Source organism: Budorcas taxicolor, chromosome 20 (genome assembly GCF_023091745.1).
Source record: "Budorcas taxicolor isolate Tak-1 chromosome 20, Takin1.1, whole genome shotgun sequence".
Classification (NCBI taxonomy): Eukaryota; Metazoa; Chordata; class Mammalia; order Artiodactyla; family Bovidae; genus Budorcas; species Budorcas taxicolor.
Genome location: NC_068929.1, coordinates 17,572,539 through 17,644,627, shown reverse-complemented (window position 1 = coordinate 17,644,627; position 72,089 = coordinate 17,572,539). Strand labels below are relative to the sequence as shown.

General features: G+C 35.3%; 2 protein-coding genes across 2 annotated transcripts in view; both read right to left on the bottom strand.

Annotated features, from left to right (window-relative positions):
• The window catches only part of ADAMTS6 (ADAM metallopeptidase with thrombospondin type 1 motif 6), a 275,958-nt gene extending 252,172 nt beyond the window's left edge, over positions 1-23,786 (bottom strand). Inside the window, exons 1-5 of the mRNA XM_052659189.1 lie at positions 23,690-23,786; positions 21,041-21,405; positions 7,479-7,647; positions 602-813; positions 99-182 (exon numbers count right to left, since the gene is read on the bottom strand). Coding sequence (XP_052515149.1) covers positions 99-182; positions 602-813; positions 7,479-7,647; positions 21,041-21,405; positions 23,690-23,786 — 927 coding nt within the window. The remainder of the gene's footprint in view (positions 1-98; positions 183-601; positions 814-7,478; positions 7,648-21,040; positions 21,406-23,689) is intronic.
• A 20,744-nt stretch (positions 23,787-44,530) lies between these two features.
• CENPK (centromere protein K) lies at positions 44,531-70,901 on the bottom strand. Its single transcript, XM_052659300.1, has 10 exons — positions 70,785-70,901; positions 68,689-68,745; positions 66,762-66,803; positions 63,793-63,865; positions 59,621-59,667; positions 54,447-54,529; positions 54,249-54,347; positions 53,789-53,915; positions 47,915-47,968; positions 44,531-44,689 (listed from the first exon to the last, which is right to left on the bottom strand). The coding sequence occupies exons 1-10, from the start codon at positions 70,899-70,901 to the stop codon at positions 44,531-44,533; spliced, it is 858 nt and encodes a 285-aa protein (XP_052515260.1).
• Between the last annotated feature and the right edge of the window lie 1,188 nt (positions 70,902-72,089).

The window sequence follows — 72,089 nt, the reverse complement described above, 5'->3', positions numbered from 1 at the left end:
CAGCTAGAACTTTCTAAGAGTAGCAACAATAAAATGTACTTTTTAATATTTCTACAGTCTGTTAAGAGTTTTAGACTTATAAACTAACTCATTCTTACCTGATCTTCTGTGAGAACAATTAAACGGGCCACTATAATATTCACAACGTTTCCTAGGCTGGAATCACGGTAAAGTTTGGCAACCTGACCTCCAGAAAATAAGAAAAGACACAAAGTCAGACAAAAATCACAAAGTGACTGTTCAATTTTTTTTAGAGTGGTAGAACAATTTTTCATCAAATTAACCACTGTGTGTATAAAAAGGTATTCTTTTATCTCATGTCACTTAGAACTCTACCCTCAAGATATCTTAGTAAAAGGTTATACAAATCTACGTTAAGAAAAATTTTCTTCTAAAGTTGAACTACGTCATAGTAATTAAGAGGATGAGTCAATCTAAATGAACAATAAAGTAACCTTTAAATTTATCTTACGATAATAGATCAATTCTAACTTTCGATGAGCTAGTTCTCAAAATTATTTCACAATAAAAATCCACGACCTTAGTCAAAATTCACAACAAATTATTAAGTTAAAAAATTACATAGAGGGATCAAACTTACAATATTCATCACACTCAAAATGTAATGTTCAATGTCTTTGCGGCCATGGTAGCCCACCATCATTTTGTCTGCCACTACTAGTGTCTCCACAAACCGCTCAATGCTTACTGATCTCTTCTGTCTCTGGCGGATATGTGTGCCATTAATTGGTAGTGAAGAAGGAAAAGCAGATGTGTCATTCAGCCACCAAGGTTTGCCACTTCTTAGGAGGTCTACAATAAAAACAATACATAGTTCACGTAGTTAACTAATTTAACCTACTTATTCATAGAGCTTTCATGCAGACATGCTTCTCAAATTCTCTAACATATTAAGATTTATCAAAGTGAGGGAAGGGGATGAGGAAATGCAGTAGTGAAAAAATTAAACTCTTCAAATTTTTCAAAATAATCTTACCTGAAAAAATTAATAACATTAAACTATTCATGAAAACAAAATAAATCTAATAGTTAACTTTAAAAAAGGAAACTTCAAATAATCAGTTCACATTTTTCCAGTGAGTGATTATGTCATAATACTTTTAAATTTAAAATCTATACTTTAAAACATCATTTCAAGTTGTTTAAAAAGCAACTATTAAGCATTAACTTTCTAAACAGCCTAAGACAGTTCTGATGAAGAATATTAATATTGTAAAAATCTATTCCTAAAATGCTTTGCAAGCATTTATTTCAAAATAAGATGCTTTTATTAAACTATTTTAAATTAGAGCAATTTTACTCCTCTAGATAAAGACCCTGACTCAATGGACATGAGTTTGAGCAAACTCAGGGACATAGTGAAGGACAGGGAAGCCTGGTCTGCTGCAGTTCATGGGGTCGCAAAGAGTCAGACATGACTTAGTGACTGAACAACAACAACAAAGGCTCTAGAAATCTCAGTTCTAAAAAGATATGAATTATCTTTTCCATTTAGCTTCACAGTCTAGAACTCTTTATCCTGACAAAGTATCCAATATATTCCTTTTCCAAACTCTAGAGGTAAATGGGATTAGAATCAGAGTTGAAAGACAATGATTCCAACATGACTCACTTTAAACCAGATTTCAGCGTGGACTGTAGCTTTTCTTTTGATTTCTAGATATTTGGTCCTTCAGCACACAGGAAGCTTTTTAGTACTATGGCATTTGTAAACACTTGCCTAACTTATATTCATCTTCATTTAGTAAACTTGAGCAAGTACAGATCCATTGTACACATTTTCTTTTTTTTTTTTAAGGGAAGACTTTTAACTATAGATTCATTCTTTTATTATTATTATTATTATTATTATTATTTTGGCTGTGCTGGGTCTTCACTGAGGCTTTAGTTGCCTCACAGCATGTGAAATCTCAGTTCCTCGACCAGGGATTAAACCTGTGTCCCCTGCTTTAGAAACGCAGCAGATTCTTAACAGCTGGACCACCAGGGAAGTCCCTATATGCCCCACTTTCTGATCGTCAGACTGAACAGGAAATCTTTCTAACCATCACTTACTGAAAAATTTAGTGAGGAAAAATCAGAGTAATCTATATAATCTACTTTATAAAAAGCAGTGGCATTACTCTCTGTTTTCAGCTTTTCCCTTTTAAAAATGACGTTGAGAGAAGTTATAAATTTTAAGAAATAAGAGAAATAACCACAGGGAGCATCAGTCGAATACTTTGAAACTCAAATAAATTAAATGAGTGTCTATTCCTAGGTCAAAAGGTCAAGAAAGAAACATTCTACTTCTTAATTCAGTAGCATATCCCCAAGACAGTCAGTAAGTATTCCTCTATGTCCACTGTGGCAGACACTCTTAAGGTAGTTCCCATAACCTCCTGTGTCCTCATCTCCTCCCTTGAGTACGAGCTGGAACTGTGACTAGCTTCTAACAGAAACATGTATATGCCTACATAGCTATACTATATAATGTTGTAGCATCTCTCTTACTACAGTTGTTCCCTTGCTGACTTACAGGAAGGAACCAACCAAGTTGGTAAACTGTACATGCTGAGGCACTGCAGGTGGACTCTGGCAGACAACAAGCCAAAACTAAAGCTTTCAGTCTTGTAACAGCAAGGAACTGAATGCTGCCAATAACTACGGGAGTGAGGAAGTGAATTCTTCCCCAGTAAAAACTCTGGATGAGAACCCAGCCCTGGTTGAGGCTAAATAAATAGTCTGAAAGTGAAAGTGAAGTCACTCAGTCGTGTCCGACTCTTTGCGACCCCATGGACTGTAGCCTACCAAACTCCTCCATCCATAGGATTTTCCAGGCAAGAGTACTGGAGTGGGTTGCCATTTCCTTCTCCAGGGGATCTTCCCGACCCAGGGATCAAACCCGGGTTTCCCACATTGGAGGCATACGCTTTAACCTCTGAGCCACCAGGAAAGCCCCATACACAAACTTCTGGTCCACAGAAAATGCAAGATAATAAATGTATATTGCTTAAGCCACTGGGTTTGTGGTAATATCGATATGAGACAGCCAAAATCTTTTCTGCATTAATATTACTCCCAGTTTCTCTTACTCAGTCTTTTGTGATCATGAAACCACTCATACATTCAAATCATGCTTAGTTTTCTTCTTCCTTTGGCTGGACAGCTTAAAGGTCTAAATACAGCACAGAATTTCCATTATTTTTATCATTTTCACTTATTCAATTTATCCTTATTTTCATTTAAAGTATTATATAAAGAATTAGACATAATTGGGCAAAATAAACATTAGCAATAGTGATTCTCATTTTATAGCATTTAGTATAAGGTAACTGTTGTTATTATCATTTTCACAGCTTTCAGCTTTTAGGATTTTTAAATGTTAAGTTTGCTTGGCTACTGCTCCATCAGAAATATATATTCACAATGTCCTTGATCAATGTTCATAAATGAAAAAACGTAATCCTTATACTCAAAAGATTTGTAGTCTGATAAATACATGTAATAAACATGCAAGTATTCTGAGTAAAATTTAAAGATTAAAGTCTCCCCCATGTGATTAGATCATTATAAAACATTATCTACATTTTACAATTGTCAATTGACTGCTTAACATTAAGTTTAATGATCTGTAATTAACATCCTTTTTAGTGTGAAGCAGAATATAGAACTGACTTGTTTTGTTTCAAAACAGAGATAAGTAGTTTTTCAAATGATACTCATTACATGTGGCTTGCTCAGTTTAATCCTGGATTGAGTATAGAATGTTAAAGAAAACATTCTTCCACAAACATATATTGTACAATGAAGAACTTTACCCCCAAAGCCAAATACATAGATCTCTTCGTCATCTAAAATAGAATTTTAAGTTTTTGATCAATATTAAAACATTTTTAATATATACAGCCATGCAAAATTATCTCATTGATCTGCTTTATTTTTCATTACTCACTACTTCTTGACAGTTGGCCATGTAGTTATTTGTTTATTTAAATGCTTATTTAGTAACTGTCTCTCCTCACTGGACTTCCCTGGTGGCTCAGATGGTAGTCTGCCTGCAATACAGGAGACCTAGCTTTGAATCCTGGGTAGAGAAGATCCTCTGGAGAAGGAAATGGCAACCCACTCCAGTATTCTTGCCTAGAGAATTACATGGACAAACAGCCTGGTGGGCTACAGTCCACGGAGTGGCAAAGAGTCAGACACAACTGAGTAACACTCTCCTCACTAGAATATAAGATTCCAGAAAGTATGAACTTTTTCTGCTTTATTTGTCGCTGCATCCCAGCACTGAGAATAGTCTTGTGCATGCATGCCAAATGAATATTTATTTAATATTATATATAAGTAGATAATGCAGGTATAAAGACATATCTGTATGAATAGACTATAAGAACATTCAGTTATCTCTGGGTGGTGGTATAAGAGCAACTTCTTTTTTCTTTTCATCCTGTATTTTCTAAAATTTCTACAAAGAACAGACATTTCTTTCATAAAAAGTTTCCTTTTTAATTTTTAAAAATTCAATACAGTTCAAATTAATGTGTGTAGTTCATTTTAGCTCCTTCACTGTCAAACCTAGGGGCAAGGACTGCTTCTTTGCTTTCTCTTTGTCTGCGAAGATGAAGGTATAAAGGTATCTGCTGCAACGAACTTTAAACTTTGCATTATCCTTATTTTTCTTCATCTTGACAGATCTGGTGACCCTTCACCTGGCTGTGAGCAGAAAGTCCTTGATTTCTAAATTTGGTGAGGCATGGTGACAAAGTGCAGGGAGCGGGGCCAGACACAAGAGACTCACTTTGAGCTCCATAAAAAGTTTTTTAATCAACAGTAAATCTAACTAGAATGAGAAAGTTCATATTTTAATTTGAAATAAATATACCCACTGTCAACAGTTTTTATATATTTTAATATAAACTTGAGTTCCTGATAACAGGCAGTGTATACCTGTAAATGCACATCTCGCTTTACTATACTGAACTATACCATTGAACTAGTATCAAAATTAAAATCAGTAGTTCTTAACCAGACATTTCTCACACTTATTAAATATAAAATGCTTTTTCCCCAATAATATCTAGTGACATATCCATGGAATTTAGGGAACTACTAGTACTACTATATTCCCACTATTGGGATGCCAGTGGGAAGGTGTGTAAGCCAGAATTAGGAGACAAACCTGACGAAAGACAGAAATGGACAAACCTAGAGATAGGAAGACTAGATAGAAACTCATTACAATGGTCTAAGCAAGAGATAATGAGAGTTCAAACTAAATGGACCAGTGTTAGAGGTAGCAGAAATGGCTAATGAAAGGATGCATGAAAAGCAAAGACCATTTAGGAAACAATTTCCATAATCTAGGGAAAGAGATTGTAGAATATAAAAATCTTCTTCCAAGAGGACAGAATTTTATGACAGTGATAAAAACAGAATTGCCTGATTTATGTCTAAACCATTGAAAAATAAGAATCTTCCTGGTAAATACCAATTAGTAACAAAATAGGCACTGCAAAAGTTGATAATTTGAATCTCAAATAGTTAAGAGATACTTTTCAGAATATGAAATCTTTAAATGCTTTTGCAAAGGTTATATTTATAATTATGACTTGGAGAATGTCATGTTAAGAAAAAAATGGTGGGAAAACTATATCACAATAAACAGCTAAATATTTGAATCCTGCTTTTTAAAGAATTTATATAAGGTTGTCGCTTATAGCCTAAATTTTGTTAACTATAAGATAAATAAATGATTTCCATACTGTTTAGTTTCATTATTCAATCCAAAGACAAATAAAACTTTTTTTTCATTATTTACTATGATGTTGTATTTCATCTCTCAGGTAGATTAACTTTAAGTGATCTTTTTTAGGGCCAATTATCCTTAACCAGTAAGAATCTCCCACAATTAAAAGCCTCAAAAATCACTCAGGAAGAGAGCATGGAGAATGAGAACAGTGAGCTGAGGAAAGAACTCCAAAGAAAACTTGTACTTGAAACAGAAGAAAAAGAGCCTATGAAGGATATAGAGAAGAAACAGAGGGTGATACATTCACTAACTCACAAGGTAAACTAGTCCACTTTTACAAATCTATCTGTTGAACACATTCCATATTTTACTAAATTTACTGGTTGGTGAATTCTTCTTTGTATTAAGCTGAAAGTTGTCTCTGAAACACTCTGCTCCTACTTCTAGCTACCAGAACTACATGGAATAAATCTACTCTTTTTTTTAATATAGTATCTCAAAGGTCATCCCAATAATAATGATGGCTGCTGCCACTGGACTGAGTAACTAATGTTTGCTGAGAGGAGTACTCAGAAAGTTGGGTAATTTGTCCACAAATATGCCCCAGCCCATGTTCTTTCTACTATATTATACTATATCCTCTATTTCTCTAAGTTCCTAATCTTTAGACTAAATTGCCTCCTAACCCCTTACCTCTCTTCTGCCCAATTCAGTCTCCATAAGGCTGCCAGAGTAAGCTTTTTAAAACCCAAATCTAATGATCTGATTTTCACTGACCTTTTCTGTGGGATAGCACTACACTTAAGATAAACAAACTCTTCAACAAAGTTTATAAGCCCTTTGTGACTGGGCCACTTCTTAGTTTCACCTCTCACAACCACTCACCCCAAACCACTATGAATCTCACTCTTTCTCTCCAATCCATATTCTAATATCGAGTTACATCAACTGCCAGTTTCAGGAATGTGATATCTTCTCTTTTGGTTCAGAACCTTTGTAAATGTTATTCCTTTTATATAGAACACTCTACCCATTACTCCCTCAGCTTAAAATTCATTTCCTCCACAAAGCCTTCTTTGACCACTGAAGTCTAGGTTTGTATGTATCTCCACAGTACCTGAACTAACACTACCTTTGAATACGAACTTTAAGTCTCTTCAAGCTTTATTCAAGTGTTTAGATTCTTATATCAGGCAAACCAAACAGCAGAGTACTATAGAATACCTGTGCATGAAAGCTGTAACTATTATCTGGATAAAATAAGGCTTAACCTTCAAAGAAACAGGTTTCCCTAGTGGCTCAGATGGTTAAGAATCCGCCAGCAATGCAGGAGACCCAGGCTTCAATCCCAGAATCAGGAAGATCCCCTGGAGAAGGGAATGGCTACTCAATCCAGTTCTCTTACCTGGAGAATTCCATGGACAGAGAAGCCTGATGGGCTACAGTCCATGGGGTTGCAAAGAAATGGACATGACTGAGCAACTAACACTTTCAGAGAAAAAAAAAAAAAAACAACTTTCACACAGACTTGTATTTTACAGACTTCTTCAAGAGCTTCCAAAATTGACTTGAAATTATTGACAGGTGACATCTTTTAAGTAGACTCTGGATATTATCATTCTAATTACTCAAATTCCTATTTATTTTTTATTGTTAATCTTACCATATATGCCAGAAGGAAGTGGCAATACAAGACTATACTTTCTAAAAGCTACACACTCACCCGAGACCCCACAATGAGAGTGATCATATAGATGCCTTTGCTGAAGGGTAGACTTTTTGTAAATGACATGAGGATGGCCATTTTCATAACTAAAATGTTTGGAATCCTCTGTGGTATTCTTTAATGGTTCAATAAAATATTCTTCATCTTCTGTAGCAATAACACCATGCTAAAAGAAAAAGAAGCAAAGAATTTAACAAGAAGAATCATTTTAAATATTAATTACTACTATTGCCGAGAGTCAAAAATAAGGTGATACCTCTCCAAAAAGGAGGCTAAAACACATGAATTTTGCTATTCTTTAAAAAGGATGCTTATATACCTTTACATGCTTTGCCTTGTACTAAGCATAAAACATAAATTATTCCCTCGTTTTCCCAATAACAATGTTAGGTAGTAGAGATCTCTGTATGTTCGTGTGGTACATGCTCAGTCACTCAGTCGTGTCTGACTCTTTGCAACCCCATGGACTATAGCCTGCCAGGCTCCTCTGTCCATGGGATTTTCCAGGCAAGAATACTGGAGTGAGTTGCCATTTCCTTCTCCAGGTTTGTATGTTCACTAAGACTTATTTACTTTCCAAATTGTGCACACAACTTAACTAGGTACAACTTTATAGTCAAACTGTGACCAACAGAAAATAGGCAGAGCATATATGACTTTCAGGCCAAGCCCCTAAGAGTGTCTCCACTGGAATTCTCCACTCTCTCAGAGAAAACCTGGGAAAAGGGGAAGCCAAAAAAGAACTTGGGTCCCTAAGTGACCTCATGGAAAGCTGTCCAGTCTAGACACATATAAGGGAGAAATAAACTTGTATTGTGATACACTTCTCACATTTAAAGCTCTATGTTACACCAATATATATGTCCTTAATCCATATACATGCCATACATCTCCATACATCTCTGAAGTACTAGGTTCAGAGGTTAAGAACCTGCCCAATATTAGACAGAGGTAAGTGAAGGAGCTGGCAGTCACACAAAGCTCTGCTCTTATTTGCAATATTATATTGCCTTACATCTGTTTACTTAGCCAAGTTCTACTTAGCTCAGTCATTATTCCTCTTTAAAACATCTTTGAGCCCAACTGGAGTAGCTTCACACTCTTCTGAACTACAAGAGAGCTTACTATTGGTATCATTTATGTTTAATTAATTCAACATTGCATTGCTACATCTCAAGTATTGAATCAATTTTTAACTTTTCAACTCCATGTTGTCTTTTCCCAAGCATACTATTTGCTCTCTTAAACAGAGATTGGGCCACTTCTTATCTCTCCAATCCCCATCTCTTAAACTCTGGAAAAGGGTTTCTTATATCAGTTACAGGCAAAGAAAGTATTCCATATGTTGTATATATAGGAAAAAAAAAACAAGCTGATTAAAAGAAATGAGATAGTAAGCTATCTGCATCAGAAATAAGAACTTCCAGCTTTGTCTAACAGTGTTTTCCTAAGAATGGCACATGTAAGGACTGTTCTTAACCCAACTAATTTACCCTGTAACACTGGATAAAACACAAACTCTGAGTGTATTTCCTCAGCTGGAAAAATGAAAGGGTTGCTGTAAATTAGTGCTTTTAAAACAGCACTCTAGGGAACCCTAAGGGTTCTATGGAAGTGCCTTCAGGAGATTGTCACAGACAACAAAGGGAGACCTACATGGCTTGGACTGCTAGGCTTAGGAATCAGCTGCACTTTTATTAATCTATATATTAAGTTTCCACATAATATTTCATTTGAGAAAAGAATTTTGCTGCTTTAAAAAGAAAAAAGCTGAAAACCTCTGGTGAAAATCTCTAAGATCTCTTTGAATCTAAACCTCTATGATTCTGTTTAGGGAAATTCATGCTAAGTACCATATGCTTAAAGAGAAAAATAAAACATAATCAGAGCTACTCTAATTAATAGATGAAGTTGGCTGTCACCTACATGAAATGAGCTAAAAGAAATGGGTTAAAGAAGAGAAGCAAAGAGCAAGTGGGAAAGGGAATGATATACCCAACTGAATGCAGAGTTTCAGAGAATAGCAAGGAGAGATAAGAAGGCCTTCTTAAATGAACAATGCAAAGAAACAGGGGAAAACAGAATGAGAAAGACTAGAGATCTCTTCAAAAAACCTGGAGACAACAAGGGAGCATTTCATACAAGGATGGGCATGATAAAGGACAGAAATGGTAAGGAACAGGCTAAGAAGAGATGGCAAGAATACACAGAATAACTAAACCAAAAAAGGTCTTAATGACCCAGATAATCATGATGGTGTGGTCACTCACCTACAGCCAGACAACCTGGAGTGTGAAGTTAAAAGGGCCTTAAGAAGCATTACTACAAACAAAGCTAGTAAGGTGATGGGATTCCAGATGAGCTATTTCAAATCCTAAAAGATAATGCTGTTAAAATGTTTCACTCAATATGCCAGCAAATCTGGAAAACTCAGTGGCCACAAGACTGGAAATGGTTAGTTTTCATTCCAGTCCCAAAGAAGGGCAATGACAAAGAATGTTCAGACTATCATACAACTACACTCATTTTACACGCTAGCAAAGTTATGCTCAAAATCCTTCAAGCTAGGCTTCACAAGCATGTGAACTAAGAACTTCGAGATGTACAAACTGGGTTTAGAAAAGACAGAGAAACCAAAGATTAAATTGGCAACATTTGTTAGATCATTGAGAACACAAGGGAATTTCAGAAAAACATCTACTTCTGCTTTATTGACTACACTGAAGTTTTTAACTGTGTGGATCACAACAAACTGTGGAAATTCTCAAAGAGATAGGAATACCAGACTATCTTACCTGTCTTCTGAGAAACCTGTATGCAGGTCAAGAATCAACAGTTAGAACCAGATATGGAACAAAGGACTGGTTCCAAATTGGGAAACGAGTACATTAAGGTTGTATATTGTCACCCTGCTTATTTAACTTCTACACAGAGTACAGCATGCCAGACTCACAAGCTGGAATCAAGATTGCCAGGAAAAATATCAACAACATCAGATATGCAGATGATACCACACTAATGGCAGAGAGTGAAGATGAACTAAAGAGCCTCTCAATGAGGGTGAACAAGGAGAGGCAAGTGAAAAAGCTGACTTAAAACTCAACATTCAAAAAACTAACATCATGGCATCCAGTCACATCACTTCATGGGAAGTAGATGGGGAAACAGTGGAAACAGTGTCAGACTTTATTTTGGGGGGCTCCAAAATCACTGCAGATGGTGACTGCAGCCATGAAACTAAAAGATGCTTTCTCCTTGGAAGAAAAGTTATGACCAACCTAGATAGTATCTTCAAAAGCAGAGACATTACTTTGCCGACTAAGGTCCGTCTAGTCAAGGCTATGGTTTTTCCTGTGGTCATGTATGGATGTGAGAGTTGGACTGTGAAGAAGGCTGAGCGCCGAAAAATTGATGCTTTTGAACTGTGGTGTTGGAGAAGACTCTTGAGAGTCCCTTGGACTGCAAGGAGATCCAACCAGTCCATTCTGAAGGAGATCAGCCCTGGGATTTCTTTGGAAGGAATGATGCTAAAGCTGAAACTCCAGTACTTTGGCCACCTCATGCCAAGAGTTGACTCATTGGAAAAGACTCCGATGCTGGGAGGGATTGGCGGCAGGAGAAGAAGGGGACGATAGAGGATGAGATGGCTGGATGGCATCACGAGATGGACGTGATTCTGAGTGAACTCTGGGAGATGGTGATGGACAGGGAGGCCTGGCGTGCTGCTATTCATGGGGTCTCAAAGAGTTGGACACGACAGAGTGACTGAACTGAACTGAACCAATGTAAGAGATGTGGGCTCAATCCTTGGGTTGGGAAGTACTCATGAATAAGGAAATGGCAACCAACTCCAGTATTCTTACCTGGGAAATCTCATGAATAAAGGAGATTGGCCCTCTATAGTCCATGGGGTTGCAAAAGAGTCAGACACAACTTAGCGAGTAAATAATAACAACTGACAGGAATAATAGAATAGGCCACTAACAAACCCTAATATCTGATTATGAATTACTTTACCAAGAAGATTAACAAAGCAATAACAAACTAAGCAAGTCTCCTGAAGAAAAGAAGGTGCATGCAGAAGGGAGGGCTTATATAAGACATTTTGATAAGCATGAAGTGGAGGAAGCAGGGTCTACGGTAGATGCTGGACTGTGGGCAGATGTCAAAAACAAGAAAGTCAGGCTGCTGGCGAAAAACAGTCAGAAACCTGGTAAATAAAATCTCTAATTTCAAGAAGGTAAAGGTCCTGGAAGAAAATCCAGAGATCTGATGTGTTAGGTAGTCTGTAAAATGTCTATACACATTATCCCATTTAATCTTAATATTTCTATAAAGTAGGTACTACTATTTGGCAGATAAGAAAATTATATTGAGCAAAGTTCAGTAACAAATTCATTCAACTATCTTTGGAAGCTGAACTCTTAGTCACTATATTATAATTCCCCTAGTCTCTGAGGGTTGCTTCTAACTTCATCTATTTATTTAAAAAGTATGCTTTGAGAGCCTATCACATGACAGGTACTATTCTAGGTGGTAGGAGAACAAAAATGAAAAAAGAATTTTGGCCCTTTCATGAAGCTTATATGCTTTAGGAAAGAACTAGAAAAAAAAGTTGTTCATTCATTGTATAAATAAATGAAGAATCAGGTAGCAAGATATGTCAAGAAGAGACATAAAGCAGTAAGAGGACAGAAAGTAATCAGAGGACAGAGAGAATTATACAAACTATTTAGGATGGTCAGGAACATCCTCTGTAAGGTGGTATTTGAACAGAAACCTGAATAAAGTGAAGGAGTATGCCAGATATCTTAGGAAAGAGCCAGACAGTGGGAATGGCAAATGCAGAGACAACAGGACAGAAGCATGCACACAGTATTTGAGAAGGAGCTCTGTAGATAAAGGGAGGGTAAGGGGAAAGGATTATGTGCTGGAGGTCAGATGATGGAGTCCTCCATTCCCTGACATGCCAGTCCCTCCAAAAACCCCAAGACTCATTCCCTGGATTCCATTGCCCATATGGTTAGGTACATTACATTTTGTGATCTCATCTTCTATTTCCCCCTTCACCATTTAAAACACTGCAACTATATCCTCTCAATCTCAAGGTCAATTACATATAATTGATATATACCCTCTGCCTCATCTGTGAATGTTCATTTCATCAGGTTCAAACAAAAACCTGAATCTCCCTGAATAACATTTTTCCTTCCCTGTAATCTTCTGGAATGGTGGCTACTTTCTCTCCTACATGCCTCCTATTAGACATGGAGGGAGGGTTAAGAATTTCTTGTACTCAATGATATTTCTAAGCAATTATCGCCCTGTTCTCAAAAAAACAAAAACAAAAAAAACAACCATACCCTTCAAATCCCATACCATCACCTTTTCCCTCTGCAAGTAGTAGTTGCCAACTACTGACCCAAAGTCAGTTTCATCACTCCTCAAAGACGTTAGTTTCTGGATCATTGTCACTCACTACAATACCATTCCTGAATAATTGTTGACTTCAGTATTTTTTTATATCATTGGCTCTTAATATTTGTATTTGTGTATGTACCCTGAATCCCTCTGGAGGTCTAGGAGAGAAGCCATTGATAAATTCAATTTTTGGTCTTTAGTTTACTCTTATTTTGACTCAGCAGCATTTTTCCCTTTAAATACTTCCCTCTATTAGCTTCCAGGATATTTGCCTGGTTTTTCTTCAGGCTTCTTGCTCCACTGTTCTTAGATGTCCCCTCCACATCTTTTTGATCTCCCTAACCTCTTGGAGCACTCAAAGGCTCAGTCCTTAGACCTCCGATTTATTCTATATATACTCTCTCAAAGCAAATTCATATTACCTCCTGGCTTAAATGCCATATATAGAGAGACAGATATAGATACAGACATATACATAGATAGACGACTCCCAAAATAAGTTCACAACTCACATCTCTCTCCTGAACTCCAGGCTTGCATATCTAGTATCTTAGATAGTATCTCAAGTTCAGTGTATGAAATTATGTTATATAAACCCCCCCAACCTACTACTACTACAGCTTTTCCATCTCAATTACTACCTACATCTTTCTCATCTCATTGATGGCTGCTATTTATATATTCTAGTTGCTCAGGCCCCAAGCTTGGAATCATCACTGATTCTTTCCTTACTGTGTTCTCTAAAGCCTAACATCTGCCCCCAGTTCTCTTTCTAACTTCACCTTCCATTACTCTTGCTCTCTCTCACTTAGCTTTAGCCATGGCAATCTTCTTGGTATTCCTCAAACACTCTCAAATCAGACCTTCGTATTTGAAGATTTCCACCTGGAAATGTTATCCTTCAGATGTCATCATTCCTTTTCTTATTCCTTTTAAGGTCTTTAGTAAATATTTTTTCTACCTTAGAACTTCTCACTATCCAACATATTATGATTCTTATTTACTTAATTGTGCATCTCCTCCACTAGAATGCAAGCTATAGGATTACATGGATTCTTGTTTTGCTCATTGTTGTACTCCTATCACCTGGAACAGTGCCACGTACTTGATAAGTACTTATAATCATTTGATGAATGGATGAATTAATAATGAAAAATGTAGAGAGGCAATTGTGAACATAACTAAATGAACAGAAAGTCTAATGGGGTTGTTGGTCTTTTCTAACTATGTAGGCAAGAATTCCTTAGAAGAAATGGAGTAGCCATCCTGGTCAACAAAAGAGGCCAAAATGCAGTACTTGGATGCAATCTCAAAAACAACAGAATGATCTCTGTTCGTTTCCAAGGCAAACCATTCAATATCATGGTGATCCAAACCTACGCCCCAACCAGTAACGCTGAAGAAGCTGAAGTTAAACGGTTCTATGAAGACCTAGAAGCCTTCTTAGAACTAACGCCCAAAAAAGATGTCGTTTTCATTATTGGGGACTGGAATGCAAAAATAGGAAGTCAAGAAACACCTGGAGTAATAGGCAAATTTGGCCTTGGAATACGGAATGAAGCAGGGCAAAGACTAATAGACTTTTGCCAAGAAAATGCACTGGTCATAGCAAACACCCTCTTCTAACAACACAAGAGAAGACTCTACACATGGAAATCACCAGATGGTCAACACCAAAATCTGACTGATTAAATTCTTCGCAGCCAAAGATGGAGAAGCTCTATACAGACAACAAAAACAAAACCAGGAGCTGACTGTGGCTTAGATCATGAACTCCTTATTGTCAAATTTAGACTGAATTTGAAGAAAGTAGGGAAAACCACTAGACCATTCAGGTATGACCTAAATCAAATCCCTTATGATTATACAGTGGAAGTGAGAAATAGATTTAAGGGACTAGATCTGATAGATAGAGTGCCTGATGAACTATGGACAGAGGTTCGTGACATTGTACAGGAGACAGGGATCAAGACTAGCCCCATGGAAAAAAAAATGCAAAAAAAGCAAAATGGCTGTCTGAGGAGGCCTTATAAATAGCTGTGAAAAGAAGAGAAGGGAAAAGCAAAGGAGAAAAGGAAAGATATTCCCATTTGAATACAGAGTTCCAAAGAATAGCAAGGAGAGATAAGAAAGCCTTCCTTAGTGAACAATGCAAAGAAATAGAGGAAAACAACAGAATGGAAAAGACTAGAGACCTCTTCAAGAAAATTAGAGAGACCAAGGGAACATTTCATGCAAAGATGGGCTCAATAAAGAAATTGTATGGACCTAAAAGAAGCAGAAGATATTAAGAAGAGGTGGCAAGAATACACAGAAGAACTGTACAAAAAAGATATTCACGACAAAGATAACCACAATGGTGTGATCACTCACCAAGAGTCAGACATCCTGGAATATGAAGTCAAGTGGGCCTTAGAAAGCATCACTATGAACAAAACTAGTGGAGATGATGGAATTCCAGTTGAGCTATTTCAAATCCTGAAAGATGATGCTGAGAATGTGCTGCACTCAATATGCCAGCAAATTTGGAAAACTCAGCAGTGGCCACAGGACTGGAAAAGGTCAGTTTTCATTCCAATCCCAAAGAAAGGCAATGCCAAAGAATGCTCAAACTACCGCACAATTGCACTCATCTCACACGCTAGCAAAGCAATGCTCAAAATTCTCCAAGACAGGCTTCAGCAATACATGAACCGTGAACTTCCAGATGTTCAAGCTGGTTTTCGAAAAGGCAGAGGAACCGGAGATCAAATTGCCAACATCCGCTGGATCATGGAAAAAGCAAGAGAGTTCCAGAAAAACATCTCTTTCTGCTTTACTGACTATACCAAAGCCTTTGACTGTGTGGATCACAAGAAACTGTGGAAAATTTTGAAAGAGATGGGCATACCAGACCACCTGACCTGCCTCTTGAGAAACCTATACGCAGGTCAGGAAGCACAGTTAGAACTGGACATGGAACAACAGACTGGTTCCAAAAAGGAAAAGGAGTACGTCAAGGCTGTATATTGTCACCCTGCTTATTTATCTTATATGCAGAGTACATCATGAGATATGCTGGGCTGGAGGAAGCACAAGCTGGAATCAAGATTGCCGGGAGAAATATCAATAACCTCAGATATGCAGATGACACCACCCTTATGGCAGAAAGTGAAGAAGAACTAAAAAGCCTCTTGATGAAAGTGAAAGAGGAGAGTGAAAAAGTTGGCCTAAAGCTCAACATTCAGAAAACAAAGATCATGGCATCCGAACCCATCACTTCATGGGAAATAGATGGGGAAACAATGGAAACAGTGTCAGACTTTATTTTTGGGGGTTCCAAAAAATAAATCACGGCACATGGTGATTACAGCCAAGAAATTAAAAGACGCTTACTCCTTGGAAGGAAAGTTATGACCAACCTAGATAGTATATTCAAAAGCAGAGATATACTTTGCCAACAAAGGTCCGTCTAGTCAAGGCTATGGTTTTTCCAGTGGTCATGTAGGGATGTGAGAGTTGGACTGTGAAGAAAGCTGAGCACTGAAGAATTGATGCTTTTGAACTGTGGTGCTGGAGAAGACTCTTAGGAGTCCCTTGGACTGCAAGGAGATCCAACCAGTCCATCCTAAAGAAGATCAGTCCTGGGTGTTCACTGGAAGGACTGATGCTGAGGCTGAAACTCCAATACTTTGGCCACCTCATGCCAAGAGTTGACTGATTGGAAAAGACCCTGATGCTGGGTGGGACTAGGGGCAGGAGGAGAAGGGGACGACAGAGGATGAGATGGCTGGATGGCATCACTGACTCGATGCACATGAGTTTGGGTGAACTCCGGGAGTTGGTGATGGACAGGGAGGCCTGGCGTGCTGCAATTCATGGAATCGCAAAGCGTCGGACACAACTGAGCAACTGAACTGAACTGAACTGAACTATGTGTATAGTATTTAGTATCTTAGAGAGATAAAATCATTTTTCATGAAGTTGAACAAAATACGAAGAAACAAACAGATCTGGAAAAGATCTGTTGAAAATAAGAAATATGACTGCTATAATTTTTAAATCAATGAAGAAAAAGAAAGCAAAAGTGGGAAAATTTCATAGATCTTAGAACAAAAATGAAAAAAAAATGGGGTGAAAAGAAAAAAGGAGATCCAATTACAGAATGGGATGGTGGGGTACAAGGAGAGAAAGTTACTAAGAAATTTTTTTTATATATCTCTCAGTTGAAGGAGAGTCTTTAAATTGAAAGTACTCATCAAATACAAAGTCAGTGTAAGGACAGAAGACCCACAGCTTATACATTATTATATAATTTCTGAAACAAAAAGGATAAGAAGAAAAGCATACCATTTTGAAGAAAGAAAAATTTGTAAAGAAAAGAATAAGAAGCAGACTTATCTGCCACCAAAATAAATCAATGCTTAGACCTTTAAATCTTTTCCTAAGATATAAAGCCATAGAGATAAGTTTGATACCCCATATTTCCCTTATCCAATTCCAACATCCATGGTCCTAAAGGATAATTATTTTTGAACCTAGACTTCTATATCTAGCTGAATTATTAACCAAACAAGAGGGCAACATAAAGTCACTCTGAAACAGGCAAAGACTCAGAAATTTTACTTCTCAGGTACCTTTTCTGAGGTAATTACTTAACAATGTTCTCCAACAAAACAAGTATGCAAATTCTGTAAACAAAAAGAAAATGCAGAATTAACCTAGGAATAAAGAAACCCCAAGATCTTGAGCTATTAATAGCTCAAGAAATTGATTAAACCATATACTCCAAGAAAAATGACTCCAAAGAAGAATGGAATATATTCCAAGCAATAAATACAAGGGCTAAGGAAATGGATGAGTGGTATAAGCATTGTAAAATTGAAATTATGGGTAAGGAAATATGATTAGAAAGCACCAATGATCTCTACATTGAAAACTATTTTATATAGAACAATTAAAAACAAAATTGGTTACAAGGGACCTTAGAAAAATGGGATTTTAGAAAAACTTATTTATATATTTCATTTGATTAAAAATGTAATATGATATAGGGCTTCCCTGCTGTGTCAGATGGTAAAGAATCCACCTGCAATGCAGGAGACTCAAGTTCAATCTCTAGGTTGGGAAGATCCTCTAGAGAAGAGAGTGGCTACCCACGTCAGGATTTTTGCCTGGAGAATTCCATGGACAGAGGAAGCCTGCAGGCTACAGTCTACAGGGTCACAGAGTTGGACACATTTTAAAAAATAACATGACATAAAATAAGAATAAATGTGAGGATTACTAAAACTGGCAAATAAAAGTATGATGAGGAAGGATATTTACATAGAATCTGCTCACAAATTCCTTATTAGTTGCCAAAGAGAAATGGAAACTTCAGTTATAAACCTGGTAGACCACCCCTAAATCAAGAAATCAAAATGAATCAACACCACACAGTTTCAACAGGAAGCTAAAAGTAAAACAGGTGCTAAAAGTGAAAGTGAAAGTTGCTCAGTTAGGTCCAACTATTTAAGACCCCTACAGTCCATGGAATTCTCCAGGGCAGAATACTGGAGTGGGTATCCTTTCCCTTCTCCAGGGGATCTTTGGAACCTAGGGGTCAAACCCAGGTCTCCCGCACTGCAGGTGGATTATTTACCAGCTGAGCCACAAGGGAAGCCCAAAACAGGTGCTAATGAATAGGAAAAAAAAGAGAACAAGAGACACAGAAGTTTCAATGAGGATGAAAAATAGATGAGTGACACTGTTAGGGGAAGCACATTGATTGAAACCACCCACCCTGGCCAGGCACCATAGTAACTATTTGCATGAGTTGTTTTATGACAGGAGATCCTGATAAGGAATAGGGAACTAATTAGCCGTCACCAACCGGAAGAATTCGGGAAAGGTCTAAAGGAGACACTGCGTGTCCATCCACTTCCCAGAATCCCTCTCGATAGCATCCATCTTGGCTGAGCGATGCGTGCGCCACCAGGAAAGACTCTGAATTAGAATGATTGGCCAAAGACCACCAGGAAACTAATCCCATCACCATAAAACCCAAGACTGCAAGCCACACGGCAGAGCAGTTCTCCTGGATTTCCTTACCCTACAGTTCTCCTGGGTCTCCTTTCTCTACTGCTCTCCACCCAGGTGCCCTTTCCCAATAAAATCTCTTGCTTTGTCAGCCCATGTGTCTCCTTGGACAATTCATTTCCGAGCATTAGACAAGAGCCCAGTTTCGGGCCCTGGAAGGGGTCCACCTTCCTGCAACAACACTCTGCTATTCCCTTAAGCACAGATTCCATTTATAATCTTCTTCTCACCTTTGCCTTATCAACGTCTTTCACCATTCCATCAGTAGTCACTTATATCAGCAATTCTCAAATTATTTGTTTCCAGAATAAAATTCTTTTCTAGATTTCAAAGCTGTATTTTCCAAAAGCCAACTAGAATCTTTAACCTTTATTTCTTCAGATTCTTCACATTCACTATATCAAAATCACTATCTTCATCTTCCTTTAAACTCCAGCATTCCACTACCATGACTTTTCTCTATTAGTAAAATTCATATACAGCCTCGTCCAAAAGTGAAATCTCAATCATCATCAATTACTTTCTCTCCTCCATTTCACATCCAGTTCAATGATTTTTTAAATATCATTAAATATCCACTATTTACTATATGCTAGGGAAGAAAAATCAATAAGACACAAATCCTATAAATTTTCTCACCAAAATGAGGTTCAAATTTATCCATCTGCTCCATTCCCAGTGCCATAGTCGGTATAGACTTTCATTATCTCCTATAAGATCTAACTCATCTTCATATCTCCAATCACTCCTCTTCCCTCAGCTTCACAATGGAATTAGCTTTTTTTCTAAATCTCAGATCTGTTCATTTGACCAGCGTGTTAAAATTATCAATGGCATAATTAATGCCAAATTTAAAGAGCTTGGTTAATGACTAGGAACAGTATTTTTCTATCATACTTAACAGCAAATGTCATAAGTTTAAAAATAGTTATTTTGGATAATTTATTCAAAAAGAGGAATCTCTTTTGTATATAAAGTTTAAAACTGCTTAGAGACAAAGAAACTAGTGATGAATATATTCAATATGTCTATATTATAGGAATTAACCCAAATATTAAAATCTAAGTAATCATTTTGACTTATTAACATTACAGAAAATTGACATTCGAGCAAATTCTTATATATACCCATGGCAAAAATTTTTCTCAACTACATGGTTCTTAATACTTCTTTGAAATTTAGAATCTATCTAAACTCAACTCCATATACTTTTTTATAGTGAAATAAGATTGAAGATATGGATGTGATAAGAGTAAGGAAGAAAAACAGTTTTTGAAAATGTGAGTTGAGCATCAGAATGTCTGTACTCTTTTAAACCAATAAAGCTTTAATAGAACATCTACACTGGCATGAAAAGCAGTAGATGAAATGTGAAATACAGGAAGTAGAAATGAAGAATGTGCTTTGTTCTACAACCATTACTATGTGCAGCCTTGAACTGTGTATTTACCATTAGACTAGAATGGACTCAAATGCCCAGCATAGAACCTATACTCTTGAAATCCAGTTTCAGGGTAAAATAAGATTTATTATCAATTATCAGATAAATGTAGGAAAAAAAATATTTTCTAAAGAGACATTGATTGATATATAAGATTTTGCTTCAAGGACTTATAAACCTAAATAGGTCATGAGTAATTTTAAGCTATGTTGATTACCAGAGAAAGACATGAAAGAACTTTAAGAGGTAATCAGTGTCATGGTTTCCTGCATAATACAAACACATACATACACACAATACCCTTAAGTTCCTCATCAAAGACTGAGTTTTGTCTATGCATTAAGCATATAGTATTTGATCAGAAAAATTTAACTCTAAAAGGAAAGGAGAGGTTTCATTCACTTCTCTACTAATAATACAGGGTTTTAAAAATTGTTCCTACTTTGAAAGTTCAATGCAAACATTATGAAAAAGATTATCAAAAGCAAAGGCAATAGAAATAACAAAAATTTTAGAATGTTTCCTTCCCTAGATAAACCATATAAATATATGTGTGTATATTATTAACCTGAGAAAAGACATTTATATTGTGAATTTATTTCCACATCACAAATTTAAAATTATAACATCTACTTACCAACCCAACACAATTGCTTAAAGCCACTTTAGTTGTACTACGTTGATCTTGCAAGTATCCTGTGTAATGACAGTTGTCTAAAAAATCATGCTTCCACTGGGGTCCATCTTTTCCCCAATATTCTACTGTAAAATGTTTGGACACAAAATCTGTGTTGAGAGTCAAGTTTAGGTGAAAGTGCTTGCCATAGGCTGAAAGTTTAAAAAATAACTTAGATACTGCCTGCTGTGGATCGATAGGGTCCATACTCCGTCTTCTCCTGGAGTGTTTATCATTTTTCACAGTAAAGCTGAGAAAAGCTCCATTTTGATCAACTCTTATTGGAATAGTTAGCTGGTAGTGTTCTAGATAAGTCAGGAATTCCTCTTTTGTAACCACAGGGCAGAAAATCCAGAAAAAACACATGGAAGAAAAGAAAATTTAACAGATCAAAGAAGTAACAGTATAAGCAACTATATTCCTTAAAACTATGCATTATTATATACAAAGTATGGGAAAACATGTTATATTAAGCAAAAATGAAAGAGCAAAAGTTTAAAATCTCAAGATGAATTAAGTTCCAAATATTCCATTCCTTTAAAAAGTATTTTAAAGTTTTTTGAAAGGCTTTTTTTAAATTTAATTTTGAAAACATGAATTCTAAGAGCTAAATTTTATAGCACATAAGAATATTGGTAAAAATACACATACGTAAAACAACAGAATTTCATTCAGATAAAATGTTGTGAAAGTTACCCAAAAGAGTTTACACAGAATCTCTACAGCCTTGTTGAACTTTTTTTTTTTTAATTATCAGTTACAATGTAAAATTACAGCAACCACTTTGGAAAACAGCCTAGCAGTTCCTCAAAAAGTTAAACATAGAACTACCATCTGACCCAGCAATTTCACTCTCAGGTATTTTTACAAGAGAAATGAAAACATAAATCCACACAAAAACTTGCACAAAAATGTTCATAGCAGCATTATTCATAATAACTAAAAGGGGTAAATAACCCAAATGTCCATCAATTGATAGATGAATGAATGGATGAATAATATGTGATATATTCATGCAACAAATTATTGTACAATAAAAAGGAATACTGAAACATGTTATGACATGAATGAATCTTCATAACAGCCTTCATAATCAAAGTTCCTTATCTAATACTATAAAAACACTATGCTAAATGAAAAGAACCAGTCACACAGAATAGGCAAAACTCTATGGACAAAAATAGACCAGAGGTTGCCTAGGACTGGGGATAAGGTGGTTTGGAGGAAGTGGGGAGTGACCATTAATGAGTTCAGAGTTTCTTTTGGGGTTGATAAAATGTTCTAAATTTGATTGTGATGATGGTTGTACAACTCTGTGAGTAACTGTAAACCAATGAATTGTATATTTTAAATGGGTGATTATATGGTATGTATATTACAGTACAGTTGTTTAAAAATTATCAGATCAATAAAAAATTCAGAAGACTATTAAATATATTTTCGTCACTTAGATGCATTAAATATTACCAATTTACCTTCTTAACCATATCTTCCTTTAGCTAAGTTTATCACTAAGGCAGAACCAAATGTCTGCACACTGCTTCACTGTCTAAATATGAAGTTTACCCACAAATATAAACTTCCATGAAACCATGACCAAATGGAAAAAAAATTTTAAATAATACTTATTTCAATTATAAATAACAGTTTATATTAAATGCTATGGGTTTGTTGATTTGAGAGCCACATTTTGTACATATGGACTTCTTAGATATATACATCAATCCATAATGGTCCTGAAAATCTGGCTTATCAGAACAACAAAAAAAGATCTGTTACTATACATTCATGGGAGCAGAATTCAAAAAAGTATGCTTTCAATAACTCTTTAAGAATTGGACTGATCTGTGGAAAACAAAATGATCTTCATTCCTAGAACCTCTGGTAACATCTTTTCTATGATAAAAAGTTCAATTTTATGGACTAAAATTATGGGCTTCCCTTGTGTTTTAGTTGGTAAAGAATCCACCTGCAATGTGGGAGACCTGGCTTTGATCCCTGGGTTGGGAAGATCCCCTGGAGAAGGGAAAGGCTACCCACTCCAGTGTCCTGGCCTAGAGAACTCCGTGGACTGTATAGTTCATGGGGTCGCAAAGAGTCAGACATGACTGAGCAACTTTCACACGTGGATTAGAACTTGACAAGTTGAACTTCTAATTCTTTTATGTAGCTTCTAGTCCTTAGATCAGAATTCTTAAGTTTGGAAACACATTTTTATATTAAGGGTCCACAAGGATCTTACGTCAGAATTTGTCTGGTTTCTTATTCTTCTATAGCAATAACCTCTGGATTCCTTTTGAGCATGATCTTTACTGTAAACCCTGACAATGAGTATATTAGTAAAGTTAAGAATCAGAAGAAGAGGCCAGGGTCTTCTGAGGAAGACCAGTCAACTCTAAAATGCACTAGATGTTAAATACTAGTAGGACAAGTTAAAAGTCTATTATAATCATTAACATTTATGAAACTAGCACTGAATTGACACACTAGGTCTCTGCTCCTACCATTATACATATGAAAGAAAATGTTCGTTCAACTAAATATTCAGAATCTTTCCTTGTAAGATTAATAGCAATATTTTTTTGTCAGTTTCGAAAGCAGGAATCCTACCTTGAGAACTGTATGAAAGCCTGTAGTCACTATGAAATTCCGATGAAGCCATGACGAGGCTCAAAATCCAGGTAAACGTCTTCCACAAAATTTCCATAATTTAGAAAACTGGATGATTTTTTAGAGGGCTACCTATGTTCTAGAGAGTCAATACCATACCAAAATCGAAGCATAACAATTTTATTTCTTTATAACTTCTTGCAGATTAGTTATTAGATGTTCCACTATTTAGCAGGTATTTTTTCCCAACATCTGGTACTTTCTTCTATATTTGGATTCATTTTCTCAATCCAAAATGAAAATAATAATGATGGAAATTTTCATAAGCAGAGTATTAGGCTGAATAGTCACTAAAAGTATGGCTATTTTTTAACCTAGAAAAAAAAAATTAAGTTAATTGAAAAACATTCTGAATGGACAGATCTATATTGCAGAATGCTTGCCAAAGGACATATACTACAAAATTACATAACTAATCAGACCATTGTTGTCCTTCATAGTGTAAATAAACATTCACGAGACTAAGTACCGAATTGGAAACCTAAATGTTTAGAAGGATAATACCAAAGCTACTTGATAATCAAAGAAGGAACCTAAGGAGGATCATAAAAATTCTCTTCTTAAAACTTTGAAAATAACAATGTATGGGTATATAGTGACTAATCTTTCAATAAAAACCAGGCTGACTTCACAAAGTTCATTTTATGAACAGTACTGATAAACAGTATGTGACTGTATTCCTTAACATTTAGTACACCTCTATCTAGAGTTTGATTTGTTACCTATCATTTTTTTCTTAGAGAGTAGATCTACAAATACACAGTGGTATTAAGCAACTATTTGTGAAAACTCAGACAGTAGCATAAATTAAACTTCTGAAAAGCTGAACCATATTTACTGTAACCCTTGACTCTATCTGGAAATCTTTTGACTCATAAAGCAATACATATGAAACAATTTATCTAGAATATAACTATAAAGAAAAGTAATTCATTTTCTGAAAAGAATTTTTTAAAATTCAGTTCAGGTAACACAACAGATTTCATGTCCTATCTCATGTACTTTTCTTCTGACTTACAATTTCACTCAGAAGCCATGATTTCACATTTTATACAGAACACTGGCATATTTGGCTACCTGATTTTCCAGAATAAGGAAACAAAAAAAGGACTAAAAGGTAGCTCAGAAAAGGCAACAAAAGTTAACCAAAAAAAGAGGAAAAACCAAAAAGTAGCTTTAGAAACCGAAAGCAATACATTGAAGGTAGAGACAAATGGTCCTTATATAGCTTAATAGTTCATATTGTGTATATGACTGTGTTATAGCTAAATATCTGATATTCAAAAGCTTAACTGTAAAATTAAGTTATTTGGAATACTTCATTCCCTATAGTGCTAGAAATATTGGTTATTACAATGTATTAAAAAAACCCACAATCGTTTCAAGTTTCTTAAGTCTGTGTCTACAAATTATTAAATTGATAAACCTTGAAAAACTAATTCAACCAATCAACAACTGTTGTCTCACATGTTTTAAAAATGATGCTATAACAACATGGAGATAAGAAAAGATTAAGACACAATCTTTGCCCTTTAGGCAATCATAATCTAAGGAAAAAGAAAAAACTCAAGACAGACTGACATATGCCATAATAAACTTACAAAAGTATTTATAAGAGATCAGATGAAGGGAATGACTTCTGAATCAAAGAAAGATAGTGAAGAAAAAGTTATGAAAAAAAATAACATTTGAGATACACCCTGGAAGATGAACAGAATTTGACAAGTCAAGTTTCTGGGGGCAATCATTACAAATTAAAGAAACAGACTGCACAAAGTACAGATGGCAAGAAAAAATGGAAAATATTAGTAATGATATTAAGTTTTGTTCCTATGCAGAAGACAGGTAATATCTAGAAAGGTAGTTTAAGGTCAGGTCTAAAAACAAAGAGAACTTTAAATATATGTTACTCCTTTTAATATTCATTACAATCTTATAAAGTAGGTATTATTGCTGTGTGTGAGGAATGGCCCCAGAGATCCTGCCTCCTAATACCCAAGCCATTCTGTAACCTCCTTCCTTGGAGTAATTTGATCCTAACTAATATAATACCTCAATGGTGAGAGGATGTCACTTCCATGATTAGATTACAAAAGATTCTGACTTCCATCTTAGCGGTAGACTCCCTTACTGGACTTTGACGAAACAAGCTGCCATATGGACAGGCTCACATGGCAAGGAACTGAGAGCAGCCTTCAGATAACCACTAGCTAGGAAATGCAGCCCTCAATTCTATAGCTTGCAAGGAACTAAGCGTTGAATATGTGAGCTTATAAGCATATCCCTCCCCACTCAAGTTTTCTGTGGTTCCCTTAGTCCTTGCCAACATTTTAACTATAGCCTCTTGAGAGAGACTGAAGCACAAGACAGAGTAAGCCATGCCCAGGCTCCTGACTCACAGATACTGTTAATAAATGTGTGTTCTTTAAGTTGCTAAGTTTATGGTGATAATTTTTGAACCAACTGATAACTAATACAGCTGCTTATTTACAGATAAAGAAGTTGAAGCTCATAGTGACCACATAACTAGAAAACAGCAGGGCACAGAGTCATATATAAGATTATCTGGCTTTAAAGTCTAAATTTTTTATATTATATCACATTTCCATTTTAAATTACTCTAACTTAAATATTCAATAGTAATTGCATATGACCAGTATCAAACTAAATATTCATAAATGATGATAATGTGAAATTTTAAGCAACTTGATACACAATAACTGTTTTATCTCAAAATTTCTTCTACAGTGATTTAGGCAAAACAACAGGCACTATATATCTTTCTCAGGCAAAAATCTATAAAGAGATTAAATCACACTATTATTCAATAACAGCACAACTGACCCTTGAATTACCTGTGAGCGGGCAGTACCCAGTTTCTGCAAAAATGTGAATTATAAACTACAGGTAACCCTCTATGTATGCAGCTTCTCCATAATAGATTCAACTAATAAAGGATAGTGTAGTACTATAGTATTATTATATAATGTATAATATATAATAATACATAATATAAATTAATATATATAAATAAATATATAATACTATAGTATTATTACTGAAAAAAAAATTCTTGTATATATGGACTTGCAGCTCCAATCTGTGCTGTACAAGGTCAACAGTAAAAAAAACAATCCAGTTATCTTGATTCCCAGCCTATTTATGTACGGTCTCCAACTGCTTACCTGTTGCTTCATGAGCATTTACTCTTCGTTGTTGTTTTATCAGATTACCTGAGTGCTGGGCATAAAAATATCTGACATTAAGTGTGTCCCTCATATACTTTAATCTTCCTTTAAAGAGGAATATATAATAAACATATTTGAGTGAGTTTCTAGTAAGTGATGATAGATTTGTAGTGAATCATATTTATCCTTTTTTTCCTATTTTCCTAGGCTCTAGAACTGACAAACTTATAATGAGCCACATTTAGGAAACAACTGTTTTCTCCTCTTGAGAAATTTCCTGCTCTTCACAGTTTTTTAACCTCTAATTTTACCATTACTACCACTATCTTGTAAGTGCCCAAGTTAAATAAACAAGTATAACATCCAGAGAAAAAGTAGTATGAAGCACCTGGCCAAAAGTACACTAACATTTGATTTAAGAACTTGTAGTAAAAAAAGAACATTGATGCATAATAGAAAGAGCAGAAGTTTTGAAGATAAACAAACCAGTGCGATAGTCCTGGTTCTACCACTGACTACAGTATCTGGCACATAGGCACTCAATAAATTTCAGTCTCTTTCTCCATTCTCATTCATTCCTCCCCTCCTCACATTTTTCAAGCTTCTAGTGCCAGTGAAGAAATTTAATAATAAGTAAATGAGTGGGCTCAAGTTCAATTAAAGTCAACAACAACTAATATATCTAACCACTCTTAGTCACCTATACAATAAAAATGAACAGCTGAACTTACTTTCTGACACCTACTGGAGAATTTAATCTGGACATTATAAGCAAATATGTATAGGTACTAACTTCTCCAGAAATAGTTTCCAAAATTCAGATTAATATTAAAATAGTACATAATTATCCAAAAAGCATAATGTCCTTACATTGGACAGCAGAAGCATTATGCTGTGGAATATACAAGAGGTTTTGAATCCTGTTTTGACTGCAAGATACTTAACTCTAATAGATGTTTCCTCATCTATAAAAACATGATTATGATATCTATCTTACAAAGATTTGCTGAGAGATTAGATTATACATGATGTAAAGTGTCCACATGCTTCACTTTAATAGTTAAATAAATATTAGTCCCCTTCTCCTCAATATCTGACTCATCATTTTTCAAAGGCCTTCCTTCAAGGAGTTTCATGTATCTCCGTCCCTTAAGAATGTGGAACAGTTGGATATGATGATGGAATCAACTAGGTCATATTATCTATTAGAGTGAACAGTAAAGAATTTAGGTCATGATAACTGGACTGACAACTACTTTAAATTTGAAAACAGAATCAAAACTTCCATTTTACATTGATTTTACACAGACTTTTTCCCCTAAGAAAAATGCACCAATCAGTAGAGTTAAGGGATCATTTACCTGCTTCCATCCATCAAAGCGACACTAAGTAGAAATAATTTTAAAAAACTTAAACTTTACTGATTTCCTCAGTAGTCCACCCAAGCTGAAGGGTACTTGTCTTTTTCCTCTATCATCTGTACTTCCAACTCAAATGATCTAAGAGTAGCCAAGGTAATAATTTCCTCTCAAGAACTATCATTATGGAGCTAAGGAACACATATAACATCCTTCTTGACTTCCTTCATTCATCTTAATTCTGATTATTTTTTTAAAGCTGATTTTGTCTTCACTGAGGAAGCAATAATACCACACTTCCTTCAGGTACTTCAATTTTTATATGTGAAAATTAACTTCTCATTTCATTTTCCAATTATTCATTCAACAAATATTTAGCTACCCTGGTGACTCAATTAGTAAAGAATCCACCTGCAATGTAGGAGACACGGATTTGATCCCTGGGTCGGGATGATCCCTGGCGAAGGAAATGGAGACCCACTCCAGCATTCTTGCCTGGGAAATCCCATGGACAGAGGAGCCTGGCGGGCTGCAGTCCATGGGGTCGCAAGAGTCAGATACAACTTAGCAATAAAACCACCACCATTATATGCTAAGGCTTGAAATACAAAAGTTTACAGGTCATTTATAAATTCTGTGACACTGCTTTCCAAGGAAAGGTGTAGTTAAGGAGACTTAAAACTTACCTAACAAGAAAAGCAAACAAGCCAAAAGCAAAAATACACAATATTATTCTATAAAAATCAAGCCCCAAATTACATATAGCGCCCAACTGTTTATTCCAGATGGCAAGTTAAATATGTTATCTGTATTATAACTTCTCTCCTGAAAAACAGAAACACCTTTTTCTCTTGACATTAAATGTTGATAAATCAAAATGTTGATAATTCTTTGGTAGAACCAAGAGAGCTATCCACTTCTTCCACCTTTTACTCTTCTCCCCAGAAATGTTCCAGAGAATGTGCTATCAATTCTCTTAATATGTTAGCTCTTTATTCTCTCACAAAAGTCACACACAGCATAAGATTGGCATAGAGGACCATCCCAAAGCACCAGCAGCTACTAATGGTTGCTAAGGAAATGAAGAGGAAATAGTAAGAATAGACAAGAATAAGAATTAATCTTACATGCAATGGCTCAGACATGAAAAGTATTAAAGTATTTCAAGTCTTGAGGTTAGAGAGTTTTGCCCTTGAGAATCACAAAAATACTAATACCACAACACAGATTTCATTTGCTGCCATTTGTAAAAAATTGAATGATTTGTTTGAAATCAGCTTTTTTGCCTCTATAGCTATTCTTCAAAAATCTAAAATACCAATGATCACATATAAACACTAAATTAATACAAACTGGAACTGCAGCTACCACTTTGGTTGAAACACAGGAAAACAATTATCTCCAAAATTAATTTTCTCAATTTCCTTTCAACTACACCAGTCTTATGTTACATTTATTTTCCTGTCATGAATTTTGAGAGCTGCCATTCACACATCTAAGTTTCAGTCTAATCAACATAACCTAAAAAAGGAAAGAAAAAAATTGTCCAAGAAATTTGAACATAAAAGAGTATGTTGAAAATCACACTCCAGTGTGTTTTTAAAAGTTCCAAGCAATAGTTCAGTTTCCCCTTTCCTCCGTCATTCTGCATACTCTCGCCTCCCCCCAACCCCCCCACCCCCACCCCTCTTCACCCAGACAGAGGGTAACAGTCTGAGCTGCCCTGGTTGAGTTGATCCTAAAGTTAACATTCAGCAGCCCATTTCCAGACAGCAGCGCTAAATCTATTTGGATAAAACGCGTGTGACCCAGACAGTTGGCATTTGGCCCAAACGCGTTGCACCGGCAGCTCAAATAAAAACAAGAGTAAGAAACTCACTCTCTTGTTCCCTCTCAGTGCGCTTTCTCACTCTCTCCCTCTCTTTGCTTCCACTACAACAAGGAAAGAAATTACCAAAGACAGGAATTATAGTAAACATTATCTAAAGGCAGCTTTCCAATAACCCCTGAAGCACAATCCCCTCTCCAGTCTCTGAACTTTGATCCCATATACCATATACACGGACATATCCTGATATTCAAGGCTCCAGAGGGTTATGAGCCTACCATGTCCCAAGTGGCCAAAAGTAAATCAAAAACACACGTTTCCATCTCTTTGATTAGCCTATTAAGAGCTTAACATATCTAGAGCATCGGGACTATAGCTAGCACATTAATTCTGCCCTCTGAGCCCAGGCACAAAATATGCACTTGTCTGACTACTTAAGACACTGATTTGAAACTGTAAAATGCAGGTCTTTTTTTAAGAACTGAAAATCAGATTAAAATCACATCATTATTACTTTCCCAATTACTATTTGGTGATTAAAGACCACAAAAATCATAATCAAGTCATACTTCACAAAACATGTCTATTTGTATAATAAACATATATTTCTTTTTGCATCATAAAATATTTGCAAGACCCAGAATTCTCCAACCCCCGACTAGTCTGGAGTTAAAAGATTTCTATCTGTAAAATGAGTTCAGTCAAGCTCACTCATTGCCATTTAAAAAAAAAAAAAAAGAAGAAAAAGAAAAAACACACACAGAAAAAAGTTTTCTACGCGTTATTCGGAAGACAAGCAAAGCACAAGTTTTAATTAAAAAAAAAAAAACGGTTTCATTGAATATTGTGAACTCTTCCTTACCGTTTTCATCTTCAAATTCTGATAAAAAGTAAGTTTCAAACAATAGAGATTGCACTGGACGACTCACGTACTCCCTCTCCTCTTTTTTTTCTGCCCCCCTTTGCAAAGCCACAGCAGTGAGTTAGTTATTCTGCAGCCAGAATAAAACCCTATAGTCTGGCTAACCCGGGCTTTAGAGAACGGACTTTCCGATTTGGCAGAAAAAAAGATGCCTTCAATACATCCAGGCTATCATCCTGAGATGCTGCCTTTGCAAACCCCCTTTCTCTCCCGCACCCCCTCCCTTCAAAAAAAAAAAAAAAAGGAAAGAAAAAAAAAGAAAGGAAGGAAGAAAAAAAAAGACTTATTGGGGGTGGAAGTGGTGCCCTCTCTTCCTGGACAGCTTAGTGCCTTTGCTATGCAAATAACATGTGAAGAGCATCAAAAGGTATCAGGAGAAAAGAAGACAAGAAGAGCAGGAAGGGCAGCAAAGTTTTGTTGAAGTAGCCCTAGATCTCACTACCGGCCCCCAGCCAACTTGAATTGCAGCAGTAGAAAATTTTGGCAGCTTTTCCTCAGAGGCAGAGCACACTGACGTCAGTCTGCAGATGTGCCGGGCTGCGTCGGGTGCGCATGTGTCCTGGGTCGTCACGTGGAGGGGGAGGGGAGGTAGAGGTACAATCGGGGTAACCAACTACCAGCCATTCAGAAGGGTTTTAGACAATGTCAACTTTTCCACCCTGTGAATGAGAGAAATTCTGGCCCTTCTAACCTCAATCCCCTTCCCCACTCTGCCTCGTTTCCTCCTCTTCCTCTAACCTCTTTTAGAAATTCTAGCTTGGTTTGTGATTAGTAGTTTCTTGGAAAAGGAAAGGGGGAGGGAGGATGAATGGCTTTAGGTGAACTAATGTCACTGTTAAGATCTCTGGTACCCTTCTTCGTGTATTTTTTTTAAAGTCCACGCAACAATGTTAAAAGTCTCACATAAACAGTGTCTCTGAGGAAACTATAGTAAACATCAATCAGTGGCAGATTTCAAGACTCGGTAGCTACAAGTGCACAAAATGCCTGTGTGTGAGCTTTTTCTCCCCCTTAATATACCTCAACAAGCAAAATTGCCAACAAAAGGGAAAGTAGACTAAAATAAACTAAGACCAGCACATTTTCCATCTGATTACTGACTTCAGGTTATGTGGGGCTTTAAAAGAAAAAAAAAAAAAAAGTGGGGGAGGAGAGAGCGCGGGGGAAGAGAGAGAAACTTGCATTATTTCCAGATGAGGGTTAGACTGGATGGTGTTTTAAAGTGCAACCGGGGAAAGCTACAAGTATATATACATATATATATTTAAGACAGTATATTGAATGAAACTTCAATGACTGCCCCAAGGAAAATAAATCCCAAATCAGACCCCAGAGTCGGGAGAGGGGGCAGATACCCTCCTGCTATCTCAAGATAAACAAACAAAACCTGAAAACTGGTTCTTCAAGTTTCCCAATCCAACCCCTCCCCCAACAACTCCATACACACCAGCTGCCTGTCCCCACTTTAAGGATAAAACAAGGCTACAACGTAGCACTTTCACTTTCATTTGTTGGGGAAAAGCCACTGGCATTAAACTGTGAGTGAAATGCCCAAATATGTTTTCCATGTCCTAAGAAAGCAAACAAAGTCTGGCACACAAATCGGAAACAGGAAAAAATGTGAAAATAGCTCAGGACAAATGTTGCCTTTCAGCAGTGTAATCTGCTGTATCATTTATCTGTCTCTACCGTTGAGAGGAGGGTAGGGAGAGGTTTAAGAGTTTCCGAGGGGTGGGGAGTCGGGGGTGGGGGTGGGGGGTGGAGGCTGGGAATTGACGCCTCGAAATTCCAGTTCGCTGTTAATGCCAAGTCAATTTCCGATGGCCAGAACCAGAAAGGGGAATTGGACCGGAGGGAAGGGGATAGGGAGGAGGGCGTTTCTGAATACCAGCTCTTAAGTTTCAAGCTTCTGTTAACACTATTGCTCATTTGATTTTTTTTTTTTCTTCCTACACCGGAGGTAGTAGGTGTAATACTTCTGGTGAATACATGAATAGTTGGCTAAAGAAGGCATGAATCAGACTGAGAACATCCAAGAATACAGTTACTTCTATTCTTTTTTGAGAACTGAAAGGGGAAAGCATCTGTCCACAGTCAATAGTTTGCATCTTGACCTTAATCAGTTATATCTGGCTCAATTCCATTTAAAACGTAGAAACATAACCTGAGGTTGGAACTGACAGTTTTAAAGAAAAATGATTCATATGGAGATATAGATAGATAGATATTTACATTAAAATATACAAGTTGGCAGTCTATGGGGTCGCAAAGAGTTGGACATGACTGAGCGACTGAACTGAATTGAATACAAGTTGGCTAATCTCTTAGCAATAACTGTAAATACTAAAAATAAGAGTGGGTACAGAGCTGGCTTTGCATCAAACCACCTTTGAAATAGTAGTTGAAACTTATCCTTAATTTTTCAAAACCTGGTAGTAGACAGAGCTAGCAGAGAAAATTTAAAGTTAAGGTATGAGTAGTAATTATGTCTATAAGCTGACTGAAAAGTTTTTACACTCACCTAAGACAAACTGCCTTAGGAAACAGCAGTACAGTAAAGGAAAGGAGCTTATTCAATGAGAAGTGGACTTTGGCTAATTACTTATTCAAAGAGTGCCATCCTGCGTCTAAACAGAGTAATGAAAAATTTCCAAGAGATTTTCATCCTATCCTCCAAATGACTTAAGAAAAACAGCAAGAATAAGGGTAAAAACTTATCAGCATAAGAAATGATGAATTCTCAGTTTAACTCTGTGTGTGTGTACATTTTCACTGTATGACAGAAATTTCAAACACATTCAAAAGCAGAAAAATAGTACAATGAATCCCAATGTATCCATTATCCAGTCTTAACAAGTATCAAATCATGTCCACTTTTCCTATTACTGGTTCTATCCCTCTAGATTACCTTAAAGCCAAACTCAGATAACATCTCATTTCATTCATTAAATATTTACTGTATTTCTAAAATATAAGGACTAAAAAAATAGCCACTACTACACTATTGACTTAAAACAACAATCCCTTAATTTCATTAAGTACTACAGATTTCCTCAATTGCAAATAAAGGCTTAAAAAACTTATTGGAATCAGATCTATACATTGCATTAGGTTGATCTCTTATGTCTCCTTTTTAAAGAACTTTGTAATGAAGTAGAATATTCATAACGAAAGGTACATAAATATATCTTGATGAAAGTGCTATCCTAATATATTTTCACAAAAAGAAGCTACCCATGTAACCATGTAACTTTAATCTATTGATTCCTCCTCATTTCTTATCAGGGTTTCCTGGTGACTAGGCTGGTGAAGAATTTGCCTGCAATGCAGGAGACCCAGGTTCAAATCCTGGATCAGGAAGATCCCCTGGAGAGTAGAATAGCTACAAACTCTAGTATTCTTGCCTGGAGAATTCCTTGGACAGAGGAGGCTGGGAGTCTACAGCCCATAAGTCCCAAAGAGCTGGACGCGACTAAGCGCACATGCATTCCTTATGTTGCAATGTAAACACTGTATTAATATTTTACTATACAAACAACTTCAATTAGCATGGAAATGTTTTAGTGCACTACCCAGACATTATTTTTTAGTTGAATTATATGTAACAAATTTAAATCAAACCCTGAATGAATTTAAGTTGCAACAGAAATTCTTTAAAATGTTTATCATGAACAATCCTCTACTCTTAGACTGTAAGTTTTCGCTCCAGCTTTCTTTCTCTTTTCACTGTTTCATTTTAAAATGATAGAGGAATTGGGGTAGGGGAGAGATGGAATAGGAGTGTGGCAAATGCAAACTATTATATGTAGAATGGATAAACAACAAGGTCATACTACATAGAACAGGGAACTATATTCAATATTCTGTGATAAACCACAGTGGAAAGGAATATAAAAAGAGTATATACAAAGCACTCATTTCTCAGTGGGAGACACCTTGGCTTTAAAAAATAATAGTAAATAATTAATTAAAAATTTTTAGAAAGAAATAAAGATTATGAGCAAAGTGGAATTGATAGCAATCTCCCTACCTAAAAATATTTTTCCTGTAAGTTTTAAAAATATACTTAAATGTAAATGAATGGACACTTTCAGGAAATCAAAGATGAAATGAATGGAAATATGGGAGAGGAAGAAACTTGTATGTACACACATACATATATTTTCATGCACACATGTGTTTATTTTTTCAGAGCCTGAAAAACAAAGGTAGAAGAGATTGAGAATCGGAGAAGAGGGACCAAGGGAATTTTAAGGGTAATAAAAATTGTAAGGTAGTTTATTAATATATTATTAGCATATAAATTAAATTTAATTTAGTTAAAAATCAAGCCATGTCTTATAGTTACAGTGTTTTCTTGTATTTTCAGAAAAAAATGAGATGAAGAATTCTGATTTTATGTTGGTTTGAAATTATTAAATTGAAGCAGGTGACTATCTCTAAAGATGATGAGTTTTAAATTTACCTCACAGATATTAAAACCAGAGTCCATACACTTTTTATATGAAACATTTTATTCTTTCAATAGGACTGGATTTAAATTTGACTTAGTTAAAATAAATATCTTCTAATCTTTGAAAGACTATTATAGGATTTCTTAGGTAATGTACAAAAGCTCAAAGCATAAAGGAAAAGATTGGTAAGTTTAAACTTATTAATGAAAATTTTAAAAACATTTAAAAAAGCATAAACCAGAAAGCGGGAGAAAAATCGTTAACAATATAAGGCTATGGTTTTTCCAGTAGTCATGTATGGATGTGAGAGTTGGACTGTGAAAAAGGCTGAGCACTGAAGAATTGATGCTTTTGAACTGTGGTGTTGGAGAAGACTCTTGACAGTCCCTTGGACTGCAAGGAGATCCAACCAGTCCATTCTGAAGGAGATCAACCCTGGGATTTCTTTGGAAGGAATGATGCTAAAGCTGAAACTCCAGTACTTTGGCCACCTGATGCGAAGAGTTGACTCATTGGAAAAGACTCTGATGCTTGGAGGGACTGTGGGCAGGAGGAGAAGGGGACGATAGAGGATGAGATGGCTGGATGGCATCACCAACTCGATGGACATGAGTCTGAGTGAACTCCAGGAGTTGGTGATGAACAGGGAGGCCTGGCGTGCTGCGATTCATGGGGTCGCAAAGAGTCAGACACGACTGAGCGACTAAACTGAACTGAACTGAACTGAAGCATAATAAATATCAAGAATATTGAAAGAACTCTCACCAATCTATAAGGGACAGGTCAAAAAAACTTTTTTAATGGTATAAACAGAAAAGCAGCAGGAGAAAAAAACCTGAGGACCGATAAATGAGTAATGAAATGTTCTATCTTGCTAGCAATCATAGAAATGAAAATGTTTCTTTCATCAGAGTGGCAAAAATGTTACAATTTGATAATATCAAGTGTTTGGGAGGACTGGACAAACTGGACATGTAATATTTTGGGGTTTTTTTCTCTTTTTAAAAATTATTTATTATTTTTTAAAGTGTTTTACTTTATACTGGAGTACAGTTGAGTAACAATGTCATGTTAGTTTCAGGTGATTCAGTTATACATGTACATGTATCTATTCTTTTTCAAGTTCTATTCCCATTCAGGTTATTACAGAATATTGAGCAGAGTTCCTAATGCTAAACAGTTCATCCTTGTTGGTTATCTATTTTAAATAGCAGTGTATTTATGTCAATTCCAAATCCCAATCTATCCCTCCCTCTTGTACTTCCCCCGTGATAAACATAACCCTTTACACTTCCCCCTTGATAAACATAAGTTCATTTTCTATGTCTGTGAGTCTTGTTTCTGTTTTATAAATAAGTTCATTTGCATCTCTTTTTTCAGATTCCACATATAAATGATACCGTATGCTATTTGCCTTCATCTATCTAACTTCACTTAGTATAATAATCTCCAAGTCCATCCATGTTACTACAAATGGCATTATTTCATTCTTTTTAATGGTTGAGTAGTATTCCACTGTATATATGTATTTTTATATATATATATACACACACACACACGTTTTCTTTATCCATTCATCTGTCAATAGACATTTAGGTTGCTTCTGTGTCTTAAATATTGTAATTAGTGCTGCAATAAACAATGGGGTGTATGATCCCTTCTGAATTATAGTTTTCTTCAGATATATGCCCAGGAGTGGGACTGCAGGATGATATGGTAGCTCGACTTTTAGAGTTTTAAGGAACTGCCAGGCTGTTCTCCATAGTGGCTGTACAAATTTACATTCTCACCAACAGTGTAGCAGGGTTCCCTTTTCTCAATACTCTCTAGCATTTATTATTTGTAGACTTTTTCATGATGGTCATTCTGACTGGTGTGAGGTGACATCTAATATATTGTTGATGGAAGTGTAAATTAAGTGCAAACACCACAAAGAGCAAATGTGGCAATATCTAATCCAGAAGATGTGCAGTTTTGACCCAGCCATTTCATTTTTAAATACATAACTTTAAGAAATTCTTGCAGATGAGCATCTACATTAATAAGTAAGGGAACATAATTTGTAGCAGTGAATAAATGGAAATAACCAAAATGGCTATCCATAGGGAAAAAAAAGTTGTATTCTATTTCTACATTGGAGTATTATATAGCAGTTAAATGATGGACTAAATCCACACACATCAACATGGATAAATTATATAACATTTTGGGAGGAATGATGCTAAAGCTGAAACTCCAGTACTTTGGCCACCTCATGCAAAGAGTTGACTCATTGGAAAAGGCTCTGATGCTGGGAGGGATTGGGGACAGGAGAAGAAAGGGACGACAGAGGATGAGATGGCTGGATGGTATCACTGACTCGATGATGTGAGTCTGAGTGAACTCCGGGAGTTGGTGATGGACAGGGAGGCCTGGTGTGCTGCGATTCATGGGGTTGCAAAGAGTCTGACACGACTGAGCGACTGAACTGAAGTTGAAATACTGCAATAGGATACATTATAATTCAAACTGGGACAGGATGTAGATATATGACTATATGTATATAAAGCTTTAATTATAAATATTTTTAACACTAAATGTATATCTCAAACTTACCAAAGTACGCAGAGGAAGAACATAGTATCTCAGGGATCATACTTACCTAGGAGAGAAAGAGGATGGAATTAAGGATCACAAACTGAGCATCAGCTACATCTATAAAATTCTGTTTGAAAAACAAAACAAGTTGAATTATCACAAAATGTTAACAGCTACTAATTCAGGGTATTGAGTGTACATGGGTATGTATTCATTTTAATCTCTGTATACTTGAAAAAATTTGCAACTTTATAAAAAAGGAAAAAAAGATTACAGTGATTTGTTGTTAGCATTTACCTGGCAATTTCAAAAACATTTTAAATTTGCAATCAGCAATATAATGATACATTATGGGTGAGCAAAGCTCACTAGAATTCATGTATTGTGTTTTACTTTATAATTTCGGTCTTTATATCCAAAACTTTTTACTACAGATAGTGGCATAAAATAATTTCACTTTAACCTTTCTTTCTTTAACTTATTGAGTATGAGATTTTTTTTAAAACTTGCTAAGAAAAGTGTGTGTATAACCAATTACTTTTAACTGTATTATACAAATATCTATCATTCAGAAAGGAGAAGAAAAAGTCAAAGAAAAAGGCTTTGATGCCAGGAAAGACTGGGGGTAAGAGAAGGGATGACAGAGGATGAGATGGTTGGATAGCATCACTGACTCAATGGACATGAGTTTGACCAAACTCTAGGAGATAGTGAAGGACAGGGAAGCCTGGTGTGCTGCAGTTGATGGGGTCGCAGAGTCCAACATGACTTAGCAACTGAACAACAGCAAAGACCCTGATATGCCAATAACAACTGCCTATTCTTCAGCACTGTGCAGACAGCAAAAGAGTATAAAAATAAAAGGCAAAGTTCTTCCCCTCAATTGAGTTACAGATGGACTGCAATAAGTTACATAATTTAATAAGTACTTTGGGCTTCAAACAAGAGAACTCAGTGCAGTCTAAATAATGATTTTTTTGGACATACATGTAGACAAATTTTGTGGTCGATTTCTTAGTTCTCACTTAAACTCCAACAACATTCAATTCAGTTGATTTCTCCCAACTTCAGGAAATCCTAATGTCTGATGTGACTGTATTAGGACGTGGGGCTTTGAGGAGATGCTTAGGTCATGAGGATAAAACACTCATAAATGGGATGAGTGTTCTTATAAAAGAAACCATATAGAGACCCCCCCCAGCCTTTCTATTTTTGCAAATGAATAATTGCTGTTTTTGCCTTTGTAAACTACCTTTTCTCTTTAGTATCTTTGAAAATTCTTTCTTTGATATTTTACAGCTTTATTAAACTGTTTCACAGTGTTGCTTATCATGCACAGTATTCAGTGTACATTTTTCTGAGGCTTTCAGTTCTTCTGCAGAAAAGTTTCCAGCTATTATCTATTCAAATATTGCTTAACAATCATTTCTGCTATTCTTTCCAACAGGAAATTCTATGTTGAAGTGCCTCAATTTGTTCTTTTTCATCTGCTCTTCATATTTTTTTTAATTTTTCTGGATGAATTCTTCAAATTATCTTTCAATTAAATAAATCAATCTGTAACTCTATCCAGTCAAGAGTTTATCCTACTTGTAGAATTTCTATTTAAGTCATTATATTTAATCATAATCGGACATACAATTAATTCCTATTTATAACCAAATGTTGTTTCATTTGTTCCTATTTTTGTATCACAATGTTGGGCCCTTTTTAAATGGAAAAAATTAATTTCTCCCAGCAACCTCAAAATACACATTTTAAAGTCTTTGTCAGACTGTTTCATAAAATCAATTTCAGCAAGTTAAAGTTCCATTTGATGGTTTGGTTACATTGGTAGAATGACTTCTGTTTCAAAAAACAGTAACAAAAAAATCTGCCTCAGAAGGAAAATGTATTTTCTTGTAAATCATGCTCCCTAGTATCTATGGTCAATTACCTGGTTCAGTAACATCAGGATTTGTTACTTTTTGAGATACTGCCATACTAAATATGCCAGATTCTCCCATGGCAGCTCTCCAAATGCTTACAAAATGGCTAAAGAGTCTAGATGTTTCATGCAGATGTAATAACACCCACCAGGACATCACAAACCATTTCTTCATGTTTATTTTTTTTAATTAGTAAGAAAAATCTTTCTCCATTTCCTCAGTTCCCATATACTTCATTTTCCTTTGCCCATAGTTTCCACTATCATTAACATCTTATATTTGGTGTTATACTTGTTAAAACGGAAGAATTAATATTGAAACATTATTAACTAAAGTCCATAGTTTACATCAGGTTTCATTTTTTGTATAGTGCTGGGTTTTAATAAATGCATGTTAAACATCCACCAATAGAGTTAACATAAAGAATAGTTTCACTGCCCTTAAAATCCTCTGTAATCCACCTATTCATCCCACCCCTTCTGCCCTGCTGCTGCTAAGTCACTTCAGTCATGTCCGACTCCGTGTGACCCCATAGACGGCAGCCCACCAGGCTCCCCCGTCCCTGGGATTCTCCAGGCAAGAACACTGGAGTGGGTTGCCATTTCCTTCTCCAATGCAGGAAAGTGAAAAGTGAAAGTGAAGTCGCTCAGTCGTGTCTGACTCTTCACAACCCCATGGACCGCAGCCTACCAGGCTCCTCTGTCCATGGGATTTTCCAGGCAAGAGTACTGGAGTGGGGTGCCATCGCCTTCTCCACCCACTACCAATCCCCTAAAACCACAATCAATCATCTTTCAACTGTCTTCATATTTTTGCCTCTTCCAGAATATCATACAGCTAGAATCATACAGTATGTAGGCTTTTCAGATTGCCTTCTTTCACTTAAGAATATGTATTTAAGTTTCCTTCATCCTTTCTTGTGGCTTGATCATTTCTTTTTATATCTGAATAATCCACTGTAATCCATTGTCCCATGATTTGTCCATTCAATTATTGAAGAACATCTGGATTGCTTTCAATTTTTGACAATCATGAAAAAGGCTGCTAAACTCATTGGTGTGCAAGGTTTTGTGTGAATGTAAGTTTTCAACTCATTTGGGTAAATACCAAGAAGCATAATTGGTGGATTGTATATTAAGAGTATGCTTAGTACATTTTTTTCCAAATGACTGTATTTTGCATTCCCACCAGCAATAAATGAGTTCCTGTTGCTCCACATTGTCAGCATTTGGTCATTCTAATGGGTATTTAGTGCTATCTCATTGTTTTTCAATTTGCATTTTCTTGATGACATACAATGTGGAAATCTTTTCATGTGCTTACTTGCTGTTTATCTTGTTTGGACAGGAGTCAGTTGAGACATTTTGCCCTCTTTTTAATTGGGATGTTTGCCCTTATTGTTGAGTTTAATGTATTTTGGTGAGTTCTATCTTTTATCTTTTTGATATATGTGTTCTGCAGACATTTTTTCCTGTTTTTTTTCCACAGTGTTTTTAACAGAAAAAGTTTCAATTTTAATAAAATCCAGTTTATCAATTTTTTAAGAAGTCTTCACCAAACTCAAAGTCACACTAGATTTTCTATTATTTTCTAGAAGTTTTGTAGTTGTGCATTTTATATTTAGGTCTATGATTCATTTTGAGTTAAAGGTGTAACATCACTACAGCAGTGCCCAGTTTTCTTTCTTTGTATGTGCATGTACAGTTCTATCACCATTTGTTGAAAAAGACAGAGCTTTCTCCATTGGATTGCCTTTCCTCTTTGTCAAAGATTAGCTGATCATATTTGTATGGGTCTACTTCTGAGCTCTCTATTCTGTTCCAGTGATCCGTTATCTGATTTTGCACCAACTTTACAATATTGGTTACTACAGATTTACAAAGAGTCTTAAGGTTGCTGTCAGTTCTTCCACATTGTTCTTCTTCATTATGGCAGATACTCTGCGTCTTTTATCTTTCCATATAAATTTATTCAACTTCCAGTACAATGCTGAATAGCACTGGTGAGAGAACATATTCTTGCCTTGTTCCTGATCTTAGAGAAAAAGCATCTGGTTTCTCACCATTAAGCACGTTAGCTGTGTTTTCTATAATTTTTTTTTTAAAGAATAAGTAATAATGTACAAGATTGTGGATGTTCTTTATCAAGCTAAGGAAGTTTCTATTTCTAGCTTGCTGAGAGCTTTCATCATGAATAGGTATTCAATTTTGTCATATAGCTTTTTAATAACCTATTGGTGTCATCATGATTTTTCTACTTTCTATTTTGAGAATATATGCGTTACATTAATTGATATTTGAATGTTGAACCAGTCTTGAATATTTGGAATAAATACCACTTGGCTGGATGCATAATCCTTTTAATATACTGTTGAACTTGATTATTTTGTTGAGGATATTTGTGCCTGTGTTCATAAAAGATATCTGTTTAAAAGTCTTTGGTTTTAGTGTTAGGATAATGTAATGTCTGGTTTTGGTATTAGGGTAATGCCAGCCTCATAGAAAGAATAAGCTTCTATTTTTTGGAATAGACTGTACTGAATTTTCATCATTTTCATCTCAAATATTTGATAGAATTCACCAGTGAAACCATTTGGGTCTGATGTTTTCTGTTTTGAAAGTTTAATAACTATTTTCAATATCTTTAATACATAGGCTTATACAAAGTGGCAATTTTTCCTTGTGTGAATTTTAGTAGGCTGTGTCTTTCATAAAATTGGTCCAGTTCATCTAATTTATAACATTTAGGAGAACAGTTATTCATAATACTCATTACCCTCTTAATGTTCCTGGGATCAATAGTGATGGACCCTATATACAGGTTCTCAAAAACTGAAACATTTTCTCCAACATACTCAAAACCACACACACACAAAACAACAACAACAACAAAAAAAAAACCCTTCGAGGCCTGTAAGCTTAGATGGGGTACAAATCAAGACTAATTCTACTGTAATTTACTTTGTTTATGATTGAGATGAAAAGTGGGCAAAAAACTGTGCTATATAAGAAGGCTGGGTTAGCAAATTAAAAAGTAGGATGCAATCATCATAGTTTTCTTTAAAACTTTGCACAAGCCCATGCACCCTAGAGCCCATGCTCAGCAAGAAGAGAAGCCACCACAATGAGAAGCCTGTGCACCGCAACTAGAGAGTAGCCCTCACTTGCTGCAACTAGAGAAAAGCCCGCACAGCAATGAAGACTCAGTACAGCCAAAAGTAATAAATACATTAAATTACATAAATGTGAAATCAAGACTTATCAAAAAATCATCAAATTGTTTACTGCTTTTATCTATTTATTTCTGTAATTTGCAACACAGAGAAGTTCACAGACAACAGTATTATCTGCTTTGTAGAAATACTGTCAAACTTATACTGCCAGCACCATTTCGCCTTTTTCTAGTAACTTCAAGGAATAGTAAGTTGCTCATTCCTTTGAATCTCAGCTAGAGTATTCTAGGAAGGTATTTTTGTATGTCATCTTCCCGAGAAAGAACTTACAAGTTTTCTAAAATATAACAGTATTTGTATTTGCTACAAAAGGGACATGGTATACTTGTAAGTTTTTGCCTGTTTTAAGGGAGACTTAGTATTCAAGGTAAATAAAAAACTTGAATAATACAATGCAGTAGAAATCAATTTCAAAAATAAAAATATACACCAAGCCCACTCTGAAAACTAATGACACAAAAAGTGTTTGGAATTCTCTAGTTTACCTTATATGTAGTATAATTATATTGTCCCTTATCTACCTATGATAAAGGCTATTTATTAAAATATCATGCCACACCCCCAAAAAAGCTAGAGAATTTTAAATGAGAATTTTATTTACAGAAAAGTCACAGAGGATTAACAAAATTTCACGAACACAATATCATTAGCAATAATTAACAGAATCAAGAAAGGCTTAATATATATATTACTTATAATACACATTAAAATAGCTTTCATGCTACCTTTATTCATTATTTTTTAATATTCCAATCTTTAACAAACCTAGAAATATTGTAGTATACATGGAACAGATGTACTATATACTTAAAAATTATGCTACATTATACATTAAGATATTAAGTCAGTTTTTTAACCTCCAGCAAATTATGGCCTTTCACCATAATTTATAAATTTAAAGGATATAAGCACCAAATAGAACTCAAAATGCATAAAATAAACTGGCATATATTTTAAAAGAAAAACACTACATTAGGAATATAATTAACAAAGAATTTTCCAAAGAATAGTGCAGAAGTAAGGTATATTTAAAGTATTATAAAGTCTAGAATGTCTTTTACTTACATTCTTGTCAACTCAGTTGAAAACACAAAAGCATTGACTGACTATGAAGCTATCATTTTTAAATGAATAGTAGATGGCAGCATGAGTCATTTTAAGCAAGAAAGGAAAATGGACTATATTATGCGCTTTGATTAGCAAATAACATTTTTTATCCAAGCAGTTCTCAGTGTTTCCATTATCTTTGAATGACAAGATTCTTTACGTACTGTGTGAAAAAAGCACCATCTTTTTACTGATGGAAGGCTTCTAATCTTATTCGGGTTGGATCTTCTGGATGTCTCAAGGCAATCCCATTACGCAGGAGCAGCTCAATATAAGGTGGCCAAAAAGAATCACTAATTTTGACATATGGGTCATGTGGAACACCAAATAATCTATTTAAAAGAATCTAGGAAAAAACACCATTCAAGATATATCTTACTTGGAAAAAAAAATTGATACAGATATATTAAAGCAGTTTTTTTTTTTAACCAAAGAATGTTGATCTCTTTTCTTTGAATAATTGTTTAATCATAATTTCTATGTATTAAATAGCTGATTCTCTTTTTAAAAAAACTACAAATATTACTAAATGGAAATAGCTTTAAAATGAATCTTTGTACCTGAATTTTTAAAACATTTCCTAAAAACTTGTTAAAAAGCATTTACAATTCTCCCCTCAAGATTAATAATTTGTTTATGTTAGAAATTTGGTTATAACCATTTCTTCAGATTAAAAAAAAAGTTCAAAAAATTGCATACATGTCTTAATATTTCAGGGAAAAAGAAAACACCAACCTTCCCCCTCTACTCAAAGCCACTTATTCATCTGATAAACCTTCAAAACAAAAATTCTATCATCATTATTTCTTCAAATTATCTTAAACACTTTGATCTCTTCACTAAGGATACTGAGAAGTTTTCAATACCTGTAGTAAATTATATAAGACTAATATTTCTTGAACTACATTCCATGAAATTGGTCTCCCTAGCAATGCTCTTAGCATGGAGTAACAGGATCCTGTGGTTAAATAAGCTCAAGAAAGATGCTAATATGCACTGAGAATGACCCATCTTTCCCAGATTCAGGGCATTAGAAAAGTTGTGTAAGAAACACACATTAATATCTGAACATTAATGTTCTATGAGATATAGTGAAAAATGTTAAATATGTATCAATTATTACTCTACCTCCTCAGCTCCCACAAAGTGCCTTCAAAAATTACAAAACCAGGATTCATAACGGTTAAAAGATTCAAGGGGTACATAATTAGTAAAAGATAATGAATTAGAATCCATATCTTCGAACTGCCATGCCAAAGTTTTCACGTAAAGACATTATTTTAAGAAACACAGAAAAGGAAAAATAAAATTTATACCATATAATAAAGAATCTGCCTGCAATGCAGGAGACGTGTGTTTGATCCCTGGGTCGGGAAGATCCCCTGGAGAAGAAAATGGCAACCCACTCCAGTATTCTTGGTGGAAAATCCCATGTACAAAGGAGCCTGGCGGGCTATAGTCCATGGGGTCGTAAAAGAGTCGGACATGACTTAACAGCTAACAACAGTAAATGTGTCATAGAAATATAATTAAACTATTAAGTTCTCATCTCAATCACATTTCATGATAATATCAACACCTCTATTCTTGTTTTTTAACATTATAATTCTTAAAGAAAAATTTCACCTGTCATAAATTTTAGCTTGTTTTTTTTTTCTGGCTGTGACAGTGTAGAGTATCAGTTCCTCAACCAGGGACTGAACACGGACTGTGGCAGTGAAAACCCAGAATGCTAATCACCAGACCACCAGGGAATTCTCTAACTTTAGTTATTTCAAGAACCACATCCTAGAGAAGAAAGCTGTTGGTCTCATTTCTTTTAGGTATGATCATAAGAGAATAAGATATTATTTCCATTTTAGAGCAACTGCTCACATTTTAATATAATTTAAAATCTTACTTTTCACTGCTACATAAAATAATATCAATCAAAATCCTCGTAAATGCCAGAAATAATTAAATGTTAAAAATTCTACTTTAAAGTTAATATGTTTATATTATTTTACTTTTCACTGAACAGCAGTATAAATTTAGTTTACAATTATCATTGATAATACAAGGCTTGGTATGTAATGGTTCCTAAATCTAAGCTTTATATGGTATCTCATAGTACACTATTCAAAAATTACACATGTATTTCTGCACTAACTGTCAATATTTGCCATATATATGACAATCTTTATTTTAAAAAATGTCAAGTCATCCATGAGAAATGGTAGTTTTAGTTTCAGTATAAATTGTAAGTAAATTGGAATATGCTGAAAGATTCAAATTACAATCTAAAAAATATTTGTATTTTGCTGTTCAAAGTAATAATAATCTATATTAAGAAATCCTGAGGTATCAACGGTACATGCTTTCTCTGCCTGACATTTACTTTTTTTTCACAAATATCTTTGACCCTTAAAAAAAGTTTTTGAACTTTGGCCAAATTATCAACTATATTAAATACTTTAGATCTTGATATGACAACTTATTCCAAATTGGGTGAACAGGAAGGTAGAGGTACCAAAACCACTTAGCTAAAGATGTTAGTATCAAAAACACTTACCTAGATAAATGAAGACCTTAACTAAAGACTTTTCATAAAATTACTATGAAGCAACTTTTCTGAAATCACTTTGTTCTAAACTTATCACTCATTTTAAAAACCCACATTGATTGTTAAACAGCTCTTCATAGACCATCTACCTTTCTGTTCACCCAACTTGCAATAGGTCATCATATCAAGATCTAAAGTATTTAATACTTTAGTTGATAACTTGGCCAAAGTTCAAAATATCTTTGAACCCTTTTTTTTAAGGGTCAAAGATATTTGTAAAAAAAAAAAGCAAATGTCAGGCAGAGAAAACACGTATAGATTACATAACAGCAAAGGGTTTCACTGTGTAGATACTAAATAACATCATAAAAATTTTCTTTTTTTAAATATAGATTTATTTTAATTGGAGGTTAATTACTTTGCAATATTGTATTGGTTTTGCCAGCCATTAAAAAGAATACATTTGAATCAGTTCTAATGAGGTGGATGAAACTGGAGCCTATTATACAGAGTGAAGCAAGCCAGAAAGAAAAATTTTCTTAAAGTAATAATCTGGAATACAATTAAGGGTAAGATTTTAGTTTCACCTTCTCTTAAAAAATATTATTTCTTACTACACAAAAAATAGAAACTAATTTTATACTAAAGATAAATTAATATATGTAATAAAATTTGGTGTATACCTTAACAACTAAAGCAGCATTTTTTTCTTTTTCAAACCGGAGTATGTGCCTGTACTTAGTCACTCAGTTGCCTCCAAATCTTTGCAATTCCCATACACTGTGGCTGGTCAGGCTCCTCGGTCCATTAGAATTTTTCAGGCAAGAATACTGGAGAGGGTTGCCATTTACTCCTCCTGGGGATCTTCCCTGTTCAGGGATCAAACACTCATCTCTTTCATTGGCAGGTGGATTCTTTACAACTGAGCCACCTGGGAAGCCCCAAGTTTCTGTATAATTGTCCATAAATCACTAATCAAGACATTTTCAAGACAAATCTTCAAACAAAACAACTACACAAAACACTTACCTCTAACATATCATGCAGTGTTATCAGCTGTGCAGTTGATTCTTGAATGTTTTTCTTTGAGGAAAGTGTGAATAATAAGAAATTAAAATTTCAGTTCTGACAATGGCAGGCTATTAGACTATTTATTTAAATTTTTTAAAAATCTTTTAAATTAATATCTCTCAATTGCAATGATACAAGATATACTAAAACCAAACATTTAAAATGAGATGACTTTAAAAGAATTCTGAAAGAAAACAACCTGTTGTACTAAACATTAAGGTTCATAAAAATACAACTGAAACAATCTCTAAGACAGGGAAGTCTTTTGTAATTACTAAAACATACAATTCAGACTACTTACCTACCTATCTATAAATAAATAATGGGTAAAGTATATTACACATATTATATATACCCATATAAATGTAAATCTAATTTTTGAACCTCCCCAATCGAAATATCCAAGCAAATGACATTTCAGACTGTACTGATAGTTTCAGGACAGAAAACTTGCTTCCTGGGGAGATTTGCTCATCTTTTCACAGTTCATGATGGTTCCTAATATTAACTCAACTCACTAGTTCTTTTTTTCCTGGAATGACAGAGAATAGATCTCATTCCAGTTCCATTCTAGAGTTTCACTGTATCTAGCTAAGATATGTCTCCTTTATTCTTTTTTAATGTTTTAACCCAAGAAAGATATTCTAAGTTCCACCAACTAAATATTGTTCTATTTTATTTGGACTATCCTATTTTATCATGGCAATTAAAAAATTCAGTTTTAATTTTGTCATCCAATAAATTTACTCTCTAATCCTCTTCAGTTTCATATCATTTATAAACTTTGATGACTATGTTCTCTATCTCTTTATCCAAATTACTGCTAAAAATGTTCAATAGGATAAGGTTCTACGGGAAATCTTCCAAGACAATACTAAGTGAAATCAGGAGCTTCTGAGTTCAGACATTCAATTAACTATATTTCCTACTACAGTGAAATCCAGTACTTTCCTGACAACAGGCAAAGATTACCACAGAGTCCTTATAAGGTCTTATAGAAATATAAATATATAAAAGAAACAGTAAAATAATCCTGACAAAAACAAATGTGATTACTGAGTAAAGATGGTAAAGCTGGAGATCATCATCTCCTGTCCCCCTAATACCTTACTAAATGGAAGAGAGGTAAAAAGTAGCATATGATTCACTAGTGATGAAAGCATACACAATTACCAAACTGATAAAGAAATAAGAAGCAGCTAGGCACAGATAAAAATATAAAAGTTTGAGACAATCAAAGAAAATGCAGAGAAAAATTATAATAAAAGGAAACAAAAAATGTTTAAACATCAAGATATAGTGAAAGTGAAATCGCTCAGTCGTGTCTGACTCTTTGTGATCCCATGGACTGTAGCCTACCAGTCTCCTCAGTCTATGGAATTTTCCAGGCAAGAATACTGGAGTGGGTTGCCATTGCCTTCTCCAGGGGATCTTCCAGACCCAGGGATTGAACCCTGGTCTCCTGCATTGCAGGCAGACGCTTTACCGTCTGAGCCCCAGGGAAGATATCATAAGCATATAATAAAAGACACAAATGGCAATAAAATTATATAATAAAGGCAATATAACAACATACAATAAAGTACAGAAATGGCAAGGACCTAAAGGAAACAGAAGAGATTAAGTACCAAGAATACACAGAACTTTACAAAAAAGGTCTTAATGACCTAGCTAACCACAACGGTGTGGTCACTCACCTAGAACCAGACATCCTGGAGTGTGAAGTCTAATGAGCCTTGGGAAGCATTACTATGAATAAAGCTAGTGGAAATGATAGGATTCTAGCTGAGCTATTTCAGATCCTAAAAGATGATGCTATGAAAGTGCTGCACTCAATATGCCAGCAAATTTGGAAAATTCAGTGGTGGCCACAGGACTGGAAAAGATAAGTTTTCATTTCAATCCCAAAGAATGGCAATGCCAAAGAATATTCAAATTACATTACAACTGCTCTCTTTTCAAATACTAGTAAGACGATGCTCAAAATCCTTCAAGCTAGGCTTCAGCAGTGTGTGAACCAAGAACTTCCAGATGTATAAGATGGATTTAGAAAAGACAGAGGAAATAAAGAACAAATTGCATAGATCTACTGAATCATGGAAAAAGCAAGGAATTATAAAAAAAATCTATTTCTGCTTTACTAACTACATGAAAGCCTCTGACTGTGTGGATCACAATAAACTGTAGAAAACTCTTAAAAGGATGGAAATGCCAGACCACCTTACCTGGTTCCTAAGAAACCTGCGTGCAGGACAGGAAGCAACAGTTAGAACTGGATATGGAACAGCAGACTGGTTCAACGTTACTGGGAAAGGAATACGCCAAGGCTGTAAACTGTCACCCTAACTTATTTAATTTATATGCAGAGTAAGTACATCATGCTAAATGTTGGGCTAGAAGATTCACAAGCTGGAATCAAGATTGCAGGGAGAAGTATCAACAAACTCAGTTATACAGAGGATACCACTTTAATGGCGGAAAGTGAAGACGAACTAAAGAACCTCCTGAAGAATGTGAGAGGGCAGAGTGAAAAGGCTGGCTTAAAACCCAACATTCAAAAAATGAAGATCACAGCATCTGGTCCCATCACTTCATGGCATATAAACGGGGGAAAACTGGAAACATTGACAGATTTCATTTTCTTGGGCTCCAAAATCACTGCAGATGGTGATTGCAGCCATGAAATTAAAAGATGCTTGTGTCTTGAAGGAAAAACTATGACAACCTAGACAGCATATTAGAAAGCAGAGACATCACTTTGCTGACAAATATCCATATACTCAAAGCTATGATTTTTCTAGTAGCCCTGCATGGATGTGAAAGTGGGACCATAAAGAAGTCTGAGCACCACAGAATTTATGCTTTCGAACTATGGTGCTAGAGAAGACCCTTGAGAGTCCCTAGGACAGCAAAGAAATAAAACCAGTCAATCCTAAGGGAAATTAACCCTGAATACGCATTAGAAGGACTGATGCTGAAGCTGAAGCTCCAATACTTTGGCCACCTGATGTGAAGAGCTGACTCTTTGGGAAAGACACTGATATTGGGAAAGATTGAGAGCAAGAGGAGGAGGTGGTGACAGAGGATAAGATGGTTGGATGGCATCACTGACTCAATGGACATGAGTTTGAGCAAACTAAGGGAGATAGTAAAGGACAGAGAAGATGAGGTCACAAAGAGTTGGATATTACCTAGCGACTGAACAACAAAAGCAGTATAAAATATAACATATTTCCATGAAATGAAATGTGACCTAAATCTGCCCCAAGAAACAATATATCATCAAAGCAAAACAGATATTGAATGATCAACATGGTGACATATCCTCATTAAGTTACTGAAGGTCAGACATAAAGAATCTTTCAGGCAAGTAGTCATGCCAGAAAACATCTGCAGGCTGGCCTCAACTTCTCCACAGCACATTTCCATCTAAGAAAAATGGAGAAACCCACTACCAAGTCTTGTGATTCTTTAAAATCTCTGCCAAAGATAAGCCTCTAATTACAAAGCAAACAATGTCAGCAGTTAAAATTTCAAAAATAAAACACCCAGGAATTCTTCTTGAACAAATTACTTGTTAAAGAAATCCATCATAGCAAACAATGGATTAAACTTAAAAACTTAAAAATGAAGGTAAAATATGATAAGAATGGAATCTAACAATGTACAATAAAGACTAAATGCATACATGAATGATGGTATAGAACAAAATATAAATGCAATAAAACTGGGAAAGTTAAAAATAAATAATACAATTTACTTATTTTAAATAAACTGACGGCACTTTGGACTTTTGGCCGCCAAAACTGTGAGAAAATTAATTTCTTTTGTTTAAGCCACCTAATCTTTGGTATTTTGTTATAGCAGCTTAAGCCCACTAATACATCCATTTTTCTAGCTTGACAGAGAAAGTAACCTATCATTTTGTAATATGTATCAACAGTTCATATACTTCATTTAAAAAAACTGAGCTTATCCAATATGACTTAACAAATTCATGATAGCTTCTGGTAATGAATGCTTCCTTTTAAGAATATCTCAAATCTCTGGTTCTATTAGTGGAGAACCTTAAGAGGTTAAAAAAACCCCAAAAAAACCAGTTAAAAAAAGGGAGACTAGAATCAGGAAATAAATCACTGAGTTAAGATTATGATCATTAAGACATAAGGGATCCTAAATTAACTGAAATGGTTAACAGAAGGCTGTCAACAATTTCAGAAATGAGTAACGGGTATAAATAATAACAGAATCAGAAAAATATTCCATAACAAATGTAAAGCCTACTGATAGTTACAAAAAGAAAGAGAATAAATAAACACAGATTATAAGAAAACAAAACTTTCTCCTTTCCCTAGACTGCATACAGTCACTCAAGAAATATGAACTGAGGTACTACAATAGGTATGAAAGACAGTACAAATACAAATATGAATTAAATGAAGCAAGCAGCTCACAGAGCATGGTAGGTGAAGAGAGAGGCATAAATTGCTACTACAAAATCATGTAATAAATGCTAATAAGATGACACGTCAACTTCACTTAATGCCTCATACAAAAGATGTTGTTTGAGTTGCTTTAAGAAGGAATTTACTATCCTCATCAGATAGGAACTCTTTTGTAACCAGAGGGAACAGCATGTAGAAGGCACAAAAGAGTGACAGGTCAAATTGTACATCTGCTCCAATAGCATGGATGAATGGACTCATGCAAGAGATGGATAAAGATGGAAAGAAGGCTACAGAGATGGACAAAGTCCAGAATACAAATTCATTACTCTAAGGAGTTTATAGACTTCATCCCAGAGGGTGGCATCAAAATTGGAAAAAAAAAAAGTTTTTACAATGAAAAGATTAAAATATGCATATTTAAAATATATGATTAAATAAATTATTAAATATGTAAAGTTTTAGAAAGATCATTCTGGATCCAGTTTCAATGCCTATCCTACGCCCACAAGTTCTTATTATTTATACCGTTTTGCTTTTTAAAAATGAATTAAAGTGCTTGTTTCCAACTTTCTGTCAACCAATGAAATATTTATTTGCTTTTGTGAAAAAAGTTTATTTCATCATAACTACTATTAAAATAGTCAATAACTTACCTCATAGGTATAGGTATCTTCTGATTTTAAGTTACATGTTTATTATAGAAAATTTGGAAAATAATGAAAATGAAAACAAAAACAAGTCTCATCTACAATCTTAGCCCCAGGCATAAAGCACTATTACATTTTTTGGTACCAATTAGACTTTTTGGTATACAATTTAATCATCTATGCTTTATCCTCTAACGAAAATTTGTAAGCATTTCATCAATTCCTTTGATAGTGTTCAATACATTATTTTGAAAGGCTCCATTTTCTCCACTATATGAATACAATGTAAAAAATATAAATTTAGTTTATTGAATAACTAGATTCCTTCTAATTTTTCAATAAATACCATAACATGATGATGGAGTACTTCTGTACATGTACCTATTTGTTTATATCTTTGAAAAGAAAAAAAAGAAAGAAAGAAAGAAAGTGAAGTCACCCAGTCATGTCTGATTCTTTGTGACCCTGTGGACTGTAGCCTATTAGACTCCTCCATCCATGGGATTTTCCAGGCAAAAGTACTGGAGTCGGTTGCCATTTCCTTCTCCAGGGGATCTTCCCAACCCAGGTATCGAACCCAGGTCTCCCACATTGCAGACAGATGCTTTACCGTCTGAGCCACAAGGGATGCAAATTTATATCTTTGAAGTGCATATTAAACAAGAAAATTCATCAGAAAATTTACATTTGAACCTACTAAAACAATTTCATATCTGAATGTCTTCTCTACAACTTACCTTTTTCTTTTTAACGTTTCTATCAGGCAGAGGAAAATGGTCTTCGAGAAACTCACCCATGGTAACCAAGAGTTTCTCCTTATATTCTTTTACATCACTCATTTTTGTTTTCAGCTCATTAAAAACTCTAGAAAGATTTTTTTTTTAATTAAGAGAATTAATTTGTTGATAAAATACTTAGGAATAAAGAATTGGTTACTCATAAAATTAATCAAACACTCTGTTCAAACTTCATTGCTCAAATCAAACAACTAGCTTTATGAGATAAATAGTCTATTTAACATAGGAAAACTAAAAGTCAAATTATTAATAAAAGATTATATAACTTTTAACAATTAGTAAAAGTCAGAGTAAGACAATTTCTGGTAAAATTCACCTGCTTTTCATCTATGCATTTCATTTAACATAAAAAAGTAAATAATTTCTCCTATTTTGAAAACCTAGAACACAAAGTCAATACCTTGATTCAGAAAATGTCACAACCTGCTGTTTCAATTCATTTTGTATTACATTAAGAGATTCCAATATTTGTTGCTGTTCATCCAACCATTTTTGCTCCCTTTGAATGTGAAAAAACAAAACAAACAATAGTCAAATAAAACATTAATGCTAATTCAATACACAGAAAAGACTAATGGTAATTATAATATAAATATACCTTTCTAAATCTTCCTTTAATTTTTCATTATTTGCCTGAATAGTAGATAGCACCAATTCAAGATCATGTCTCAATTTTTGGAACTAGAACAAAATAATTAAAATTAATTGTTTAATCTTGTAGATAGTTATATATCTGAACAATAGTGAAATTTACATACTAGGATATACATTCAGAAATTAACGGCAAAAAAAGGCTAGCAAAAAAGTCTTTGAAACAGAAATATACACCAGGTATTAGAATGTTCATTGGTAGAACTGATGTTGAAGCTGAAACTCCAATACTTTGGACACCTGATACAAAGAGCTGACTCATTTTAAAAGACCCTGATGCTGGGAAAGATTGAGGGCAGGAAGAGAAGGGGACGACAGAGGATGAGATGGTTGGATGGCATCACCAACTCAATGGACATGGGTTTGGATGGACTCCGGGAGTTGGTGGTGGACAGGGAGGCCTGGCGTGCTGTGGTTCATGGGGTCGCAAAGAGTCAGACACAACTGAGCAACTGAACTGAACTAAGTTCTATATAATATTTCACTGTTAAATTAAAAGATATAAGAGGTTTTGAGCAATTAATTGTAATTTCATACTGAAAGGCAATTCAGTGGAAAATTTTCAGTAACCAGGCATATTAGGTAGGTCTCTTTTCTAAGGAGACTATACTAAACAGACACAGATGAGTATCACTCATTCAACAAATATTTCTTGATCAATTGTTAACCCAGGCACTGCTGAAGGAGTCAGGGATGCAAAAGTGAACAGAACAAAGAGGGGAATCCAAACGAAGAAAACAAACTTGAAACTCCAGAGAGGGATAAATACAATACAGTAAAAATAGGTCAAAGCAAGAGTACAGAAATGAGGAGCAGGGATAGCATTTTTAGGTATGATATAAACAACACTGATAGTACATCAAATATGGTCCAATAATGGACTTAAATTAATAATAAAAAATTTATTTGAAAAAAATGTGAAAATTTGGATGCTAAAAGTACAAATAAAGATGCAAATAATCCATGGGTCAAAAACACAATCTTCAGAAAAATAAGAAATTATGATGAACTATTTGAAAATAAAAGCAAGATTAAACTTTCTGGAATAAAGCAAAAGAAGTATTCAGGTAAGAATTTACACCACTAAAAGCCTGTATTAGAAAAAAAGAAAGCTCTCTCTCTAAATCTAGCTTGAACATCTAGATCATCAAAAATGCTAGAGTTCCAGAAAAACATCTACTTCTGCTTTATTGATTATGCCAAGGCCTTTGGCTATGTGGATGACATCAAACTATGGAAAATTCTTAAAGAGGTGGGAATACCAGATCACCTTACCTGCCTCCTGAGAAATTTGTATACAGGTCAAGAAACAATAGTTAGAACTGGACATGGAACAACAGACTGGTTCCAAATCAGGAAAGGAGTGGTCAAGGCTGTATATTGTCACCCTGCTTATTTAACTTATATGCAGAGCACGTCATGTGAAACACCAGGCTGGATGAAGCACAAGCTGGAATCAAGATTGCTAGGAGAAATATCAATAACCTCAGATATGCAGATGACACCATCCTTATGGCAGAAAGCAAAGAACTAAAAAGTCTCCTGATGACAGTGAAAGAGGAGAGTGAAAAAGTTGGCTTAAAGCTCAACATTAAGAAAACTAAGATCATGGCATCTGGTCCCATCACTTCATGGCAAATAGATAGGGAAACAATGGAAACAGTGACAGATTTTATTTTCTTGGGCTCCAAAATCACTGCAGACGGTGACTGCAGCCATGAAATTAAAAGACGTTTACTCCTTGGAAGAAAAGCTATGACCTATGTAGAGAGTATACTAAAAAGCAGAGATATTACTTTGTCAACAAAGGTCCATCTAGTTAAAGCAATGGTTTTTCCAGTAGTCATGTATGGATGTGAGAGTTGGACCATAAACAAGACTGGGCACCTAAAAATTGATGCTTTTGAACTGTGGTGTTGGAGAAGGCTCTTGAGTCCCTTGGACAGCAAGGAGATCCAAGCAGTCCATCCTAAAGGAAATCAGTCCTGAATATTCATTGAAAGGACTGATGCTGAAGCTGAAGCTCCAATACTTTGGCCACCTGAATGTGAAGAACTGACTCTCTGGAAAAGATCCTGATGCTGGGAAAGACTGAAGGCAGGAGAAGGGGATGACAGAGAACGAGATGGTTGGATGGCATCAGAGTCGATGGACATGAGTTTGAATCAGCTCCGGGAGTTGGTGATGGACAGGGAGGCCTGGAGTGCTGTAGTCCATGGGTCACTAAGAGTTGGACATGACTGAGTGACTGAACTGATGAACAATGAGGTGCATGTATCTTTCTGAATTAGTATTTTTGTTTTATTCAGATATATACCCAGGAGTGGAGTTGCTCGGTAATATGGTAGTCTACTTTTAGTTTTTTGAGAAACTGCCATACTGTTTTCCACAGAGGATACACCAATTTATGTTTCCAACAGTGTTTGAGGGTTCCCTTTTCTCCACGTCCTCAGCATTCGTTATTTGTATTCTTTTTGACAACAGTCATACTGACAAGCATGAGGTATTATCATTTTAATCAGCTTGTTGTTTTGCTTTTTGGGGGGGGGCATTACCATGTGGCATTCAGGATCTTACTTCCCCGACCAGGGATTGAATTCAGGCCCCCTGCAGTGGAAATGCAGTCTTAACCAGGGGACTGCTACGGAAGTCCTAGCTATTTTTTATGTTGACTAGTATAAGTCATTTATATAAGTTGGATATTAACCTCTTATCAGTCATAGCATTTGCTAATGTATTTTCCCATTCAGTAGGTTGTCTTTCCATTTGCTGATGTTTTCTTTTGCTGTGCAAAAGCTTTTAAATTTAATAAGGTCCTATTTGTTTACTGTTGCTTTTATTTCCTTTACCTTAGGAGACAAAGCTAAAAACCCATTGCTATGATTTATGTCAGAGCCGACAAAGGTCCGTCTAGTCAAGGCTATGGTTTTTCCTGTGGTCATGTATGGATGTGAGAGTTGGACTGTGAAGAAGGCTGAGCGCCAAAGAATTGATGCTTTTGAACTGTGGTGTTGGAGAAGACTCTTGAGAGTCCCTTGGACTGCAAGGAGATCCAACCAGTCCATTCTGAAGGAGATCAGCCCTGGGATTTCTTTGGAAGGAATGATGCTGAAGCTGAAGCTCCAGTACTTTGGCCACCTGATGCGAAGAGTTGACTCATTGGAAAAGACTCTGATGCTGGGAGGGAGGGATTGGAGGCAGGAGGAGAACGGGATGACAGATGATGAGAGGGCTGGATGGCATCATGGACTCAATGGACGTGAGTCTGAGTGAACTCTGGCAGATGGTGATGAACAGGGAGGCCTGGAGTGCTGCGATTCATGGGGTCGCAAAGAGTCGGACACGACTGAGCGACTGAACTGAACCGTTCTACCCGTATTTTCTTCTAGGAGACTGATGGTTTCTGGTCTTACTTTTCTGTCTTTAATCTGTTTTGAGTTTACTTTGTATATGGTGATAGAAAATGTTCTAGTTTTATTTTTTTATGTATGGATGTCCAGTTTTCCCAACACCACTCACTGAAGAGACTGTCTTTTCCCCACTGTAAATTCTTGCCTCCTCTGTTGTAGATTAAATGACCAAAAATGTGTGGGGTTATTTCTAGACTGTCTTACATGCCTATATTAGTTCCTTGTTAGTGTAGAGAAATGTAATATGTTTCTATTAATTTCGTATCCTGAAACTTAACCAAATACACTGAAGTGTTCTAGTAGTTTTCTAGTAGTGTCTTTAGGATTTTCCACGTATAATATCATGTCACCTACAGTAATAGCTTGACTTCTTTTCCAATTTGGATTCTTTCTATCTTTTTCTTGAGTGATTGCTGAGTCTCAGACCTCCAACACTATGTTGAATGAAATTTGTTTCATGTTTCATTAAAGAAATGTGAGCTTTAATTCACATTTAAAGCTCAAAAACAAACTCCACTCATAAATTACTTTTTGATGAACATCCATCCTGCTTTCCACTGGGAACTCCCCTGTATTAATACTTATAGACCTTTTTTCTAGGGCCATTTATATTTTCCAGAGACTATTTTAACTCCAGTTTGAGGCTACTTTTATACCATACTTTAGGAACCCTAAAGGAAATCAACTCTGAATAGTCATTGCAAGGACTGGTGCTGAAGCTGAAGCTCCAATACTTTAGCCACCTGATGTGAAGAGCCAACTCAATGGAAAAGACCCTGATGCTGGGAAAGACTGAGGACGAGAGGAGCAGGGGGCAACAGAGGATGAGACGGTTGGATGGCATCACTGATTCAATGGACATGAGTTTGAGCAAACTCAGGGAGATAGTGAAGAACAGGAAAGCCTGGCATGGTACAGTTCATGAGGTTGCAGAGACTGGGACACAACTTTGCAACTTAGCAACAAAGGACCCCTGTAGATAGATCAAGAGAAGGAGCTGGTACTTCTACCACACAGTATAAAAATGTTAACTTGAACTTTCTGACTTTGACCTCACACCAACCTTATTAAACCTGGTGTGCTAAGGTCAAAGCCTCAATAGTTTAATGTCTCCATATAATGTGCCTCCAGTTTTCAGGTGTGTGGGTCAAAGTTAGCCACTTGATTGCAAGAGAGAGAGAGAAGGTCTAGTGGTCTGTTCTTACTTTAAAGAAATCTTATTTTAAGCTCTACAGTTGAACCCTGAATTTTCAAGTACCAGGTTCCCTCAAATCCAAAGCCTTTCTTCAGTTCTACTGGGCAGATTCTGTCTCTAAGAATACAGATATTTATCTATTTCAATGCTCTACAACTTTGTTTAAAATTCTTACTTGCTTCTACCTTATCTCCTAAACTTCGATCTAATAAACTGATGCTTTTAAAAACATCTTTATTGACCTTTATGTTAAGTTTTAAGGACAGATATGTATGTATAATCGCTTAGTTATATGTAAACTTTTAGCATTTGAAGTTTAATCAACAAAAATTAAATACAAGAGTAAAGTTTACATATTTAATTCAAAATTTAAACAATCTGAAGAATCCTATTCAATAAAACATAATTAATACAATTTTAAAGTGGTTTTATCTCACTCGCTATGGCATGAACTTATTAAAAACACTTCTTGTCATAAGCTATTTTGGGTTACTACAAATTCATTCAGTGACTTACCTCTTCTTTTCCTAATGTTACCAGAATTTCTTCATTCAGGGGAATCACTATAGGAACAAAACAAACAAAAATTATACATATACTTAGTTATCTCTCAAAAATCAAGAATTTGATTTTGTAGTTTCTAAGATAACAATTTCCCTTTTCATTTATATACAATAGAATGTTTATGAGATGTGTAAAATTTTTATAAACATTTTTATTTAACACCTTTACATATATAGGCAAATTATATATCACATTAGACAAATGTGGTATTTTCACATTTTGTTTTCAGTGCCTTTTTCTCTTATTTTATTTTCCCAATCCATCAAAAACAAAATAAATAATCTACAGTGTTTCTTAAATATTTCTGTGGTTAAATGATTCTATGCATACAAACATAGTTCCAATGTATACAGTATACGCATATTTGTACATATACAAAAAAAGGGTTATTAATTTTGTCATTCCCAGTTTTACAAGAATGATATATCATACACATTACTCCTATTTTCACTCAACAAAACCCATATGGAAAGCCTGTGTATTCATCAGGAGTAAGTCAAATTCATAATTTTAAATCACTGCATAATATTCCACAGGGTAAATTCATCAAATGTGTTGAGGAATTTCACTACTGATTGAGCATTAACTTTGTGTCTAGAGTTTAGCCTCAAAAAACAATGATGCAGGAAACATTCTTTTATTTATGTCCTTATACGTTGATTCTTTCATTTCTGTGGGATAGATTCCCAGAAAGTAAATTTCACAGAAGAAAATGAGTATTTTGAATTTTAAAATAGTATGCTAGATTCTTTTTTTTTTTTCATTTTCTGGGAACAATGACTAAGAAACAGCAAAAATATTATAAACTCTTCTAAAAATTCTGCCAGTCTGATGAATATAAATTAATATTCCATTTTAATTTCATATAGAGGAGCCTGGTGGGCTGCCATCTATTGGGTCACACAGAGTCAGACACGACTGAAGCGACTTAGCAGCAGCAGCAAAATCAAATCCTTTTATTTACAAAAGTTCAATTCTTATACTAAATTTATTTTTCCTAATAAAGTGCTACTAAAATTTCTCAAATGATATGCTACTGGAAACTTTCTAAGCTTTCTTCCATGCTAGAGGGTTTTCTAACAGAAAAGAGATGTAATTCATAGGCCCTGTAGAACTAAACAGGACTAATTATAGGCAGCCCTGGGATAGCTATACAATGAAAAGGATTCTAAGAATATAAAGTTTAAAAATCTCCCTTTTGACAAATGTGACCAAAAATAGCACTTCATATTCAAACAATCATTTCAACCAATATGGCAGGCTCTAAGAATATAAAGATTTTAAAAATCTTTCCAGTGTGGCAGCCTATGGGATTCACAACCTTAAGCAAGGTGGATATTTGACCAACAATTCAATGTGTTCAGTGCTAGCAGTACAAGGTCTTTATGTAAGATTATTAGATGTCTGGAAGGTAGAGAGATATACAAGTGTGATGTTACAGAGAAGTCTTCTTTGGATATACAGACATGAAAGCTGCGGAAATTTTGTGTCCTCTCCCTATTCTTCTATCCATTCCCACTCCACCAAAATTCATATTTTGACATCCTAAGTTCTAGTACCTCAAAACATGACTGTATTAGGGCTGGATCATAATTAAGTTAAAATGAGGTCAACAGGGTGGACCCTACTCCATTATGAATGGCTTTCTTATACAAAGAGATTAGAACACAGATGGGTGACCATGTGAAGACACAGGAGGAAGATGGTAGGCAGTCTACTAGCCAAGAAGAGAGGCCTCAGAAGAAACCAACCTTGCCAACACCTTGATCTTGGACTTGTATCCTCCAGAATTGTGAGGGAGGAAAAAAGCTTCTGTTGTTTAAGCAACTCAGTCATGCTACTTTGTTATGGCAGCACTAATAAACTAATATAGAAGTCATTAATACAGACATAACACATTAAAATAGCAGAAAAATATAATGTTGAAATAGAGTGAGAAGCAAAAAGCACTGAACATCAACATTTTAATATCAGAGTATGAGCGGTCTTTGAGATGCCCAATATAATGCTAGAGGAGGCTACAAGATATACGGTTGAATATAAATTAAAATCATAATTGTATATACATACATATCAGAGGTGCTGAAATTAAAAAGACTACTAGGTGGTAGAGAAGACAAAACAATGGTGGACATTGGCATGAACATAATATTAGGTTGGTGCAAACATAAATGCAGTTTCAGATCATAAATTTTAAATCATTATAACCAGGCTCAAACAGATCTTTATTAATCGAAATAGGAATCATTACAATCAATACATTTTTGCCAATGAGAAATAAGTTAGTTTATTCCTGTAGCATAAAAATCCAGGCTTCAGGATTTGACAAACTCTCAGAAAGCATTTTCTGCCTCCTGCTGGTTGTGGAAGCGTTTTCCCTGCAAAAGTTGTCAAGATGCTTGAAGAAGTGGTAGTCCATTGGCAAGAAATCAGGTGAATATGGTGGATGCGGCAAAACAACATAGCCCAGTTCATTCAACTTTGGAAGCACTGGTTGTACGCTGTGCAGTCAGGTGTTATTACAGAGAAGAATTGGGCCCTTTCTGTTGATCAACGCCAGTGCAGGTGCTTCAGTTTTCAGTGCATCTCATCAATTTGCTGAGCATACTTCTCAGATGTAATAGTTTCACTAGGATTCAGAAAGCTGTACTGGATTAGACCAGCAGCAAACCACTAGTGACCATGACCTTTTCTTGGGGCAAATTTGGCTTTGGGAAGTGCTTTGGAGATTCTTATTGATCCAACCACTGAGCTGGTCATCACTGGCTGTCATATAAAATCAACTTTTCATTACACATCACAATCCGATTGAGAAATGGTTCATTGTTGTTGCATACAGTTAAGAAAACACTTAAAACGATGATTTTTTTTGACTTTCAGTCAGCTCACGAGGTACTCACTTAACGAGCTTTTTCACCTTTTCAATTTGCTTCAAATACTGAACAACCATAGAATGGCCAACACTGAGTTCTTCCGTAACTTCTTGTGTAGTTGTAAGAGGATCAGCTTCAATGATCCTTTCAACTAGTTGTCAACTTCTGATGGCCGGCCATGTGCTCCTCATCTTCAAGGCTCTCATCTCCTTTGCTAAACTTCTTGAACCACCACTGCACTATACGTTTATTAGCAGTTCCTGAGAAAAATGCATTGTTGATGCTGCAAGTTATCTCTGCTGCTTCATCAACATTCCAAACTCATATAAGAAAAATCACTCAAATTTCCTTTTTGTCTAACACCATTTCCCTAGTCTAAAATAAATATAAAATAAAGAGCAAGTAATGTCGTTAGCAAAAAATACATAAAGCTACAAATGTGCATTAAATGTATAATATAACCACATTTATTTAAGATTATATTCCAATATTAAATGGCAAAGTTCAACACTGCAAAACTGCTATTACTTTTGCATCAACCTAACAGTTTAAAACAAGAATGCAGATGAAACTGTTTAGGAAGAGAATGAGAAAAAAGAATCCTGATAACTGGAAGAAAATGGAGAGGAAACTAAGAAATAAAGTTGGAAAAGAGACAGAGGGGTAGAAGAAAGCAGAAGGGAGACCTAAACAAAAAAAGAGAGTACAATCCATATAGAAGATCGAATACAGACATACATACCACTTAAAGGAATGAAATCTTTAATAACTGAAAAGTATCTCCTAGCTGGGTATTATAACCACAGATTTTTAAGTAATTTTCTGTTTCTCAACTAAAGGCAAAAATACCATTGGACAAATCAAAAGGCAACATAAAATGTGTGCAGCTTTTAATTCAAGTCTCTAAAATAATTTCTCTCTTCCACTATGTAAGTTTGATTCATTAGGAAACAATACAGTTTCTACTGAGCATATAAAATAGTGTCTATGAGAATAAAGTGATAGCTATAATAAAGTCTCCATAATCAAGATTACTATATTCTAATGCGAGGCAGACATGTTCATCTATAATAATAAAAAAGTATGAAATTCTGTGTGTAAAAAAATAAAAATAAGGTGACTTCCTTACAGCAATGGAATTTAGACCAATTTCAAGAAAGTTAAATACATCTTGAATTCTTCTTGTGATCATTAACTTAATTCAACATTAATTTGTTTATAAAAATATAAATCTAAAAATAAGAATCTTACTTTCAGGAGTTTCTTTTTGCCACTGACTAAGTTCAGCAGTCAAACATTTCACTTGCATAATTAATAATGAGAGCTATTAAAAGAAGAGAATAAAACAAAGTTATTTCCTATGGAATATTCATATCTATTCATAGATGAATGTGTAAACAGTCTTAATACTTTAGTACAAGTCCCTAAAATAAGTGGCTAATGTAACATCCATCTAAACTATAAAAAATTATCACTCCAAACATAATTGTCCTTTAAATCACATTAATTATAGCCTATAAATTGCCATTATAGCAGCAATACAGTCCTACAAATGATCATTTCTAATTTCACCACTCAACCTAAAAGAACCTAAGTACATTAAGTTTATTCTCTGAAGTAATATTCTTTTTTAAAAAAAATGCTATTTCTTGCCGATTTTGGGGGGCAAATTTGCTTGAAAGATGCTCTTTTTTTCCCTTTCTATGCACTTTTAGAAAAATTGCAACTAGTTTAACTGAGGAGTTAAAAATAAGTTTAAATACATATATAAAAAACAATTATAAAATGAGACTTATTCCACAAATCACACATACACACACAAAAAAAGTTTTACTATACCAAAGTTTGTAAATTGTATATCCCTTTAGCCAAAAATAAATTAGAATAAATGTTTCTGATATTAGGTGATTCCAATCATTTTAATCTTTAAAATTACAAATCTATGTGATAAATCTGTTGCCAGATTAGACTATAAAATTAACATGTATGTATGCTTAAATTTCTCGAGAAGGAAATGGCAACCTACTCCAGTATTTTTGCATGGGAAGCACCATGGACATAGGAGCCTGGTGGACTAAAGTCCACAGGGTTGCAAAGAGTCAGACGCAACTGAGTGACTAACACATGCTTAAATTTCAGAACATTTTAATCTCTTCTACATAATTTTTATAGGTAGCCAAATAGATTAAAAAAACTTACATTTCAAAAATGCAATAGGGAGGCTTCCCTGGTGGTCCAGTTGTTAAGATTCCGCCTTGCAATGTATGGAATGCTGGTTCAAACCCTGGTGAAGGAAGATCCCACATGCCACAGAACAACTAAGCCCATGTGTCACAACTACCAAGCCTGTGCTCTAGAGCTCTCAAACCACTGCTACTGAAGCCTGTGTGCCTAGAGCCCCATGCTCCACAACAAGAGAAGCCACCATAACAAGAAGCCCACATATCACAACTAAAGAGCAGCCCCTGCTCTGCACAACTAGAGAAAAACCCTCACACAGCAGAAGTCCCAACACAATCAAAGATAAAAAATAAGTAAATAAATATTTTTTAAAAGGCAGTAAGTATTCCTGTAATAACTATATTAAAAAGTTACCAAGTACTCTTTTTTTTATAATTAAAATTTACGTATTTATTTTTGGCTGTGCTTTGTCTTTGCCGTGGTGCCTGGGCTCTTTGCTGCTGAGCTTGGGCTTTCTCTAGTCACAGGGACCAGGAACTTCTCCTGTTACAGAGCACGGGCTTTAGAGTGCACTAACTTCAGCAGCTGCAGTGCAAGGGTCTAGCTGAGCTCCAGCAGGTGGGATTTTAGTTCTGGACCCACAGATCAGACCACAGATCAAATCCACAGCCCCTGCATTGGCAGGCAGATTCCAATCACTGCACCACCAGGTAAGTCCCTCAAGTACTCTTGTTTAATCAATATTTAAAATACAATCAGGAAGCTTAAAGACCCTACTCTGGATCATAACATTGGCTGTTGAATAGTCAGATGGAAAAACCTAGTCTCTTTGAAAGATTTACTTAATTATATAAAAATGCATCTACAGGTATTACAAATTTTTACCAAAGTAGAGTTTAACATAATTTTCTTAGAGATTAAACAAGAATGTAAAAAAGTGTTTTGAGAACTATAAAGTCACTTATAAATGCTAATTATTATTATTACTATAAAAGGATAACAAATTCTTAAAAAGTAGCATTTAAACTAGGCAAAACTATCAAAATCATAAAGACTCTATATCACTTTTCCTGAACATATTAGACCAAAATACATAAAATTACTGACACTCATTTTTCTAACCTATTAAAAAATATAATTTAACCTCATACTATAGATGAAACTCAGCTCTTACCTTTTAAAGCCCAGGTAAGGCAAATATGCAAATTACATCTGATACTGCTATAAAATTAAACCCTTTCTAACAAAGAAAAGAGTAGTATTTCTAAAGTGACTTTTTAAAAATTTGAGAAATCCTACCATTTTCCCATTTAAATATCTAATTTCTTGCTTTAGAAAATGGACTGAGCTAATACTGAAGTTTTGAAACAAATAGACATGCTGAAAAGAATAAACTAAGCAAGCTTGAAATTATCCTTAAAGGCCTGCTTGCAAGGTTGGTCCCTGGCATCTAGAAACCTGGATCTTAAGTAAGTTCCCACCAATCTGATAAGAGCGGCTCTCTGTGCCTAACTGTAAGAAAATACAATTTATACTGAACACCTGCTTTCCTCCTAAGAATCTGGTGTTTTGATAACTGACAGGCAAAAGGGTGCCTATGTAACTACCTCCCACAAAAAACTTAGGACTCTGAGTCTCTAATAAGCTTCCCTGGTAGACAATGTTTCACACTCGTCACAACTCAATCGGGTAATTAAGTATGTCTTCTGTGACTCCACTGGGAAAGGGTCCTGAAAGCTCATGCCTGGTTTCCTCTGGACTTCAACCCATGCTTCTTTTCCCTTTGCTAATTTTATTCTGTACCATTTCAATGCAATAAATCTCAGTCATGAATATGACGACTATAGATTAAGTCCTCTGAGTAATTGTAGAGAACCATCAAACCTGGGAGGAATGTTGGAGACCCCAACACATTTTGTGGATTCTTTGGATAATGTTATTACTGACTATCTCAGGATACTGATTATTTACCACTATCTAAGCACTTCCCTCAAAACTGATGTTTGGCTTATTGTCTGAAAATCATTCAGGAAACTTACAGGCTTCATCACTTGTGATTCTGATTCAGAAGGTCTCAGTTTCTACAAGAAAAGAATCACATTTCCCAAGGAAACCAGATAATTTATTTACTGTACAATGATTTCCCAAATATAATATTCAGTTTTACCCTGTACAAAAGAACATTATTTACTTATTGATGGATACAAACCCTTTTACAAAAGATGACTTAATTTTTTATGACCAGTTTTCAAAAATCTGCTGTAATAAGCACTTTTCAAAGTGACAAATTAGCACTTTTCTTGTCTCTTTCTCACTCATGAGAAAGAGAGGAGTATTACTGAGTAATTACTGAGGAGTATTATTCTCACAGATTTTAATGTTTTCATATTGTTATAATCAGCTGAAGCCATTATTTTTTTTTTGATGCTCACATGATACCAAATATGGACAGCTGAGTGCCTTCAAAAGGTTCCAATGTCTTTTGACATGCTCCCAGTATTTCTGGAGAACTTTCATTGGAATTATTTGCATATTTAACTCTGTTCTTAGAATTTTTATTATAAAAACATTTTTAACTTTTTATATGGTCAAATGCATCTAAATTTTCTTTTACCATGTCTAGATTTCTATTCATTCAAAAAACGAAGATCATGACATCTGGTCCCATCACTTCATGGGAAACAGATGGGGAAACAGTGGAAACAGCGTCAGACTTTATTTTAGGGGGCTCCAAAATCACTGCAGATGGTGACTGCAGCCATGAAATTAAAAGACACTTACTCCTTGGAAGAAAAGTTATCATCAACCTAGATAGCATATTGAAAAGCAGAGACATTACTTTGCTGACTAAGGTCCGTCTAGTCAAGGCTATGGTTTTTCCAGTGGTCATGTATGGATGTGAGAATTGGACTGTGAAGAAAGCTGAGTGCCGAAGAATTAATGCTTTTGAACTGTGCTGTTGGAGAAGACTCTTGAGAGTCCCTTGACTGCAAGGAGATCCAACCAGTCCATTCTGAAGGAAATCAGCCCTGGGATTTCTTTGGAAGGAATGATGCTAAAGCTGAAACCCTAATACTTTGGCCACCTCATGCAAAGAGTTGACTCATTGGAAAAGACTCATGATGGGAGGGATTGGGGACAGGAGGAGAAGGGGATGACAGAGGATGAGATGGCTGGATGGCATCACTGACTCGATGGACGTGAGTCTGAGTGAACTCCAAGAGTTGGTGATGGACAGGGAGGCCTGGCGTGCTGCGATTCATGGGGTCGCAAAGAGTCGGACGCAACTGAGCAACTGAACTGAACTGAGATTTCTAGTATTGGCCAAGCCATTTTCTTCTGTCTCTACCAAGACTGCAGTCTCCAGCTTTTCTTAGGTTTTCATAGCATCTAGAACTAAGTTTCTACACTAAAAGACAGAAGTCCAATTTTATTTTCTCCAGATGAATATCTAGTTGTACCACTATTATTTATTAACTAATTCATCCCTTTCCCAAACACTTTAAATTCTTAACCTGTTGCACTGAACCACTGGTTTATTTCTAAACTAATTCCATAGGTCTTTGATTATTCAAATGAATAGTTTAATCCTTTTATGAAGCTTCGGGTAAAATTAGTCAAGATTCCACACAGAAAGTAAATAACTGTGGCTACTGCACCTAACACAATGTAGGACAGTCTTTGTTCTAATTTTTAACAAGTTATCACGATAGCTGCCAATGAGCAATTCACTCCACACTGAATGCATGTGCAGTTGTTAAAACATAAATAATAAAGAATTCACTTATAACAGATTACTCAAAAAGTTTTTAGAATATTTCTCTTAAATCAGAAAGAGGAGAAAATTTTCCAAATCATTAAGTATACAGGTAGTAACAAAAATGTTATACTTGGCATAAATACAAACACATTTTGTACGTAAAACACAATGTATTCTACTTTTAGGAAGAACAAAAGGAATCATACCTGAACATTTGAATCAGTGAGTGTCTCAGTTCCAGTAAGTGATAATTTGCTTTGACACTTGATTTAAAAAGAAAAGAAAAACAAATCACGCACTATATACCATAGACAATTTCTTTCCTCTGTCTTTTTATACCAATGTAATATTCCTCTAAAATGATATACAAATCTCTTATGTATGAGAACAATCTTTAAAATCCTTACTTTCTAAGCAAGAGGATCAAGAAGGAAGCCAAACAGGTCCCAACATGAACACAACAAAAGTACAAGTGGACTCTTGACTCAACACAGAATGAAAAAAATGAGCATAAGAAAAACAAAAACTAATAGCTAGGGTAAATTAGAAAGTAGATCATGGAAAAATGGGAAATAATAGAACATGGGGGAAAGCACTACAGAAAGATAACAAAAGAGGTAAGAAGGCAGTTAAAATCATATGAAAATAAAATCATCAGGAGACACTGCTACTATGCTATTGAAAAAAGAATTCACAATTGTTAATAGTGATTAAATCTAAGTAAAAATATGGCCAACTTAAATGTTATTTGTGCTTATTTCTAGTTGCAATACTTTTCCATAAAAATTTTTTAGTTTTTAAATTCAAAATTCTATATTGAAAATATTTCAAAAGCAACACGAAGTATCTTAAAAATTCAGTAATCACAGGGTACCAAGGATATATGTTTAAAAAATAATAATTTTTTAAAAAGGAACAAATGAAAAAACCATTAACTGCCTTAACATAAAATTTTACTGGGAATAAGATGTAAAAAACTGTCTATGGCCTATATCATATATTACACTATTTTGAGTACAACAAATTTTTACCAGCATATTATAGTGCACCAGAGTGATTCTATCTCATTAACTCAGAAAATGTACATATAATTCAATCAAATTTTCTAAATTAATTTATATTTTCACTCAAACTCCATTAAGTATAAAGTGTTCTTACCCTTTATATTCTCTATCTTGGAAAATAAAACCACTAACCACTCAATGGCCCAAGCTAGGAACCTAAAACTACCTGTAATTCTATATCACCATTTCACAACAATTAACCTCCAGGTCCTTTTAGTCCAATCTTCTTAGTATCTCTTGAATCCATTCTTCTATTCGCAATGACAATACTCTGGCTTTAGTACTTCTTACAGGACCACTACTAGAGCCTCCTGAATATTCTTTCTTTCTGTAGTCTCACTTTTCTACATTCCATCTTCTTCAAAACTACCAGAGTTATTTCCTCAAACAAGGTATCTCATAATGCCACTTCATGTTTATAATCCTTTAATAGTTCCCCATAATATTCATCCAACAAAATTCTTCATGTGCTTGCCCCTAATTACCTTTCCAGTCTCATTCTACAAATCCTTCTTCTCCTAATTTAAATGTCATAATATTCTACTAAGAGTTCTCTAAATTCTCCCAACATTTATATATTTTGTTCTACTTTGTATACCTCTCCCACTTTCACAGGCTAACTCCTATTTATCCTTTTGAAATGAATTCAGTATTATTTCCTCTTTAAGAAAACTATCTTTGATATCTTCGGGCTAGGCTTAGTACTCCTCTTAAGTATAGTCTTTAAACTTTACCACCATATTATAATTTGTGATTGCCTGAATTAGATGATAATCTCCTTGAGGACAGGGACTGCCATAATTTTCTCTCTTTCTACAGCTCACCTAGCATAAAATTTCTAAAATGAATGCTTATAAGTCTAAAAAATATGTAAGTATTTATCATATAATATAATGGCTTTCAGGCTTCCCTGGAGGCTCAGCAGTAAAGAATCCACCTGCCAATCCAGAAGACACAGGAGATGCAGGTTTGATCCCTGGGTCATGAAGATCCCCTGGAGGAGGGTATGGCAACCCACTCCAGTATTCTTGCCTGGAAAATCTCATGGACAGAGGAGCCTGGCAGGTCCGTAGGGTCACATATGGCTACAGTCCATAGGGTCACAAAGAGTCGAACACAACTGCACACATGCATAACTGCTTTCAGAAACCAGTGTAATTCTTTCTTAAGTCTACTATTGAAATGGAATTCAACCTTATAGTAATTAATTAGTATATCACTTTTGTCTTGATACTTACTTCTTCCATGTCTTTCCACATTTCTTCACATTTTTTAATAAGTTCTTCTTCAGCATCGGCAACATCTTCCACATCTGTAGTACTATCTGGATCTAGATCTTGCTGATTCACTGACATGTGCCTTATGATTTTTGTTAACCTTTTAAGAAAAACTAAAGTAAAAAATATTCATTTAACAATATTCATTGATACCCACTACCTGCCAGATACTCACATAGAAGCTAAAGATGTAACAGTGAAGAAAACAGGCAAATATTCCTCCAACCAAGGAGCTTACATTTCACTTGAGGAAAACAATATAAACTCAAAAGATTAAAACAAATATAAATAAATATAAACTATAAATAAAATAAAAGATATACATATGTATTATATATCAAATAGTTTAAAGTACTATGAAGAAAAGCAAGACAAGCAAGAAACATAGGGAGTGCTCAGACAGGGGCAACATGATTTTTCATAAGGTGGATCATACAAGCTCAATGAGACAACTTAGCAAAAATACAAAGAAGAGAAGGAAGACACATGGATATTTAGGAGAAGAGGCTCCAGGCAGAAAACTGGAGAACTGTAAGTACAAAGGTCCTGGGGAAGTAACATGACTGCTGTGTCCTAAAGTAGTAAAGAAGCCACTGTGATTAGAGCAAAGTAAGGCAGAGAAAACAAAATGAGGTCAGAGGTCCTTTGTTCTTGAGGTGAGGTCACAGGTTGAGGTTCCTATAAACTGCCACCAAAACAAATGTTAATTTTCTGTTCTGACAAGAGAGGGAAAGGTCCCAAAGCTCAACTTTTGCCCCCCAAGGTCCAGACCCCCCAAGGTCCAGGCTAAGAGAAGGGGGGTCTCTACATGAGTAATTTCCCTTGCCTGGGAGAAGCCATCCACCACTCAGTCTGGGTCTTCCAGCCAGTGCCCGGGCCTGGCTGAAGAGACAGCTCTCAGCTGGTAGGGCCCTCAGGGCCAGGTTCCCAGACTCTACCCAGCCATTATCACTGAGGGAGCAAGGTGCTCAAGACCCAGCCTGCCCTAAGGCCACCCAAATCAGGGCCAAGTCCCACAGACTGTGACCCATGGATACTGCCACGGTCATTAGATCACAGAGGCGGGGGTAGGGGAGACATTCCCTGCTGCTTCAAGGTGAGGGCCCTAGATCTCTACAGGACACAGCCCTTAGCCTGTACTCTGGCCCCTCAGCTCACCCACCAGCCTGAAGCCGGAAAGCCTGGAAAAGCTGCAGAGAAGCCAGAGAGAAGCCCAAGATCCACTTCACTGCACTTTCTGTTGTGAAGACCACTGAAAGACTGACC

What these genes read in the sequence shown, in the direction of transcription:
- CENPK (XM_052659300.1), bottom strand. Translation starts at nt 70,901, where the DNA reads ATGTCAGTGAATCAGCAAGATCTAGATCCAGATAGTACTACAGATGTG. An exon ending in TGTGGAAAGACATGGAAGAA is followed by an intron (nt 68,746 to 70,784) that starts GTAAGTATCAAG and finishes TTTTAAATCAAG; the next exon opens with TGTCAAAGCAAATTATCACT. An exon ending in GTGACATTTTCTGAATCAAG is followed by an intron (nt 53,916 to 54,248) that starts GTATTGACTTTG and finishes AAATCTTTCTAG; the next exon opens with AGTTTTTAATGAGCTGAAAA.